This window comes from Triturus cristatus, chromosome 6 (assembly GCF_964204655.1).
Source record: "Triturus cristatus chromosome 6, aTriCri1.1, whole genome shotgun sequence".
NCBI lineage: Eukaryota > Metazoa > Chordata > Amphibia > Caudata > Salamandridae > Triturus > Triturus cristatus.
The window spans coordinates 547,332,754-547,404,842 of record NC_140589.1 but is presented as its reverse complement, the minus strand read 5'-3'; positions in this window follow the sequence as shown (position 1 = coordinate 547,404,842).

Sequence of the window (72,089 nt, the reverse complement as noted above, 5' to 3'; positions counted from 1 at the left end):
ACATAGCGCCTTGAAGTTTGTTCTACTTTTTATGGGCAGCCAATGGAACTGTCACACCACATTGGAGATTGGCTTAAACTTCGGGGTGCCTGACAATATCCTGGCTGCTGCATTCTGTACCAGTTGCAGCCTACCCAGAACCTTTTCTTGGGCATTGATTAAAAGGCCATTGCAACTCCTAAGTGCCTATGGACAAACTTCCAATAGCACCACCGGGTGCGCTCCATGTGATCTCCTCATGAGAAGGCCCATGAGTAACCTGGACCCAGTGAGTTCGAAATGGGAACAAGGAACATTGGATGTCACTGCAGCCCGAGACAAAAGAAGGATGAACAGTGACTGCGCCAGCAGGAAAAGGAGAGCCAAGGAGCCGGAGATCCAAGTGGAGACCAGGTCATTTTATAGATAGACACCCTTGATGGAAGTCTCAAACACCAATTTAGAGGGAAACCTGGGAGGTTGTCAATGTGTGAGAAACAATGGTCACATCAAGTAGAGGAGGAGTGGTAGTTTCAAGATATGCATGTTGGTTCAAGAAAATTCCATGAATACGGCATTGGGAATGTGAAGAGGAGAATGATGTGCCCGCATGGGAGCAGACTGCTATGAAATGGGAAACATTTCCTGAGAGTCCTGAAAGAGAGAACCGGGAGACTCCACAACAAAATATATTAGGGGGTTGAATACACCCTTAACAGCTAACACTCCATTGTGGTGCGACCTGCCAGTGACACAACGAGGACATCCCTATCATTTGAGAGATGTTGCCTGCTGAGTAACGTGCGTAACATGGGAGAGTTATCCACCATGAGGACTAATATATTCTCTATGTCTTTTCTTTGTTATTTTCATTCAAAGGTTATGAGAGATATTGTGAGCCATCCGGCCACTATCCCTAAATGTTGCAGTTTGCACACTGGGGGCTGGGTTCGGCCCACAGGCTTTAAATAAAGGTGCACGCACTGCTCGTACTCAGTGCACTTACTAAGCCACTCAGTGTGTCGTGCAGTTATTTATGCCAGAGGCATCTAGGCCCATACTCCCCTCCCCGCCTTACGGGTATTGTCCCGCTACAATTGCCTCTTAGAACTATAAAAAAATAACTTGGCAATTTTGCATATTTGCGAAACAATCGTTTATTCCACGGCGAAGTCGATAAAAATTAAAACTAGACTCTTCTTTGATCACTGACAGATTGAGAACTCTGAAGACAAGATACCAAACAATAAACAAAAAACCTGAAAATAACACGAAAACAGTGAGGCTTTAAGCATGGCGACATTATCTGCCACACCGCACATCCTTCAATGCAACTATGCAACTAGAGACCACAAGACCGTGACATATTGTAATGATAACTCATGTCAGTTTGATTTTTTTTACAAGTGGGTCAAACATGATACATTTTCTGGATCACTATTTTTCCTGAAGACATGCAAAGAATGTATAATTTCTATAACCAGTTTGCAGCTGTGCATTTGGTATTAATCCAAGATGGGTTTTATTACATTATATCTTCCCGGATTACATTAACACAATTTGTTGTTACATTCAAAATACTGCGGTTAAGATGAGCAAGAGAATAAATAAACAGACACGCATTTTAATTAAAAACACATCTGCGCAGTAGCTGGTTTATTGACAATGTACCTCCTTGGCCCTTTCGGGAAAAATGAAGCTACTAGAGCATATAATTTCCAAACACAGCTTTTGCTATTTTTGAACGTGCATGCTGACAGACGCGAGGCAATTATTCACACTGCATCATTAGCTGCATTATGCTCCAAAGTTGGTCCTGCTTTTTAAATGAAGGTGAAAATATAATGAAAAGAATGCGTTTGGAACTAGAGAAGGCGACGGCTGAGCAACACATTTTCTAACTTCCATAATAAGCTGACAAATGCGGTGCTAAATAAAATCCTCTGCATGAGAATGGATGTGGTCGAGTGCTGATGGATCGTTTACAATGATGAGTTTCCTGTGTTAATAATGCTGTTAGGTCTCTCATGACTGCTGTGGTCACACTATTTCCTCGATGATTCTTGCTGAACAAATCAATATTTGCACTTTGTTTGCTTGAATGCTTATTGGAGAATGTCGTCTACTCGTCTCATAAATCCTTTCCTAAACTTTAGTCGTTTAGAACGAAAACTTTCTCATGCCATTCTGTTTAGAAATAAAAAGAGAGAAAGCTTTTCCCTTTTGGATTAACAAAGCTAGAGAATTTTAAATTATGAATGGCACCACCGTCAGTTCAAGTTCGCAGACATTCCCTCAGGCTAAATGTGTGGCAAATCAACCCAGTAGTACTGAGAGAAGAAAATAATGAAAAGGAAGAAATTAGGCGAATAACTCAATATGACAAGTTTACACAATATGCACATTTTCCCATCAATATCGTGCCACACTGCATGAAATATTATCTTCAAAGAACATTCGGAAGAATACAAATAGAATAAGTGATCAGTAATCAATTCCTCTGATGCGCACCTATGACATCACAAAGAACTAAAATCAGTTACACGTGGTGCAACCTTAACTCTAATTTCATATGGCAGTTTTAAAAGTAGAGCTTTATGAATAAGCGCAAGGCAGTGCTTAATTAAAAAAAAAAAGTAGCTGTCGCACACTTCTACCCGGATCCGCCCATCATTACTTTTGCCATCTCCTGCATCCTGAGTATCCTGAGTATACAATGTCCAAAAATAGATTACAATGAGCACGTAAATTGCTCAAGCTTGCCCTCCGCAGTGAAGGTTTGGAAAGGGGGTAGGAGAGGGCTATTTGTTATCCTGGGAAAACCTCGAAAATACAGGGTCAAAGGATGTATTTTACAGTCTAACTTTAACTTACACTTGCTAAAAAAGAAATAGGCTGTCGAAGGGGATTTACAAAATATTCGACAACTCATATTCCGCCTGGGGGCAGGGCAAGTGCTGGGGTATTTGAAGATGTGATTTGTACTGTGTTACATTGGTTCAAATAAGGGAGTAAACGTAAACAAATGTTGTGTAATAAACTAAACTGAAACTGTGTAAAAGCACTCTTCGAGCAATTAAAGTGAGCAAAATTAAAAAAACGTGAAGAATACTCTTGTCAAAGATAACGATGGAGGGGAGGGTTTTTCATCCATCCATTTTGTTTCATCCAGTACCAGCTCCCCAATTGGCAACTGCTTCCACACTGCCTCCCATACACTCACTGTGATTCAGTCCATATCTTGTCCCTGCTGAATTAACCCTCTATTCCTTCCAACGTTCTCAATTAGTCCTAACCGTGCTGATAATATACCTTTACAAAGCATCCAGTAGGATGAGGCACCTGTACAAAGACAGTACTACAACTCAATGACGTCAATAATGTCAATCAATCAATCAATCAATCAATCAATCAGGGGATTGTAAGCGCACTAATCACACGTGAGGGTCTCAAGGCGGTGGGGGTGGGTAAGCAGCTCCGTTCAGACAAAAAGCCAGGTCTTGAGTGTCTTCCTGAAGGTGTTCAGGGAGGTGGTGCATCTGATGTCGATCAGGAGCTCTTTCCAGGTCTTGGCCGCGATGTAGGAGAAGGCCCCTCGGCCTGTTCTTGCTCTGCAGATGCGTGGGGTTTTGGCGCGGGCGAGGTCGGTGGATCGTAGGTGTCTCTTGGGTAGGTGGAAGGAGATTCTTTCATTGAGGTATTGGGGTTCGGTGTTGTGGAGGCATTTGTAGGCGTGGGTGAGTATCTTGAAAGTAACTCTTCTCAACGGGGAGTCTCATAGGTGTTGGGTGATGTGGTTGTGTCGTGGGATGTGGAGTACGAGTCTGGCTGCGGTGTTCTGTATGGTCTGAAGTTTGAAGAGCAGAGACTTGTTGATCCCGGCGTAGAGGGCAGTTCTGTAGTCAAGTCGGTTGGTTATGAGTGCATGGGTGACTGTCTTTATTGATTGGGAAGTCCATTTGAAGGTCTTTCAGAGGATGCGGAGGGTATTGAAACAGCTGGAGGCGTCGGCATTGACCTGTCGGGTCATGGAGAGGGAGGAGTCGAGTACGATGCTGAGGTTCCGCTTGTGGTCTGTGGGGGGAGAGGGCTGCCGAGGCAGTGGGCCACCAACAGTTGCCACATGCAGATGGGGTGGGTCTGAGGACGAGGACCATGGTCTTCTCCGAGTTAAGCTTCCGGCAGCTGCTGCACATCCAGGAAGCGACGTCCTTCATTCCTTCCTTGAAGTTGATTCTGGTGGTGATGGAGTCCTTGGTGAGGGAGAGGATGTGCTGGGTGTCGTATGTGTAAGATACTATTCTGAGTCCGTGCTGTCTGAAGATAGCAACGAGGGGTGCCATGTAGATATTATAGAGCGTGGGGCTGAGAGATGAACCTTGGGGTACTCTACAGTGGGTTTCCGTGGGTTTGGAGAGGAAGGGTGGGTCTGATTCTTTGGGTTCTGCCAGTAAGGAACTATCAGATCCAGTCACGGGCAGTTCCTTGTATGCTGGCGTCGTGGAGTCTGGGGGTGAGTGTGTGGTGGGAGACGGAGTTTAAAACTGCAGAGAGGTCGAGTAGGATCATTGCCGCGGTGTGTCCTTGGTCGAGGAGGGTGCGGATGTCGTCTGTGGTGGCGAGCAGGGCAGTCTCAGTGCTGTGGTTGCTACAGAATCCGGATTGGGAGGGGTCGAGGATGAAGTTTTCTTCAATGAATTTTGTTAGTTGGGCATGGACGGTCTTCTCAGTGACTTTGCATGCATAGGGGAGGAGGGAGCTGGGGCGGTAGTTCTTGAGATCCGTGGGATCTGCTGTGGGCTTCTTGAGCAGGGGTCTGACTGCTGCGCGTTTCCAGTAGTCGGGACAGATGCCTGTCTTGAAGGCGGCGTTGATGGTGCGAAGTAGTTCTGGAGTGATGGAGATGGCAGCTCTGTGGAAGATGTGCGGCAGACAGAGGTCCATGGGCGCCCCTGAGTGGATGCCTTTCATGGTCGAAATGGTGTCTTCGGTGGTGACGGGGGTCCAGGCGGAGATGGTTTGCAGGCTGGCGTTGCTGGAGAGGTAGATGATTTTGAAATCGGATGTCTGGTCATTGAAGTCGTCGTAGAGGCCCTTGATTTTCAGGAGAAAGTAGGCGCCAAGCTTGTTGCAGAGGTCCTGGGATGGGGTGATGTCAGTGATTTCGCTGGGGGGCTTCGTGAATTCCTGGATGATGCTGAGGAGTCTTTTGGAGTTGCTGGACTTGGGGCAAGGATCTTGTTTTGAATGAAGGGCCTTTTGGTGGATCTGATGCGTTGGTGGTGTTCTGTCATTGCGTTCGTATAGGCGGTGCGGTCTTCTGGCGTTTTGCTGTTTCTCCAGTTCTTGTTGAGATGTCTGCAGGTGCGTCTGGATTCTTGGAAGTTGGAGTTGAACCAGTTGGCCTTCCTGGGGCGCTGTCTGTTGGGTGACGTGGGGGTGCGAGCTTGTGTGCACAATTCGAGATCCATCTGTGGGGTTCTTTTGCTGCAAGGTTGGCATTGGTCGGGGTGGTAGGGGTGTCGTGGTTGAGGGTGGCGATAAGCTGCTCCTCAGTGACTTTGCTCCAGTTTCTTCATGGATGGCAAGATGTAGGTTTGGTCAGCGTGGGTTTGTTGATGTAAGTGTATGCAGTGGTGGTCCGTCCATGGGGGTTGCGTGGTATGGCTGAAGCCGACGTTGTTCCCGCTTGCAAAGATGCGGTCGAGGGTGTGTCCTGCCTTGTGGGTAGGGGTGGTGAAAAACGGTTTCAGTCCGACATTGGCGAGGTTGTCCAGGAGGGAGGCGGAGTTGGGGTCGCTGCGGTTGTCGAGGTGAAAGTTCAGGTCTCTGATGAGTATGTAGTTCGTGGAGGCAATGGCATGAGGGGTGATGAGATCAGCGATGGTAGTGGCAAACGGGGTGCGGATCTGGGGAGTCTGTAGGCAAGGGTGCTGCGAAGTGTGTTTCTAGGGCTGGTCTGGAAGTGAAGGCGTTCAGTGGTCGAGAAGGAGTCGCTCGTGGTGGAGAGTCGGAATGTGGTAAGTTACAGCAAGGTAAGTTACAATGTACTACTCTTATAAGGCAAATAGGGGTTTAAGGACAGGTGGGTGGTGGTTAGTTCTAGTTAGAGGGGCGTTAGGTGTCAGGGATGGAGTAGCAATTGGGTTCCGCCCATTTAGTATTCCCAATTTGTTTTACTTTTTTAGTCACCTGGTTTTGGACTTTATTTTGTGGGTGAGTCTCACTACTCATATCTCACCCATGGTAATCACATGGTAAATGGACTATGCATGTTTACTGCCAGTGTCCGCCTTTTAAAATAGGGCCACTGTGATGCATCCAAAGGAGGGGGCACTTGGCTAGTTGCATGTGAACATGTGTGCAAACGTGTGTGCATGGTGACTACCACTATGCGCATCCTGGTAACTGCGCACAGGTGGCCCAGTGCTGAAGGGACTCTGCAACGTTAGATGTTGACCTGGGACATACACTATAATATTAGTTGGCACTCATGGTTAAAGCTACTATGTTTTACTGTTTTGTCTACAGTGAAATTGTATTATATATAATGTGGGAATATGTCTAAGAGTGCAGTTTTGCTTTCCTTAGGCCTACAGTGTTCAGTAAGGTATGAAACTGGGGTGAAACCTGAGCACCCAGTTTTACTACATAGGTCCCAAAACCATAGATGTACACATTATGGGTCATGCAGGACCAGAGTCTAGGCTTCTTGTCCCTCTTCTGAGCCTAGTTAATTACTCTGTTCCCGACCAAGGCGTGTGAAAGAAAATCTGCACCTGTTAATTAGCTATCACACTGTACCAGGGCTGGACAGCATAGGTCCACTGGCCCAATGTATCTCAAAACAGAGTTGGGCTCCTTAAAACCAAAAGAGGTAGAGCACCAAATAGACTCAAGCCAATAATCAAATTTCCTCTTTGGCAGTCAGTCAGTTACATTTACAACCACACAGTATATCCATACTGCATCATCAGAGCATAAATGCAAAAAATCTCAAATGCTAAAAAAACAATGTTCATTAATTCATAAAAACCATTTCTGGCAATAGATCTAAACATATATATATAAACTTAGGAAAATCATTACATTCTCTATACACAGTCAATTGTTATATATACAGAAGAGGACATAAATATACATCTAAATACAATACAATATTAATATAAATATTACTTTAGCATTTGAGATTTGTTTGCATTTATGCTCTGACGATGCGGTATAGATATACTGTGTGGTTGTAAATGTAACTGACTGACTCTGCCAAAGAGGAAATTTGGTTTTTGACTTAAATCCACTGGCCAAATGAATAAAGGAGGATGTCCAGACAACTGGACCCAACACAGGCGGGGGCTTATTCACGATGTTTCAGTGGGAAAAACTCTGGTAATGATGTCAGCTAGGGGCGGAGCTGAGGCTCCCAGAGGAGATGTGAACAGTGTTTTTTTGACGTTACATTCTTGGATTGTCCCAGCATGCTGTGCAGGAAGGTTGGGATAGGGTTGGAGGGTTGATGAGACACCCTAGGATTGGCCAGAAGTGTCTGGTTTCTAGAAATGTCATCCCTCTTTTAAAAACCTCTGCACAACGAAGGATGGTTGTAGTTAGCTTTGTATACTGGAACTGGCCAGCAACAGGCATGGACAACTGGAAGGTCAAGCCCCCTGATGCCCTAATGGACTAAGGACTCTGACTACAGTTGACTCCAGGACTAGTGGGTGTCTCCAGGACCGAAGAAGCTGGTCAACTTACAACCCTTGAGGACCAGTTGAGGGACAGCTTGGACTCCAATGCCATTCTCCAATGTGGTCTGTTGAGGTCACAGCAGAGAAGGAAACTGGTGTAGAGAATCAGTGAAGGCAGCTCCCTGCAAAATGCACCCCAAGAAGCCAAGATCTTTACAATAGTCCAACCAGGGCTCACGATATCCAGATTTTAAGATTCTTGATCTTTGACCCTTGAGCAACCCAGCGCCTGGGGCTGTGCCTTAGACGCAAGGTGTATTAGAAAATCAATGAACCCTTAGAGGGGGTGTGAGTGGGTCCCCCTCTCTAGAGCTCTTGAGGCCCGGGGATTCCAAACCCTCGGCCTGTTCATGCACAGGGTGCCGGGGAACCTCTACATGCCCCCAACCAGCAAGAAAGCCAACAAAAAGTACTAAGCATGCCTCCACTCCCTGTGCCAGTGTCTAGGGTGAGCGGACATCGACCAAACAAGAAACAACCTGCCCGCATGGAGCAGGCAGGGGAGGAGCAAGCTGCTGGTTCCTGCACAAGCAGAGAAGGACGCGGGCAAGCTACACAGTTCACCCGAAACACAGCAGGAGAGCCACTACTAAATTATTCACTGCTATGAATGTGGGAGCACCGCATAATGCCCTAATATGCGCATGTTTCTGCTGCTTTTGGTGCCCCGATCATGGCAGGGGCACCATCATCAACCAATGGAGGGCTGTGGAGGGGCTGCAGAAGTTGCAGCAGCACCCCTCAAAGTAACTTTTGAAAGGTGACCCTATGTTTATTGGTTCAAAGAAATTATGTCCCCACCACACCCCAGGATTTTCATAATTTTTTTAAAGCACCCTCAAGGCTGGAGCTTTTATTAGTCAGCTGGGAGTGTAGTACCCTCTAAACGTTGGCTATATGATTACATTTTATATGGTTTGATAAAGACACAGACATATGTTGATGTTTATTTTTTATACTTTATTAACCAATTATGGTCTCATTAATTTGTTATTAATGTTAACATGTTTTGACATTAATCACAGCATTTGAACATGATTACTGATCACAGTGAGCTGATGGTGGTTTTGACATGTGGCTTATTTGTCTTTTAATATGGTGAACCTTTAACAAAGCCAATAGGCATGCCTTATATTTGGTTGTGATGACATTTGGCAAAGCCAATAAGCTTCTTTTATAAGTTGTTGTGAAGAACCTTGGAAATAAGCCTGTTTTATTTAAAATTATACCCCTATATTGTGGTATGCAATCTTGAACAGGTGGGGGGCAGGGGTACACTTTTTGGGGGTCATGATACTTGAGAGGTCAAATGTGAATGTCATCTAAGGTATTTCTAGCTGCCCGATACATATATTTGTTAATTAATGGGTATTATTTAGTAGTTTGTGTGTGTAATAGATGTACTTTTCCTTTTTACAAAAAAAGCACTGACTAGGCAATTGTTTATTGAGTGTTATTACTGAATGCCAGCGAATGGTGATTACTAGCTCACATCACCTCCTCTGAGTAGCCCTTGGACTGCTCTGCTTCCTACCCTGAGAGAGTCAAGCACCTCAATGGAGTTCTTGGTTCCCAGTTAGGGGAAATTGTGGTCCTATCATTTGCGCAGCCCTCACATCCTGTACAACCAAAAATCAAATTACTTACACATGTGTAGAGTTAAGAGGTATTAAGGGGGTTTCAGGATTCACGGATAGATAGCAGTAAGGGGTAGTATGGGATTGTTAGACTAAAGGTATGGGTAGTACTAAGGGATGGTAAGGACTTTTAGTGTTCAGGGATGAGTAGTGGTAAAGGGTGGTAAGGACTTTTTTAAGGTTCAGGTATGTGTAGTGTCAAGGACAGTAAGGGATCATTAGTGCTCAGATATAGGTAGGGGTAAGATTTTATTTAGGCTTGAGGGATGGGTAGTGGTAAGGCAAGCAAGGAGATGTTAGGGTTCAGGGATTGGTGTGGGGGTTAAAGTAGAATTTACAAATGGACATAATAACATTTAAAAATATAATAATAAGGGAGCTATGGAAGTCCCTCCATACAAATTATTATTATTGAAAGGGGAGAAATGGGTATGAGGATTCAATTAGAATTCATCAAGCACAATTATTACAACCTAAAGACATATTAAAAAGGGGGGTTATCCTCAATAAAAATATATGTATTTTAAAAAGGGGGGATTGGTGTGTAGGGTAGACACAAAGGTCTGTTTACATATTACCTACTGGCGTTTACCAGTAGGTAGTTAGGACCTGCACACCATATGAAAAGTGGTTTTTGTTTTGCTAATAGCTTTAACTCCATTTGACCAATCTTCAAGAAATTTTCAAAACAAGTTTGCCACTCACTTTATCTGCTGTTTGAAAAGTTATGAGGTGATTCGTCAAAGCGGGTCCGAGAAAAGTGGGTTTTCCCAATGCAATTACCCTTAGGGATTTAAGACATGACTACTGCATGAACTGCTTGACGGAATTACAACAAGGTTGGCAGAAACCTAGCTCTAAGTCCAGAAAAAGCCCTTGTTGTAATTTGGTGTAAATCCGTTCCGTAGTATTGCAGTCATTAAAGAAAAAAAATATGTACATCAAGGGACACGGATGCTCCACAGATCTCATGATGAGATCTGATTGGTTGCTACCACTTCAACCAAGTAAAAATGCAAAAAAGAAAACCATAGGGGATAGGGTAGGAATACCCTGACCCTCTAGGCCTGGTGTTGGAGTCCCACAGGGACCCAGTCTGTCCCAAAAACATGTTTTTTTCAAATTGTGCCACCAATTTGTGAAGAATCTGCGGCAAAATTGAGAAAAAAACAAGTCAGTTTTCTCATGCTTGTTTCTTCATGCCCCCGGGTAGGTCAGGTCTGAGGGAGGGCAAATTTATCAATTTGGGATAAAGGGAGAATGCTTGGCACCCCTTCCCAGGCCAATTTCGGCCCAAGAGACCCTGTGCCCCAGGAACCGGCCTTTAAAACACATTGGGAGGGGGGCGACCGGTCCCCATCCAAGGCCAATTTAATCCCTGGGGACTACATTGCCTGGGGCCCAGCCAATAATACAAAGGGGGGAGGTGTGGCGTGGACCCACCTTCCCCAGGCTGATTTCGGCCCCCGGGACCGAATCCCCAACTTTAAAATATAATGGGAGGGGGCACATAGTCCACTCCTGGTCCGATTTAAGCCCTGGGGACAATACCCCAGGGCCAGGCCATAGTTTCAAAGGGGGAGGGAGAGCATGCAGCCACCACCCGGGCTGATTTTGGCCCAGTGCCCCATCCCCTGGTGCCTGGCCATGTTGGTAATGGGGGGCCTGCATGGCCCCTCTCCCAGGGTGAATTTTGTCGCAAGGACCCTATCCCCTGGGGCGTATCTAAAATTAGAAAAAGGAAAGGGCCACCCGGCCGCCTCCCAGAGCCATTAATGGCCATGGAGATCTCAACTCCCAGTGCAAGCTCCAGCTATGTTCCGGGGTGCCCAGCCCCAAAATTTAGCAGTTCCCCTGCCGGTGGGAGTGTTTGCTCTTGCTTGAAATTGTTCCTGCCAAGCTAGAGCAAACACAAAGTCCGCTCCTAGCTGGTGGAAGCATTATAAATTATTCTGCCAGCTTGAAGTGGCCTTGAGATCTGTTTACCTGCCCACTGTGAGCTTGATAAGGAAACACATCTGAATAGTGCTCTCCTGCTAGATGCGGGGAGCTGGCTGGGGCCGCGGGTGTCTTTTGGCACCCTGCGGCCCCCAATGAGGACAAGGAGGGTTCCCTGGGAGGGGCACCAGGGCACCCACCCGTTCTTGGCCAGGCCCCAGGGGATGGGGTCCCTAGGGCCACCTGCCCAGGGTGGGGCTGTATGCTCCCATCCCCCTATAAATATTGGCCGGGCCCCAGGGTATTGGGTCCCCGGGCTGATATTGGCCCGAGTAGGGCGGCTGCATGCGCCCTCCATCTTTAATCATTATCAGGGTCCCAGGAGATGGGTCGCTGGGACCGTATCTGACCCAAGAAGAGGGGCTGAATACCCCTCCCCCTCCTCAGCTATGGTCAGACCCTGGGGATGGGGTCCCTGGAGATGATACTGGCCCAGAAAAGGGGTCGTGCAGCCTCCCTCCTTCTTTAGTAATTGGTTCGGCTCCAGGGGATGGGGACCTGGGGACAAAATTTGCCCAGGGATAGGGACGTGTACCCCCCAAAATATGCGTCAGGACCCAGGCGCAAAATCGGCCCTGGGAGGGGGCTGAGTGCCCCCTCTCCATTTAGTTATTGTCAAGGACCCAGGAGATTGAGTCCCTGTGGTCAAAGAAAGCCCAGGGATGGGGTCACTTGCCCCCTCCCCCACAAAATGTACCAGGCCAGATGGTAAGGGGTTCTGGTGGCTAAAATCATCCCAGGGTGGGGGCCCATGCGTTGTCTGCATTTAGGGAGTTGCCCACAGGGATTGGCCTCAGGCTAGACCTTGTGGTCAACCCTGCAGCACATGACTAAAGGCCATGCAAGGTGTGCTGCATGGGAGGGTTGGGCGCAGGGCCTGGCCACAGTCAAGGCAGCTGTTGGATTAATGTATGGTAATTAGATATTACTTTATGTTAAAAAAAATCTTTAAAATTAACTAAAAAAACAAAGGTTACAGGTAGTTTATAGATAGGTTCAGATTTTACATACTCAAAACTATAGAAATTCAGCAGTTATAGATATACTTAACTATAACTCGTCCCCTAAGATAACTATAACTCACGTCCTCGCCATGCACTGCTAATTACCCCACATATTACATCACTCATGACATTTTCTATGACATCATTGATATTACAACAAAATTTGCAATAAAATTATTGATGAGAAAACTGTGCATGGCGAGAGCACAACTTATAGTTACCTTAGGGCATGAGTTATAGTCTCTTGAGTTAAGTATAACTTTAACAGGTGAATTTCGATGTTATTGTGTGTAAAATGTGAACCTAATTATAATATCCCTGTAAGCTTTGTTATTTTAGTGAATATATATATATATATCAGCAGAGCACTCTCCTCTCTCGTGTCTGACCAGCTGAGCAGAAGGGAGCACGGACCACGGATTCTTTTCAAATATCGGTTTATTTACAAAACCAAAACAAACCAGGCAGCCATAACGCGTTTCATCCCTCCTGGGGGACTTGATCACATGACGCAGTTTAACCAATGACATGCGGTATTTAAAGGAAAAATACATTTGACATTATTTAACATCACGTCATCCGATTGGGCGGTATTTTAACAGTGGTTTTCTATGTATATTTCATTTCCTGTGACTTTTAATCAACAAAAATGTGTAGTATAACGTTGTTGTTTAGACTGTTACATTAATCTCAGGATAAATCCTGTAATGTTCAACGTAAACTGTTCACAGTATTGATTGAAGAAATTTGGCCCAATTTTTAAAATGGTAATCCAGAAAAAAATATAATATAGGATGAAAATAATAAAATAACATACAATAACAAAAGATAATAATAACGCTCAAGTTGATCAGAATTTGATGAGATAGAATTGTTGTAGCCAGTGCAGCATATTGTTTCTCCAGTATTAGAGCCATCATTTAGTGGGATTTCCCTTATGTGCATAAATATCAAGAATAAATATATTTGAGTAACACGAATCACAATTGAGATAGTTAGAAAAAGTTAAAAATATATATAAACTGTGCATAAATATAGCTTGTAAAAGACACATATAAATACACAATAAATATCAATCCTTAAATATTAAATATTAAATATTAAAAATACCATATTATTTAAAACCATCAATTGATCATCATCTCGTGTATTCAATGTTGAATCACATATAGTCTCACCAATCCGTGGACTGATAGCTAAATGAGTTACAATAAGTTAAATTAAGTCAACTGGCCCAACAGCTCATTATGAGCGTACATTTCAATTTGTAAGTTTGTTGAACCACTGATAAAGCCCACCTACTAGATGACATATAATAGTGCAAGACTTGATACCCATAGTGTTGAGATCTATTTTTTCTTTTTTGCTTTTTTACTTAAAAACATATACTTAAAATAAGATATAAGTACATATAAAAACTTTTATATTTGATTAAGTGCTAAAAAATACCTAAAAACACCGTGATAAAAACTAATGTGATTGAGAGAAAAGGAGAGGTAGGTCTTACAAAAGGAGGCAGCAATAAGCCTTTCACTTATGACTTTGATTGAACATAAAATATGTCTTTGCCACAATACCCTCATGGTTGTGACTGTTGATAAAAGATCGTGTCTTAGAGTGATATTAAAGATCTAGGCAACTGTATTTGGATAGGACGGCAAGAAGGCTAAAATATTCAGGAAATGTATAAATTGTGGATAGAAAATCTAATTAAAGACTCACATGTAATTCCTCCGAGCTATTGAGTCCATTTGGATGTTTGCTATCCAAATTTAAGATGTAGTGCATTTCCAATAATCTCAGTGATTTTTCCCTGTCACCCCCTCTTTTGTTTCTAGTTACAGAATCGATGAAAAAATATTTGAGGTCTTTGGGGTTGCCTTCATGCTTTTCATGGAAATGCCGTGCTACCGGGTATGCTTGATCTTTATTCTTAATAGCACGTAAATGTTGAAGTACCCTTTTGTGGCCTGGTAGTATAGTACTACCTATGTACCTTAAATCACAGGGACACTCTAAGACATAAACTACATAATCTGTCTTGCAGTTCAGGGCTTTGGTAATGACTTTGTTTGGACCGCCAAAAGGAGTGGAATAGCTCATTGTGGAAACTCCATGCTGGCAGGCCTTACAGGTCTTACATTTAAAAAAGCCCAATCGTTGGGCCAACCAAGATCCCTTGGCTGTGATTCCGCATGGGTCATATATATATTCACTGAAAAAACCTAGGTTTTTAGCACGTTATAGTTAGGAGTTAGCATTTAAAAAAACATAGAAATTCAATGAAAAAACCATAGGTTTCAGGGGCGTTATAGTTAGCTGGACATTTTACTCAAAGCCATTGAAAGTGTCTAAATTAATGAAAAATTGATTGTATAACTGACTAAGTGTAGCTTAGTGAATACATGGTTTAGTGAGTAATGTTTAAATATGTAAATATCTGTATCAGTCTCTCACTTTGTGGCTGCATGGGTTGGTGAGTAGCTACATGAGTGTCTATATAGGTTATTAGTTGGTTTTTTGAGTATCAGTATGAATGTCTGAGTGTCTGTATGATTCGGTGGGGGTATTACGTAGTGCATAAATGCATGAATGAGTGACTCACTGTTTGTATGTGTTGAAGACAGCATGTGTACAGGACTGTATGGGTGGATGAGTATGTGTATGGGTGTGTTAGTGAGTGAATGACTGTCACAATAGTGTCTTTATGAGTAACTACACATGGTTTAAACTAGTATATGTGACTATTGGTGTATATAAGTGAGTATATGTGAGAGTGAGAGATTGGAAGAGTTCCTGCATGAATAAGTATGTGTATGTGTTTCTATAAGTGATTGTTTAAAAGACTAAGTATGTCTAAGTTTCTGTAGAAGTAAGTGTGGAGGTATGTGTATAACTGTATATGCAAGTAAATGGATGTTTGATTCTTTATTAGCATGAGTGACTATGTGTGTGAGTAACTATGGATGAGTGGCGGTGTGTAACAGGATGTATAGGTGTATGAGTACATATGATGAGTGAGTACATGTATGAGTGACTGTATAGGACTGTTGGTGAATGAGTGGATTTGTATGTGGATCTTAGAATTACTAAATAGGTTGTTGTAACTGGTATTGGTATGTCCATTGTTTTGAAAATTTTAGTTTCTATTTTTGAATGTGTGTGTCAAATGTTATATTAGGGTGAGAGGAGGTCTGCCACTCTATCACATGGATGATGTCATCAGTGATGTCATCAATGATTTCATTTGAGATGTCATCAGTGATGTCATGAGTGATGTCACTGACCATGTCATGAGTGATGCAATATGTGACGTCATCAGCAGTGCATTGCGGCCGTGTGTGTTATAGTTAGCTGAACTAACTATAACAGGGGAATTTAAATGGTTTTGTACGAGTGAAATGTCCAGCTAACTAGAACGCCCCTGAAACCTATGGTTTTTTCAGTGAATTTCTAAGGTTTTTTAAATGCTAATTCCTAACTATAACATGCCTGAAACCTATGATTTTTTCAGTGAATTACAAAGGTTTTTTAAATGCTAATTTCTAATTATGCCTACAGAGATAGGACATGTGAATAAAGAAGAAAAAACGCACAGAAAGAAAAAAACGAAATGCAGAAAGAAGCAGCAGAAGTCCTCAAAAACGAAGAAATGTGCAGGAAGAAGGAAAACGTGCAGACAGAACAAACAAAAGAGCAGAAAGAAGCCTTGATGCAAAATCATCCTGTACCCTCAACTTTTTCAGACGGATACTGGTGGCAACTGAGTCTGACTAACCAGTCCTAGAGCCAGTGCTATGTTAAAAGACACTTAGAATACAGTCACTAGGGAACACTATGCGTTGGAGTCCCCCTGTGATTAGCATGACATCCTCTGTAAGCCCCAAGTATATAATAGGGCAGGGGTATTAAAACTACCTCTTAAAACGTGCCACAGGGCGTGTTTGCACACGTCACCTCAGGCCCCGTCCCCTCCCTTCACCACTGTGTAAACACGCCCTGTGGCCGTTTTAAGTTGGGAGATTAAGTCCAAATTAGCCCACTAGGTACGTCCAGTAAGCGCCATTGCAGAGAGGTGTAAAAAGGGGCACGGCCTGCACCACCTCTCTGCAACGCAGCGGCGCTTACTGGAAGTACTTGGTGGGCTAGTTGGCCCCCAGGGTCCCTCAGGATTGAAGGGGAATTATTTCCCCAACTTAAAATGCGCCACAGGGCGTGTTTGCACACGTCACCTCAGGCCCCGTCCCCTCCCTTCACCACTGTGTAAACACGCCCTGTGGCCGTTTTAAGTTGAGAGATTAAGTCCCCTTGAATCCTAAGGGTCCCTAGGGTCAAGCTAGCCCACTAGGTACCTCCAGTAAGTGCCACAGAGCTGCATTGCAGAGAGGTGTAAAAAGGGGCGTGGCTTCAGAACACCTGTCTGCAACACAGCTCCCTGGCGAATACTGGAGATACCTGTTGGGCTAGTTGGCCCTCAGGGACCCTCAATATTAAAGGGGAATTAATTCCCCAACTTACAACTCGCCAGGGGGCGAGTCTGCACAATGGTGAAGGAAGGGGGCGTAGCCTGAGGTGACATGTCTGCAAACACGCCCTGTGGCGCGTTTTAAGTTGGAGAATTAATTCCTCCTCAATACTGAGGGTCCCTGGGGGCCAACTAGCCCACCAGGTACCTCCAGTATACGCCATAAAGCTGCATTGCAGAGAGGGGCTCAGAAGCCACGCCCCCTTTTACAACACTCTGGAAAGCAGCTCCGTGTTGCTTACTGGAGGTACCTGGTGGGCTAGTTGGCCCACAGGGAGCCTCAGGATTGAAGAGGAATAAATTCCTCAACTTAAAACGCGCCACAAGGCGCGTTTGCACACGTCACCTCAGGCCCCGTCCCCTCCCTTCACCACTGTGCAAACGCGCCCCGTGGTGCGTTTTCAGTTGGAGGATCAACTCCTCCTGAATCCTGAGGGTCCCTGAGGAGTAACTAACCCACCAGCTACCTCAATTAAGCGCCAAGGAGCTGCTTTGCAGAGAGGTGTAAAAAGGGGCGTGGCCTCAGAACACCTCTCTGGGCTAGTTGGCCCCCAGGGACCCCCAGTATTCAAAGGTAATTCATTCCGCATCTGCAAACGTGCCAGGGGGCGCGTTTGCAGAGTGCAGCAAGGAGGGGGTGTGGCCTCCGGCACGATGCTGGTCTTTTATTTATTTTAATTTTTTTAAGAAGGGGGGTTGTGTGGCCCCCCCTTCTTTTTCTAATTTATTGGCCCTGGGGACCCAATCCCCCAGGGCCTCCCTGTAAATTTTAAAAAAATAATAATAATTTGGAAGGGGGCCACGTGGCCCCCCTCCCGAGGCCTTATTCGGCCCCGGGGACCCAATCCCCCAGGGAATGTCCTTTTTTTATTATTTAGGAGGGAGGCTACTTATGGCCCCAGGGACCCAATCCCCTGGGGACGGCCTTTGTTTTTTTTATTTTGTGGATGGGAGCCGCGTGGACCCCCTCCCGGGCCACTAATAGCCCCGGGGACCCCATCCCCCGGGGCTGGCCCTCTCCGTTGGGGACAGTGGGGGGAGCCAGCTCCCCGTGTGGAAAAGCAATTTGGTTTGCATTTTGAAAGAGAGAAGGTTTCCCAGATCTCTCTTTCAAAATCCAAACCAAGTTTGCTAAGGCATAGTAAACTACAGTGTCCCGGGGTGGGCACCCCGGGACACTGCAGGAGCCGGCCCTGGGGGGTGGCGGTCCCCAGGGCCATGACACGGCTCCAGGAGGGGGGCCACATGCCCCCCTCCCACAATTTACAAAACCCCGGGGGGTGGTGGTCCCCAGGGCTGGGGGGTCTGTCACAGACCCCCCAATTTTAATATTTAGAGCCCCCGGGAAGGTGGCAGTCCCAAGTTTTTTTTTTTTTTTTAAAAGCCCTGTAGGTGGTGGTCCCTGGGGCTGCGGGGGGGCAGTATGCCCCCCGCAATAACAATTAAGTAGAGCCCCGGGGGTGGCGGCCCCCGGGACTGCGGGGAGGGGGCAGTGAGCCCCCCCCCAATTATGTTTGAAAAGCCCCGGGAGCGCGAGCTCGTTTTAAAAAAAATTTGCGTCCGAAATTCGCGCTGGGTGCACGAATCTCGGCGATTTTAAAAAAAAATTAATGCTTTTTTGGGCCCTGGGGGTCCTTGTGGGACCCCCTGAGCAAGCCTAGGGGGTCAGGGTGTTTCTACCCTGCCCCCTTTTTGCATTTTGTGCGTTATTTTTTCTGTTTCCTTGTGCCTCGGTTCTACCGAGGCACAACATGGCTGCCAAAACTTCTTGGTTTGGAGTGCTGACAGCCAATTAGCATAAAGCTCGTGCTCGGGAGGATCCGCGGCCCTAGATATATATGTGTTTTTACTTTTGATTTTCTCAGCAACTCCTGAACGGATTTACACCATTTAACAAAAAGGGTTCTTTCTGAACCAAGAACTACCTCTTTGCCAAATTTGGTGTAATTCCGTTCAGCAATTCGGGCTGTAGCCGTGTCTAAAGTTTCCTATGGGAAGTTGCATGGGGAAAACACATTTTGGGACCCCTTTTTTCTCTGCCCCTGCTTGACGAATCGCCCAGAAACTTTCAAGATAGGAGCCGACCAGAGCGCCCCACGAGTTTTTAAAATTTTGCGAATATTCGTCAATCGGCGCCAAAGTTAGTGGGAATAGAATGTTGCGAATTTCCTATGGAAAATAGGTCCTAACTATAACTATCTACTGGCGACCGCCAGTAGATAATAGATATATATATATATATATATATATATATCCCCAACATCCTGCATCCACTTCACAGCAAAGACTCGACAATCCCAGCAGTTAAGGAGAGAAATAAATTTGTTTTGTTTGCTCGGCAACCTTGTTCATGATAAGCGCCATACTGGATTTTTCCATTATTTATACAATTCATTTCCGTATGTAAATATAAAAGACAGACATAGATAGCACCTACATGGTAACATTACGAGTATTGTATTTGGCGGTCATATTGCAAAAGTCATATGTACGCAATTACGCATACAAAAGAACATTAGATTGCCTCAGGAATGAACCTCTACTCCCAATTATACTTTCAATTTGCTGAATGTTTTCATTTAATCTTATCATTTTTCCCCCTAATAGTTTTTCCACATTTGGACAATTCATTTATGTCTAAAGACCAAGGGCATATGTATCAAGCCCTTTTCCCGTTCTCAAACAGGCCGATTCTCAGAATCGCCCCATTTGCAAACGGGAAAAGGCCTTTTGGGATGTATTATCCCAAAAGGGCATCACAAATTAGAGAATCGCAGAATTTGTGATTCTCTATTTTGCGATTGCCTTTAAGGAATCTCAAATTGCAATTCCTTAAATGCAATGTATGACGCACAGAAAAACTGTGAATTGGCCGTAAGGAATCGCAAATTACCACCAACTTCAAGTTGGTGGTAATTAGCGATTTCTTTGAAAAATACACTTTTTTGCATTTTTCAAAGTGCCATGTGACGCACATACATGCCCTTAGGGCATGTATGTCCGCCACATGTGCCCACATACATATTTCAGGGGTGCAACAGGGTGTCCTTTTGACACTCTGGCACCCTTTCATTCCTATGGACCTCCTAGCCCATAGGAATGAATGAGAAGGTATTCCTTAATTGCAATTAGCAATTTGCTAATCGCAATTAAAGAATGCCAAGGAGTTGCAAAACATTAGCGAATTTTTTATTACATTCCGTTTTGCGATTCTCAAATAGCGATTCCCTAAAAATCGCTATTTGAGAATCGCAATAACGGAATTTGATACATATGCCCCCTAATGTCTTAATCTTGGTGGGCCAATCAGGTTTCAATTCAACTTTAAATATGGCCGTAAATAAACAGCCACAACATACAAACCAATTCTCTTTTCCTGCCCCAGTGGGCCCAGGTAGCTAATCTTATCCATATTTCCTGTAATGGATCAACATCATTCTGCCCAAGTGGGCATTGTATCCATTCATGTCTAACTATCTCAATTTCATCATATCAAATAGTAAAAATAATTCAAATGAGATTTTCCCAAATATTGGCCCCAAATATATTTCACCATCAATACTCCTATGTATCATATCATATGTGCTTTAAAAAACTGTGTACAAATAATAACAATCCGTTCTAAATTACAATTAAAATCCATCATGGAACTGGGTGCCTATTGGGGGTCCAGGCGCATTACTGGCATATCTTAAAAATTCCTGTAGGTCTTCCTCAGTATTCAACCCATACCGCTCTTTATTGTCCATATCTAGTATATATATCTCGATTTGACCTGCCACAATTGAGTTACTCTGTCTCCTCCGCTCTTATTTTTAGGGACTTGTGCAAGGCAGCTATATTTTACATCAGTAATGTTATTGCCATGTACTTTCTCGAAGTGTAGGGCAACTGGATATGTTCAGTCTTTGTTAGTGATAGCCCTGAGATGTTGCAATATACGCTTATGTACAGGTAGTGTATGGCTTCCTACATAGATTTTAGAACATGGGCACTTCAACATGTAAACTACAAAAGCACTCTTGCAGGTAATTCTCCCTTTCGCCTTCAGTCTTTTATTGAATGGTGTGGTAATCAGTGTTAGATTCTCTCCATTTTGACAGGCTTTGCAGCAAGTAACTCTGGTAAAGCCTTCTCTACATGTCAACCATGTCTGTTGTGGTATAGCTGTTTTAAAATCAGTGCTTTCAAGCTGATCTCATATCAATCTTACTCTTTATAAACAGATTTTAGGATGACTTGGTATCTCCTGTCCTATTGTTCAGTCACTTTCGATTATATCCCAATGCTTGCGAAGAGCCCTACATAGTTAATTATGATCTACATCATATGTTGTTATGAACCTTTGAGTACTTCTCTGTAACCTTACTCTCTTAGATGTACTCAGGGTTCTATCTCTTTTTGTAGATCCAGCTCTCGCAGAGGTTGCCTCTAAAATGGTTTTGGAGTATCCTCTCTTTCTGAACTGTACTATCATTCCTGCTTCAACATTGTCATATTGCTCTTCTGTACTTTAAAGAGGTCTAGCTCTAAAGAATTCCCCAAATGGGGATACTTTTGATCAGGGGAATTGGGATGAAACTGCGTGCATGTAAAATAGTATTCCCTGAAGTATGTTTTCTATGCCCTGAGCACTTAAGCTGTCTAATTGAACACACCCTGCTGCTTGCCTGCATTGAGAAAGGTATAACTGCAAAAACACATCTGTGTGGTAATTTTGGTACAACTGTGGAGAAATTAGACATCTGGAGCCTTGCTTAGTGGTGTTGGATTCACGCACATAATCTCGAGTTGGGTCGGAGCCTGCACCGATTTGGTGGTGGGCGTTTGTGGTCATATTGTGTCCAAGCTGCCGTTGCTGAAATCCGACATGCAGTCTCGTTCAGGTGCACAGCGGTTGCTGGTGTGATGGGAGAATTGTATGATGGTACACATCGCGGAGCCCCCAGCAGTGATAACCTGGTCGGCGTGTGTGCCTAGTGTGAGTACGCTGGGTAGTGCAGAAGGCTGAACTGTATTGTGTTGCTGCTATTGGGAAGAGAGGAGAGTGGTATTCTAATGCATAACAGGACTCTCGCATTTTAGAATCCACGTCACCAGACACAGACTCTGCCCTAGCTGGAATGACAAGATGCACACACTGGCATGAGCAGGGGCTTTATTATGAGGTGAGGGGAAGGTCACTGTACCAACACCTATGGACACAGCATTGTAAAGTTCCAGCAAGGGGCCTGGCACGACGAAGGCTGTTTGGAGTGGAGAGGGCAATAATTGTTTATGGCCAAACATTAATGGAGGGCTGTGAAACCAGTGACTTTGTGTGCAATTTGTGCCGGAATGAACATCTATCATAGAAATAATTGGAGAATTTAAAACGGCATGCAAGAATATTATATACATATTTATTGTGGTATGCAGATAATTTGTTGTACACAAAGTCTAAAGTTTTGAAATTTCGTATTGATACAGACGACAGTTCTCTCTCTATGCCCTGGAAATCTTACAATGAGAACCATGCCCAAAGCACTTAAGCTGTCTAATTGAACACACCCCGCTGCTAACCTGCATTGAGAAAGGCATAACTGCTGAAAAGCGTCTGCGTGGTAACTTTATTAAAACTGGAGGAATTAGACATCAGGAGCCTTGCTTGGTGGTGTTGGATTCACGCGGATGTTCTCGAGCTGTGTCAGAGCCCGCACCGAATTGGGAGCGGGTGTTTGTAGTGATCTATCTATCTATCTATATATATCTTACCTACTGGTGGTCGACAGAAGGTAGTTATAGTTAGGACCAGGTTTCCATAGCAAAATCATTTTTTGACTTGCCTATAACTTTGGCATTCTTTGACTAATCTGCATGAAATTGTGCCAAAAAAAGTCACGGTGGGTACTATTGATTGGGAAAGTTTGGGGGTGATCCGTGCAGTGAGGACCAAGAATTTGGTGCGCAAAATAAGGGTACGTTTGTAATATTAATTCCCATAAGATCCTTTAGCCACCGTCACAGCCCGAACCGCAGAATGGACTTTGGCAGGGAGGTAGATGGCTAGACCTCACGAGTGTGCATGGTGTGCGTGCACATAGAAGCAGGGATACACATAATAAAGCCCTGATGAAGGCCCCAGACCCAATTGGGCTCTTGGAGTGGGCCGAAACATGTTCGTACAAGGGGTATAATTGTATGATTATATTCAATAAAAACCCAACTACCTTAGATTATATCTATACCACATGTACCCTAAAAATAAAGCAACATCTTTGGGTATACCTAGAGGTATTTTTAACAAATCTTTCTTCTGGATCCCTGCTTGTCCAGTTTGACTTTATTTAAGAACTCCCATTTCATCTATGGTTGAGTCCGCCCTGGTGGTATCATCTAACCAGGGTGTCGATAGGCGCCAATGATGAAGAATGTCACGATAAGTGAGTGAGGAGTCTAATCCAAAATCTTTGGATGTTGCTGAGGTTGTGAACAAATATCCTTGAATGTAGTGGAACACTTGTCCCTTAACTTCTCATCTCTTGAAAAGTAAAGTTGAACCCCTTAGTTCCTAAAAATACTAAAATATGTTGAACAACCTAAAAATTGATACGCCCATTGCAAACAGTGCTTGTTGTAACTGATTTCAAGTAAGTGACGAGAGCACTCAGGAATTAATCTAAATCACATGGTTTTTAGAAAATAAACTTTCAACAATGAAACATAGAAAATTAGTGATTGAAAATGAATGGCATCCAGAAAATCCTCATTAATTTGCTGTGGAAATAATCAAGCCCTAAGTGTGAAATTCAAGATCACATGTTCATCAGAAATATACAATAGGTCAGGGAGCGTGGCCTGACTACCCAAGATGGAGGTCACAGGCTATTGGGGCTCCGTGCCCTCTGCTGAAGATCCTGCATGATCCTGCTCGATTTACTGACTGGAATGACCCGTCCAGGTGCCAACAGAGACCTGCTGCTTGCCGGGGATTGCGGCATAGACATCTGGACAGTGACGTCTGAGCAGGAGGTGAAGGGTGGCCTGCCTAGCGCCATGAGAGGGTGGCACACCAACGCTCGAGTGAGCGTGCCCGACACTGAGGAGGATTCCTGGAGGAAGGGCAGCGGCCCGGCCAAGGAGCGGCTTTGAAGTTGGGGCTGAACTAGGCACCAGCTGAGTCTGGAGGAGAGCTGCAGCTGGCTGATGGATGAGATCATGCAGCTGGGTGAGCCAGAGGCTGCTGCTGGGCCCCACACCTGAGGGGAGAGGACTAGTAGGGACTTGGAATGCACCGCTGGTGACCACGGCCGAGGTACAGATCCACTGAGAGGGTGCCTCCTGTGACACGCCAGATCACAACTTGGAGGGAGCACCCCACTTCCTATCCCCTTACCTCGGCTTACCGCTTGACAGAGAAGGGAATCCCCCCTTTTCTTTGTTGTGGGGAGACCCAAGATCGCCTGCCTCTTGTAGCCTGGCAGTGGAGAGTTGGAGTTGCCACCTATTGTAGCCGCTGTAAGACTGCAGGCAGTGACTGCGGGGGTATGCAGCTACCCCTCTAAGCCTGGGAGTGCGATGCAGCAGGCCAAAGAAGATTGTGGCGGATGACCCAACTATTGGTGGTCCTGGGGGGACCAAGCTGGGGCCTGGAGCATGCCGCCAACTGCCTTAGGTTGTTGCTCTGGCCTGATGGCCTGTTGGAATGTCAGGATGTGCCCCTTGGGGCCATAGAGAACCATGCAGCAGGCAGCCTGGGCACAGGAGAGATTGCCTGACAATCTGTGCCATTGTGTGGAACTGACACACTGCTTCTGGCTTGGTTCTCCCACCAACTTGCCGGAGGATATTGGGTGGTGGGGTTTGCAGTTAGTTTGGGAACCAGAGGGCTGGCGGACACAAGCTGCAATGGTCTAATGATCCACACTCCTCCGCCTTGCCATGGCCAGGGACAAGTTACCCCACTCCAAACAAGGCACACTGGAAAAATTTGCATGGGCTGCCAAGAATCCTACGGACGACCCTCGGGATGGTGGAGGATCTGACCTCAAGAGGCCTGCCACAAACGTACTCCTATCGGCTATAGCCCAATCCGTGAAGCCCTGGAGGCAAAAATTGGGGCCATAGGTACAGATGTTACACTGCTCAGGCAGGATTAATCCAAGGCTATGGACAGGATAGCGGCAGCCAAGGTCCCCGACTCGGACATAGAGGACAATGTCACAGAAGTGCAAAGAACAATCATGATATTTGTCTCCACACTATGGAACTGGCTGCACAGGTGGAGGATGCTGAATCAAGAGCAAGGAGTAACAATCTCTGGTTTGTGCGGTTTTCTGAGGGCTGTGAGTGGCCCTTTGTGGAAAAGTTTCTGGATCAATAGATACGATCGCTTGTCCTAACAGAATCCCTGTCATCTTGCTTTATCATTGAGAGGAAACACCGCGCCCTGATTTAGAGGCCCCCTTCCTGGGTTCCCACTTGCCCAATGATAGCCCGAATACTAAACTATGCAGATCGAGATGCAATCCTGTGATAAGTCTATACAAGTGACACTGCCATGTTTCAGTCCTAGAAAATTCAACGTTTTCCTGACTACAGCAAGCTTGTCCGAGACCAGTGGTAGTCTTTTCTTTCCACCAAGAAATGACTGAGAGACTGGGGAATATGATAAATCAAGCTCTATCCAGCAAACCTTTGAGTGAATCTGCAAAAATGTCTTTGACACCTCGAAGGAGGTGTTTCAGTGGCCTGATAAAAGGGTTACTCTCTGTCTACACACTCCAGCATCCATAGAGTCCCTGCCAGGGCGTCCTGGAGCTCGTGGCCGAGGTAGGAATTACTCCCAATCTTCATGGAGGGACTGGCTGGCTCACACTGCAGATGCTTCGAGAGGTGGCAGCCCGGGAGCTCTGGCGGCGACAACTGGGGAGGAGGCAGCACCACGGACCCAACCCAGTGACTAGACACCTGATTGTTTCTTACATTCACCATGGTGGGGATTGAAGCTGGTGCTGCTCCCTGCACTGCTCTTAAATTACAGACACTGACTTCCTTTGGCTCGGAAAGCAGGACATAACTCACTTTTGATGATTCAGCAGGGGGGCGTGGGGTTGGGTGGTGCTCCTCCTTTGGTGACTCAAGGTTCAGGTGTGGCGTTGGCACGGGACGCGAGTTGGGATGCTAGAGTTTGAGATGTTAGGGTGTGTTTTATTGGGGCTTGCTGCATCTGTGCCTTGTTGGTACAGCTGGACATCTGGTTCCGCAACAAATGCTTCACAGTTTTGAAGTATGGGGTGGGGTTTACTGGTTGGTTTCTGTCCTTGGTTCGAGTTATTGCAGAGGTGGTCATTGCGCTCGGGGCAGTTGAGGCTGCAGATTCCGCCCCTGCGTACTTATGCTGCTTTGATGGTCCCCGACTGACAATGCAGCCCAGACCTGTCTGGTCTCCTAGAATACTAATTTTTTTGGGATCAAAAGAACCTCTGTCCTTAGGGTGGCAAAACATCAACATGCTGACTTTCTCTACCTTCATGAAATACACCTTTTGAAGAACAAGAGCCCCTTTCTGGCCCACTGCGGATACACACATTTTTTACATTCTGATTTGCTAGGGCTTCCCGAGGGATGGCAATACTGCTAAAGGGGCACTTTCTTCACACCTTGAACAAAACATGGCTGGAATCACAGGGCCGGTATCTGCCGCACACAGGGCACCTTCATGACAGGCCGTCAGCACTTATTAAGGTCTACACCCTACCTCCAGTGTCATCATCCTTCCTGGATGTGATCACGAGATTGCTGGGAGATTTCCAGTCAGGCCCACTGTTGCTGGGTTGGGAACTGTATTAGGGCAGTGGATGTGGCGATAGACCAACTCCGCAGGGTGCAAGGTGGGAATGCCATTCACTCACTACTGCAGCCTTTCTGGCAGCATTGGGCCTTGTTTAAACCTGGTGCTGTTTCATTCAGGTGAGCAAGAGTGTACATTCCATTCTGGGGCATACAACATCTTATCTAGTCAGGACTATTTCATTGTCAATAAGACTCTTACGCACAACATAATAGATATGCAAATTCTCCCTAGATGCCTTTCAAACTGCTCACCGATCCTGCTTATACTACAATCTTGGAAGAGGCAGATCCCCCTGCACTGGCGCTTGTTGACATGGTCACTTTGCGACGCTGAGCTTATCTCACACATTGGGAACTCTCAGGGTTGTTACCTCGAGGAAATCTAAGGCACAGTGACGTCCCCCAGCACCCTCTTAGAAGCGATGCTGACGACCATTAGAAGGAAGATCACTAGTTTTCTGATTGCTAAAAAGGCAGGAAACTTCATGAAATCTAAGAGCTGCAGGTACAGATTTGGCAACTAGAGGGGCAGTTTGCTGCTGGCCCTCACCCCATCTGGCAAAGAGCGATTGACCTGGCGCGGGAGTGGCTGTACAGCATCCTGATGGTTAAAGCGAAGGTTTGTGTGGATCTTGGCACAGTCACGGCTATTTCAGTAGGGGACAAGACTAGCAAACTCTTACATCATCCTATGCTCCACTGGCACATACCGTGGCCCGGTCCTGTGCATTTGCAATGCACTAGGGTATAAGGTCACTGGGAATCAGGCGATTGCAAAACAGTTTGTGCAACACTATGCGGCACTATATGCATGTGGTGGGATTTGTTACTGACCTGCCCCTTTGGGTACTCACTGAAGCTGACAAACAATGCCAGGAGGGAGAGATGACCAGTGAGGAGCTTGCGAAGGCCATGGCCCATCCCCTATCCGGCAAAGAAGAGGGACCCATGGGGCTCCCTAGTGAATTTGACAAAGCCTTCATGTCCACGCTGATTGTGGACTTTTAGGGGGCAGTTATAGAGGCGGCTGAATGTGGCAAGCTGCCCCGTACATTAGGCCAGGTTGAAATAGTGGTGATTCAGAAGGACAGGAAACCCATGGAAAATGCTCCTCCTGTAGGCTCATTTCCCTACTCAATGTAGAAGGGAAAATCTTGGCTAAAGGCCTAGCAGATCACTTGATTGGGGGTCATCCCTCCTTGGTCCACCGTGATCAGACAAGATTCATGCAGGCTACCAGGCACAATATTCACAGGGTCCATAATAATGTTAGGATGGATGAATATGATTTTGATGTATACCACAATATATGCACGCCCAACAATGTATATATATCCATAAATGCAATGTCAAGGTATGCCATACACTATGCCCGCGCAACAGTGTTGATACCAGTAGAAACAATGTCTATATATGTCGTAATCCATGTACTCATAACAATGTCAATATCAGTAAAGACAATATTGATGTAAGTTTTGACAACTGTACACACAATATTGAGGAGGTTGGTAAAAATGCTATGTGACCCCCACAACATTTGTTTAGGTTCTAACAAACATGTATCATTGCTGTCGGATTCACCCAAGGTGACCTTCTCCTAAACCCAAATCAGAGATACGTGGTCAGACAGGCCCCATTATCCCAACCCATGCCTATCAAGGGACAGGCCACCAGTTGGGTCTCACTTAACCCAATAACAAACGCACACCCCGGGAAAAACCCTGAACGATCTCACAGATAGACAGTTGCACAATAAATAGGTCTGAGGAAATTGGCCTGGATAAAACACGTTTGGCCAGAGGCACGCATTACCCAAGAATACCACAAAGCTAGATGCCACATGTAGATAGAAACACCCAGCCAATCCGAACTCAACATGCACACCACACGTAGGGATCACACGCTCCCCACACCAGGCATCTGAACACATACATACTGGGCCACACTAGCTCTCCCCAAGGTTGAGAGCCATCTGTGTCCCCTTATTTACGACTAAGATGCTTATCCAAGAATGCAGAATTGATGTTGCTGGACAGGCTGCAAAAATAAGTAAAAAAGGAAGTAAAAATTTGATCCACTCTCTCGCTGTTCCTCCTTGGGAGGTCCACCATCTTCAAAATGATGTCCCTTCCCCACCTTCTCTATCAACTGCAAAACTACCCTTATGCCCTGCCACAATTCTCCTATCACCTTCACTTCGTACTCAGCAGTTCCTGTGCGATCATAGGCTCCTCGTATAGCACCTACGAAGTGTTTTACGGGCACCTGCAATGGTGGAATTGCAGTGGCAGAAGTTGAATGTTACTACAGGGCATCCCAACTTGTAGTTATGAACAAATGATCGTGAGACACCACCTTCGCTGGATCAGCGGCTCCCCCAGCGCCTTGAGAGCCTTACGGGTGATTAGTTGCGCTTTACAAGTCACTTGATTGATTGAGACACTCAAGGGAACCCTGTTTATGCCAACAGAAAAGTGGGCTCTCAGACATATGGCCATATCACATCTCCTATACAGCAGGGTGCTCCCGCCGGCCCTCCCTCCTGGCAATGAGGGTGGTGATCCTGATGTGGCAGATGACCTCGAAGGCTCTGGCTTGGGACAAGAGACTGACGGGCTGGACACCTCTGTGGTGGGCCCACTTTTCCACAGCTGCCAGGTTTTCGACCTTGCGACCTTGAGAAACATCCATTACCACATGGGCATTGCATCGCAATGCCTTTACATCGCGGGTAATACAACGCAAGTTGTTACAACGACTTGCACTGGATGGCGCTCTAACCTTAGGAATAGTATGATTTACTATTCCAACACCTTCCCTACAGTACGTACACTTGGTGTTGGAATAGTAAATCATACTATTCCTATGTCCAGCTCCCTCCAGCGCAAGTAGTTGTACCGACTTGCGTTGTAAAAACTGTGATGTAACGTTCCTTGATCATTTTGATCGTGTTGTAACGTCACATATTCCTCAACCTTTGGGGGGCATGCTTGAGGGGATGACGCTTAAAACATATCAGGCACTGTAGGAAGATTATGCCCTCCTCTGTATCCAATCTCTCTGCTATTTACAGCTGCGGCATGCTCTCCTAACCTATCTCGCAGAGCTAGACAAACTCCCTGACTTTCATTCGCTAGAGGCCAAACAGTTACAGAACGACTTTGGTGGTTGCAAGGTCTCGCAGATCTATTTCTCTTTGGTCAGGAACACTACTGACTCATTTGCCGAGCAGCACTGCACCTGGGAACGGGACCTGGAAGCCTTCTCTGATGATAAAGGGCTAGAGGCTTACGCCTACCTTGTGAGCAAGCCTATCTCTGCACGACTGCATCTAAGTTAGGTCTGACTGACTGAATTATTTATTAAGCGCACTATTGCCGAGGAGTCTTGGCGCTGAGCGAGGATTAGGAGAGGCTGCTCCTGAACTAGGATTTTATGAAAAGCCGAGTTTTTAATGCCTTTCTGAACAGGGTCATGTTAGTTTGCAAGCGTAGCCCTGTAGGGAGGGAGTGCCATAGCTTTGCCGCTTGAAATGAAAAACCCTTGCCTCCCCATCGGGCTCTTTTTATCTTATGGAGGCAGACCAGCCCAAGACTGCCAGATCTTAATGCGCGGGTTGGTACATACCGTGGAAAGAGATTTGATATCCGCTGCACCTCCTCCGTACACAGCTTTGTGAACTAGGCATCATGGCTTAAAGTCCACCCTTCGTCGGGCTGGGAGCCAATGTAGCTGTCTTATGCCACTCGAAGTCGGGTGATGTTTAGGAAGACCCAACAGTATTCTTACAGCAGCTGAAGAACCGGGATTTAAACCCAGCGGCGCAGGGGACACGCCCGAAGTCTTCGGGTTCACCTGTCTTAGAGTACAGAGACACGGGATTCTTCTGTTGACATCAAAGATCAAATTTATTAGCTGCAGCCAGTAACAGAGGTCCTAGAAGTACAACACGGTGTATGTTCTCAGGAGACTGCTCAACATAATAGAGCGGAGCATCGTCTTTTATGCCAAAAACCACGTTCCTGGCTAGCATCAATTACTCACAAATTTGACCAATCAGAGGATGATATTTACAGAGGCATCACATAACGACAAACCCACTTTCAGTTATCCAACCCATCGCCAATGACAAGGCAAAAATCCAGCATTCTTGTTCTAACAGGCCGGAGGGGCCCACCATAAAAGACCTCAACCCAAATCAATAATTAGGCCATAAGGCCATAAAAGTAAGGAGCAGAAACAGATGAGGAGAAAGATAGAGGGGTGTGTGCGTGAGCCATAGAATCAATAATGTCCTGCTCTTTGATCTCTATCTGACCAGCTGCTTAACAAGGTACTGGCTCAACAAGTTTAGCCTCGGGCAACAGGGTCAGTTGACTCAGGTCAAACAGAAGTCAACACGAGCTCAAACGAAGGTGTATGCGTCCCGAGAGGCTCGCTTGGCCACAGTCATTCTGTAGTAATTAGCCTATGTAAGGGCAACCACAAAATGGCGGTTATGCACAAAATGGAACCCACGGGTGCCGGCTAGATCGTCAAATACACAGCGAATCCATCGGTGTAGCATGACGAAACCACTTACGCATACCGCACTTGTCAGTCGCGGTTCGTTGATACCAAAATCGTCACGATACGACAACCTTCATTGAATGGGTTCAGAATTCACGGAACCACAGACCCTCCTTTTGCCCTTACATAGGCAATAACCTAAACTCACGTCAATCTGAGTCCAGGTCTATATTCATCAGATCATTGAGATGTTGCTGTAGCATCATCCTGGTACTTAGTAACTCTCTCTGGACAGGTCTCCTCGAACACGAGGTAGCAAAAAGGCCACAGATAGCAGGAGCACACTGTATACAAAGACAGAACAGGAAAAGGATAGCTAATACCATCCCAAAGACCATCAGAATCTTCCATCCCCAGGTGGATAACAGTCCCCAGAACCATCCCATTAACGACCAATCTCCTTCGTCCACATGTACGGACTCGGAGAGCTTATGTAGCTTGGAGATGGCTTGGAAAACTGTCGGAGCGTTGTCTGGAATGAAAACACAACAGCTTGATTGGGTCAATTTACAGACCCCTCCTCTATCTGCAAGTATGACATCTAACGCAACTCTGTTCTGAAGAGTCATAAGGCGATCCGACTGGAGCTCAGCAGTCAAATTACTAAGGGCGCCGGCAGCCTCGACTATGGTGGACTCAACTACTCTCGTCAATTGCCGTATGTTCCTGCTGTTAACCACAGGTCCCCAAAACGGCAGAAAACCCTTCAAGAAATCTCCCAATTCTTGTCCTGCGGTATCTTCCTTTCTGAAGACACCTCTAACGACTCTCATCTTGTGGTAATCTGCCACAGCTGTAAATGTAGGAGGTAACAAGAACGAGACAAAACATGTGCCCGAGAAATCAGGGGGCAACCATGTGTACGCTCTGTCATGGCAAATGAAGTAGGTACCCTTAGCTGCTAGAAACGGTGGGGAAGTCTGGGATGCAAAAACATATGTCTCAATGCAAACACTCTTCCCTAGCTGAGCTCTAGGATTCTTGCCATTACCTTGCAGACAGTAATGACCCTGATGGGGTACTATCCAAATCGGAGAGGATCTCTTCGCTCACTGGTTCCCACTCAGACTAGCTCCATATCCAGTAACGTTCCATCCAATATACGCTAGCGTCTCATCTCTTGGTATAGTCTCATAAGAACCTATTCCTCTAATCATGTCGACTATTCCCTTGACCAGAGCACTATTCTTCGGATTATCCTTCACAGAACGTAGGGGGTTAACTTCACGGGCATAAATGAACATTGTTCTGTATGCCCACACAGAACCATTGTAGCTAAATGGCAGGACCAGGTAAGGAATACCTTTATCGGTAGTATGGGGCATAAGGCCACACACCCAACAATTAGTTGTGTTCACTACTAGCTGGTGTTGGTGCAGAAGCTGAACAAAGGAATTATTAGCGAATTCCATTCTCCTAATGGACTCATGTTCGGGCAGAGGGTGAAAAGAATGCGAAGAAACAGTAGGAGGAGGCATGGGTTGTGCAGTGGTCATGAATGTTACTTGAATAGAGAATGTCACATATCCAATTAAAAACATCATTAAACTAAACAGTATAAACAGACATAATATCAAAAAACGTTTTCTACTCATTATTATACACATTTCGTTCTTGAAGCTCATTCTTTTAGTAGGTCTCTCCATCCCGAAAAACTCCATCCTCTAATCGTGCTGCTCGCGGTGGATGGGTGTTCAGTGCTAAGGAATGCGCCTGTCGGTCCAGGGAACGCCCTTAGACCAACCAGAACCGTCGACCTAACGTCTTCGGCTTGCACTCCAAGGACTTGGCACCGCGACCCTACAGCTGAACCCGGATGGTGGTTCGAAAAACAAAAATCAAAATAGTTTCTCGGAGGGGAGCTAACCTTAAAAAAAGCAAAGAAGGAACTTAATTTGTTATTTGTCCCGCGACTCTTGGTCGCAAATTATAACGCTCTTTGCCAGTCAATGTCAGTTCTCGGAAAAGTAGCTCAGGTTTAACAGTGTTCAAACGGTTCGATGGAGGCACAGCTTCTTGAAGAAGATTATCGCTTTCTGGCTCAGTGTTTGTTCCAATCAAACGGGCATCGCTGAAAGGCAGAAAACGAGGCACTGTCTCAGTCTCGGAATCAGGAAGTCCTTTTTGGACCCACCGGTCGTACGGCAGAGGCAACGGGGCCCTCTTATAATATACGCCGTGAATCCAGTTCTTTTTACCGTGCACTCATACCGCAGAACGGGTGGATAATAACACCAGGTAAGGTCCTGTCCAGCAGGGCTGCTCGTTCTTGGTTCGCTGAAAATTCTTCACGAGCACCCACGCGCCAGGTTCAATGGTGTGCCCTGGATCTTCAGAGACCTGTGGCAAAGTATCATGAACCTGTTGATGCAGAACACACAATTTAGCCGTCAATTCGTACAGGTAGTCAAGCAATACAGGGTGTTCTATCTCACTAAATTTTGTCGGCCGCGGCACTCCCCAAATATTTGCCGGGCAACCAAACACAACCTCATAAGGACTCAGACCCATTCGCGAATGCACAGTCATTCTTGTGGACAGAAGGGCTAACGGCAAAGCATCAGGCCATTGTAGACCAGAGCTCGCTTGAATTTTGGCCAATTTCAATTTTAACGTGCCATTGTAGCACTCAACTAGACCAGCTGACTGGGGATGATTGGCAGCGTGGAACTTCTGCCGGATTCCTAACCCATCACACACTCTCTTCATCACTTGACCCACAAATTCACTCCCATTGTCACTCCAGACCATTCTCGGCAACCCATACCTAGGGAAAAATTCCTTAATAAGGGCTTTAGCTGTGGACAAGGCAGTATTGTCCTTCAAAGGGTAGGCTTCCACCCATCTAGTAAAATAGCAAACAACCACTAAGACATACTTCAGATTGTTGCACCTCTCCATGTGGATGAAATCTAGCTGCAAAGCCTCAAACGGATACGTGGGAGGAGCAAAATGAACAGTTGAAGTTCCCTTACCAGGATTGTACATCAAACAGACCATACAGTTCTTGACCAAATTCTCTGCACACTTAGGAATTCCAGCATTTTGCCATACTGGGGCCAACAACTTACAAATCCCTTTCACACTGATATGGGCCATTCCATGTGCCATCGTAACCACTGGAAGTACATACGCATCAGGCAACAACCATCGCTGATGCTCTGACAACTCAACCCAACAACCATTCGAGTCCAATTTACCCTTGCTTTCTCTCCATTCATTCAACTCTTTCTCTGTAGCTTCAGCTTGGATGGATTTCACACTCTCAATCGTATCTTCACACATACTTCTATCTGTAATCCATCTCGCCGGACCCGCAACGTACATTCGACTCATCACATCTCTCGCAGTCTCTTTCGCGACTTCATCTGCAAACGCATTACCACGACCAACATCATCCGTGATTTTCTTATGCGCACTGCATTTTACGATCACAACTTGCAACGGCAGAGTGTGAGATTCAAGAAGTCCATTAACCAATTGACCATGTTGGATCTTGGTCCCATGCGAAGTCAGAAACCCACGTTCTCTCCACAATCGTCCAAAGCTAAGAACAACACTGAACGCATACTGGCTGTCAGTGTACACAGTCACTCTTTTCCCTTTCGACAACACACACGCTCTTGTCAATGCAATCAACTCTGCTGCTTGGGCTGAATTATGTGGGATACGCGCAGCTTCAACAATCGTATGCAAAGTCGTAACCGCATATGCCGCAGTCGTATCACCATTCGGAAGCTTGAAGCACGAACCATCAACCCATAAAGTACCATCACATTCCGCAAGAGGAGTGTCCCTAAGGTCTATTCTCCCTTTCGTTTCTTCCTCAGTCCTAAGAAAACAATCATGCTGTTCGGTATCATCTGTCTCAGTTGAGATCGGCAACAACGTGGCTGGGTTCAACGTGTTGCATCTCTTTATATGTACATGACTTGCTAACAAGGTCAATTCGTAACCTGACAACCGAGCACTAGTTAAGTGCTGTGTCTTGGTACGGTTCAACAAGGTATCCACTGCATGTGGAACCATCACGATCAGTGTATTGTTCATCACCAAACCAGCGGACTGTCGGATTGAAACAGCCGCTGCCGCTGTAGCTCTCAAGCAACTCGGCAACGCTCTAGCTACCAGATCCAAAGTCGACGAAAAATAAGCACATGGACGTTGCTTATTGCCAAACTGTTGAGTCAAAACTGACAATGCACATCCCTCTCTCTCGTGGACATACAATGTGAAGGGTTTACTGTAATCAGGAGTACCCAACACAGGAGCCGAACACAGCGCATCACGCAATTCTGAAAAACTCTTCTGACATTCGTCAGTCTAAGGAATAGGATTCGGGGTATCCTTAACAGTAAGAGCTATCAAAGGTTTTGCAAGCAACGAAAAATTAGCAATCCACTGTCTACAGTACGATGTAATACCTAGAAACGCACGCACTTCTCTCTGTGTCGTAGGCACACTCATTTTCGCAATCGCTTGAATTCTTTCTGGGGTCAATCTTCTTCCCTCCTTCGATAAGAGGTGACCTAAGTAGGTAACTTCTTGTCGGCAATATTGCAACTTTGAAAGAGAAACCTTATGATGGAAATCAGACAAGTGACGTAACAACGACAGAGTAGCCTCTCTACAAGTCTCTTCATTGTCAGCAGCGACTAAAAGATCATCAACATACTGAATAAGGGCAGCGCCATCAGGTAAAACCAACAAATCAAGTTGCGTCTTCAAGGCTTGACTATAGATCGATGGACTCTCACAATAGCCTTGAGGAGCGCGTTTAAAATGGAAACTTCGGCCTCCTAAAGAGAAGCCAAAAATATCTCTACTCTCCACGGCAATTGGGATGCTGAAGAAAGCATTCTTCAACCACGTGGCTGTGGCGGTGATATCAGGCACAACAGGGAATTGTGGAACAACGATCTTATTCACCTCACGAAGATCGATCACAAACCTATATACAGGAGGTTGTGAAGAATCGGTTCTTTTCAGAACAAGCAACACCGGACTATTGCACACATTACCTCTCGTTTTCTCAATCACACCTTTCTCAATCAGATCAGAGATGATCGCCAAGAGTGCTCTTTCACCATCACTTGAGATACGATACTGTGGAATGCGTGGCAATCTAGCATTCACCTTTAATGTCACAACATATGGCGGAATCTCCAAAAGACCCACATCATTAGGACCAGTAGCCCAAAGAGAATCAGGAAGAGAAGACAATTCAGCTGGAAGTTGGTCTTTAGCCAAATACATCGGAGAGATCACTCTCTTTCCCAATGTAAGCTGTACTCCTGAAGGAGAACAATAAAGCGTTGCATACAATCTCTTCAACAAGTCCAATCCCAACAAGTTCTCACCACAACCTGTCGTCAGAATGAGGGGTGCTTCGAATTCACAAGGTCCGACTGACAGAAAGAGACAAAGGACTAGAAATCGGATTTTTAACTGGGGCGCCAGAAAAACCTACTGAAACATTCGTTGAGCCAGACAAAGGTGCGCCAGGGAGTTTAGAGTGCATGATAGAACTCTTCGCAGCACCAGTATCCAACAGAAAAGGCTCTGACACACCTGATGTAATCACTTCAACATAAGGTCCACTCTGATCTACTGGAACTGAAACGACTCCCTCTCTTTGTCTGTGGCTATCCTAGCAATCATTACCTTCCATATTCTCACCTTCAACGTAATAGTCATCCGCATAGTATTGAGCCGTCCTACCAGACGCACCATTCTGTTGATCAAAACAATTCATCGAATTCTGCGGAGGCAAGGAACGCGCAATCTGAGACATACCACGTCCTCGACCTTGCGGAGATTGTTGAACACCTCGACCTCTCATACCAGAGACACCATTCGTGCGCTGTAATAAAGTCGGGCAACTATTCTTGAAGTGACCCTCTTCTTTGCAATACGCGCACTGATTAGGGCCTACAGAAAAACGCTGTTGAGAAGACTCGAACCTTTGCGAGTTTCTCTGATATTGTTGGGGTTGCTGATAATCACGCTGGGTGTTGCGAGGCGGGTATGTTTGCTGCAAAAGAACCTTAGTCTTCAGTTCTTTAGTCTTTTTATCCGCTTTCTCCATCTCATCCTTATTTCTATTCTCATAGTACTGGGCAGTAGCCAATATCTGTGCTGACGAAGAAACAGCCCAGGCACTTTCAGAATCCTTCAACCTATTGCACAACTCAGGAAGCAAATTATGCACAAACTTGTCAACGAACATCCTTTGACCACCTTCTGTACTCATATCTTGACCACTGTGGTCTGCAAATGTCTCTTCAAATCGAGTGAAAAAGTTGGACACAGTCTCGTCTTTCTTCTGCTTGCATGCAGACAACTTGTCCCAATTGACACGCATAGCAGGCATCAAAGTCTTCATATAATCAATAATTCTACCAGGGAGATCAGCAATCACATTCTCGGGTTTAGCACCACCTATTTGTCTTTCATCTGCAGTTCTAAGGTTATTCCATGTATCACCTAATTCCTACGCATGATCCGTATGACGGATCTTACTCCATATAGGCTGTGGAACAACATTCCCAAATAACATATCTATATCAGCCAGATTCATAATACATGAACCCGCAGTTTGAGATAGCTCCTTATAAAACCCCACAGGATTTTTATGTGGATCAGGCAGAGTCTGCTTTAGAGCTAGGACTTCGGCACGCTTCCATGGAACATGTACCCAAACGCGCTGGAAATGTGCCAGAACAGGTGGATTAGCATTCGCATCACCAGGTCTCCAAACGGGAGGAACCTCACGCATCGGGTATTGACGTGCCTTTCTCCTAACTGAAGAATCAGGCTCAAACAATGACCTAGAAGGAAACTCACTCCTAAACGACAACAATGTCGCGACTGCTCTTTCAACATCAAGACCCACTATAGTTCCTTTCGCAAACTCGGACCGCACACGGAACAACTCATGCGGAGTCTGCCCTACCTCGCTATCTTCCCACTGTTCACGAAGGAAAGAACACGTCATATCAAATACGTATCTCTGTTTCGGTGCTTCCCATTGATGGAAATCATCCATAACACCCTCAAGATCATAGTGCGAAGGAAAGGTAACCCATTTACGCGCCAAGTGATCTAACACTGTCCGTTCATCAGGACCAGGCAATTGACTACGCAATTGCTTACGCTCTACAACAGGAGACATACCCAATGAACCCATTAGAGGAGAAAAAAGACTAGCAACCGCATCAGTCATCCTCCGTCGAGCAGAAGGAGAAGGTGACAAAAGAACAGGAGACAAAGCAGAATGAGAAGGAACCGAAGTCGGAACAGTGACAGAGGGAACAGACAACACAGGTACAGGAGTAGCAGACGAAGGAGGTAGCAAAGACGGCGGCCCTTGAGAAGGCTGCGCCGAGGCAGTAGTAGCCAGTAGAGGGAGAGCTGGCTGTTGAGGAACCACTGCAGGTAAAACAACCGGGGGTTGCGCAACTACAAGTGGCGGAGGTGCGGTAGCACTCTGAGCATAAGGGGGTGGCGAACTTAATAGATGCGACATTAAAGGATCTTTCGCAAGATCTTTCTTTTCTTCTTGCTGTTGAGGAGGCAAAGCTGGATAACATTTGTCTACCGCTAATTTACGTTGCCTAAACATCTGTTCGCTTTCTTGCTCTTCCTCATTATCCTTAAACTGTATAGCAGCCTGCATCATCGACATACCTCGTGCACGCTTATTTCGTTTCACTAACTTAATTTCCTTTTGTTTGGCTTCCTTTCGCCAAAGGCGGAAAGAGTCAAACATTGCCGGCCGGGCTTTCTTTTTGAAGAGTCTGACTTCCAAATTATCTAAAATTTCCGTGTCGTAACTACCATATTGGGGCCACTTTAGGACACCATCCTTCCTAGTATACCCAATCCATACATCATTATACGTGATGGGGCCCACGCCGTGTTTTAAATAGAGCTCATAGGTCGGAGTTCCAATCGGAGGCACCGGACACCAGTCCTCCAATCGGGAATCCCTATTATAACCATAACAAAATATCTTTCCAAGTCTGCTAAGACCAGGCATCTTCGCTCACTAGTCTAGCTTCAAACTTCAAGGGAATATCAAAAGTATAGCCTCGTGAATACACGAGTCCCTCGGCTTTGGGGCCTACAGGTACCAAATCAAAGCGATCCCGAAGGATACCAAAACAAACTAAGGACTGGGAGACGCTCCACTCATACTTAACTGAAATATCGATGACATCGCCAGAAGACCCGTCTATCGTCTCGCTTTACAAGTCATCAAAGGGCTCCAAGACAGGGCGACAGTCAGGGCAGAAGTCCTTCGTAGCCGTCGGAATGCGGGGAACTTTGCAGCAAAGACTTTCGGACCACAACGACATACAGGGGTCGATGAAGTGGTAGGCCTCCCTCCAGAATTTTCACACGAAGCTCCTCACGATCTTCAGGCTTGGACCAGTACCGCTGAAGTCGCCCCAGAGTTGGGCGCCAACTGAAGAACCGGGATTTAAACCCAGAGGCGCAGGGGACACGCCCGAAGTCTTCGGGTTCACCTGTCTTAGAGTACAGAGACACGGGATTCTTCTGTTGACATCAAAGATCAAATTTATTAGCTGCAGCCAGTAACAGAGGTCCTAGAAGTACAACACGGTGTATGTTCTCAGGAGACTGCTCAACATAATAGAGCGGAGCATCGTCTTTTATGCCAAAAACCAAGTTCCTGGCTAGCATCAATTACTCACAAATTTGACCAATCAGAGGATGATATTTACAGAGGCATCACATAACGACAAACCCACTTGCAGTTATCCAACCCTTCGCCAATGACAAGGCAAAAATCCAGCATTCTTGTTCAAACAATAAGGCCATAAAAGTAAGGAGCAGAAACAGATGAGGAGAAACATAGAGGGGTGTGTGCGTGTGCCATAGAATCAATAATGTCCTGCTCTTTGATCTCTATCTGACCAGCTGCTTAACAAGGTACTGGCTCAACAAGTTTAGCCTCGGGCAACAGGGTCAGTTGACTCAGGTCAAACAGAAGTCAACACAAGCTCAAACGAAGGTGTATGCGTCCCTAGAGGCTCGCTTGGCCACAGTCATTCTGTAGTCATTAGCCTATGTGAGGGCAACCACAAAATGGCGGTTATGCACAAAATGGAACCCACGGGTGCAGACTAGATCGTCAAATACACAGTGAATCCATCGGTGTAGCATGACGAAAACGCTTACGCATACCGCACTTGTCAGTCGCGGTTCGTTGATACCAAAATCGGCACGATACGACAACCTTCTTTGAATGGGTTCAGAATTCACGGAACCACACAGCGTTCTGCAATGTCTGACATTTGGAAAGCTGTATTTCCCCTGTTCCATACATACATACATACAGTGCATTGCAGTAGTCAATTCGCGATAGGACCAAGGCTCTTACTACCGTTTTTCTTAAAGAGAAAGGTATAAACTGCAGTATTTTTCGCAGCCCCCTAGTCGTAAAAAAAACAGGTCGAGGTAACTTGATTAACTTGTGAGGTAAGTGTTAAGTTCTTGTCAATCAAAAAACCCAAATTCTTTGACTTTGGCACAGGGATGGGACAGGTGCCAGCTTCTGGGGGCCACCATATATGATTCCAGATTGAGGGTTTTTGACCAAATTCTACTACCTCAGTTTTCTCTGTATTGAGCTTTAAGAAATTTGTATTCATCCAGCCCATCACACTTGTAAGGCAGTTTCGGAACCGTGCTGCTGTAGCTTCGACACTCTGGGTAAGTGACACCACTAACTGGGTGTCATCTGCATATGACACCAGTGTCAAACCTTGATCTTTTATCAATTTGGCCAATGGAGTCACATACAGATTGAACTGAGAGGGAGATAAAGCTGATCCTTGAAGGACTCTGCATGGGAGAAAGAATTCTCCAGATTGAATTCTGTCCCAGTAGATTTGTTGTATCCTGGAGTCCAGGAAGGACCTAAGCAATGTTAAGGCTGTGTCCTTTACACCCACAACTCTAAGCCGCTGCAGTAAGACAGCATGATTTACGGTGTCAAAAGCGGCCGTTAGATCTAGTAGAATCAAAACAGCTCTACTACCTTCATCCATGACCTTACGAATCTCCTCAATTGCCACTATCCGAGCAGATTCTGTAGAGTGTCGTGGTCTGAAACCATGCTGAGAGGAGTCCAGGATATTGTTAGAATCCACGTACTCCATCAGCTCCTGATTCATGGCTTTCTCCAATATTTTTTAAGGCAATGGGAGACAGGGTATAGGACGATAGTGCTTAGTGTCCAGAGGGTCCAGTGAGTCTTTCTTCAAAATAGGACTTATACAGGCCTTTTTCCATCTCTGTGGAAAGACTCCAGATCTTATAGTCTCATTAAAGAGTGGAGTCAGGAAGGCACTTGTCTCTTCTGGGACCAGATGTAATATGTAGGGAGGACATGGGTCAAGGGGGGAGCCAGACTTAGTTTGTCTTAGCAGGTTAATTACCTGTTTTTCATTTAGCAAGGGAAACTGGGACAATCTATTCAGAGTTGGAGGAGTCTCATTTGGCTCTCTGTTGTCCTTTCCTGTATTTACTGGCAGGTTCTCAAGTTCGTTGTAAACTGTTTGGACCTTTTTCTGAAAGAACAGAGCCAGTTTGTCAACAAAGTTTTGATACGGAGCAAACATTGAGTTACGCGGACACTTAGTTTATATTGATACATTTTAAAAACGTTCCTTGGTGGTATTGGTTGACTCTTGAATTTTATTAGTAAAGTATGCAGTCTTGGCCTGTTTTATGGCTGTTTTATACTCCTCCAAAGTTCTGTTATATTCCTTCCTATGCTCTGTACTATAGTCCGATCTCCAGACCTGCTCCTGGCATCGGCATTTTATTTTAACTAGTCTGATCTCTGCTGAATACCATGGAGATGTGGCTAGTCTCCTCTTAGGTTGCTTACTTTCTTCAGGGGCAGCTCATTTACCGTCCGGCTAAACCATTTGTCAAAATTAATGGCCCCTTCATTGCTATCCACCGTGTGGGGGGGGGGGGGGGGGGGGGGGGTTGTTAGCCAGGACTGTAATGAGCGTATCTCTCTGTATACGTTTCCAGAGGCGGGCTTTAACTAACGGAGGACGGTTCCTGCGGCCTCTAATAGGTAGAGTTGTTTTTACTTTAAAATAGATTGCTGCATGATCCAACCAAGGTACAGTCGGCACTTTTTCCACTTAAGATTGTTGCTGGTAAAGATTCCATCCAACGTATGTCCCGCTTGGTGGGTAGGCTCAGATACAATCTGGTTCATCCCACAGCCCGCCATATTATCAATTAAACTAGAAGAATCGGAATTGTTATTTTCTTCTAAGTAGAAGTTAAAATCCCCTAAGACTGTGAAGGTGGTGGTGTCAAGACAGGATTCCAGGAAGGTTTGCATTGATCTAATAAATGGGGCTCTGGTCCCTGGAGGCCTATATGTCAATAAGCCAGGTAGGATTATTTAATTTTACAGTAAAAGACATGGCCTCTGCCTCCAGTGTGGGTTCTGATCTGAACCTCACCTTAAAGGGGGAACGGTATATCAGTGCAATGCCACCACCCTTTGCTCCTTCCCTTTCTACTTGCACCACCCGGTAGCCAGCTGGGACTGCAATGTTCCAGTCTGGTTCAGAGGAAGGAGATGCCCAAGATTCAGTGAGGAACACCAAGTCTGGGCTGGAAGCTGATATTAAGTCTTCTATTTCGTATTTATGTTTTGACATAGATCTAGTATTTAGTAGGATACAGCTCATTACATTTGGTGGCTTGCGAGGGGTGGTGATATAATCTGATTTCTCAGTAATTAGGCTCTTAGTGTGATAAAAGACATTAATCTGTGGGAAAAAACTTGCAATAGCAAGATTTATGTGCTGGGATACCACCCAGAAAATCTATTTTGGCCCACGCAACATCTCTGCACATAAATCTGCATTACTTATAGCCAGTGCCTATGTCTAGAACAAACAAATTCAAACACATATTATACATGAAATCCAAAGACCAATCTGTGATAGCATGCAATTAAGTTTCAGTCCATTAACATTACATATCCTCATTCAGGAATGGCCTTAAAATCAGGAGCTCACTTCCCACCAGCCTAATGAAAGCTGCATCCTTCACTCAATTAAAACCGGGTCTAAAACTACTCCTGCTAGACTCTGGAAACAATCCTCACACACAACATGGTTAAACTCCACCCACCAAAAGAAACTGAGATCAACACACTTTCTACCTAAACTGATCAATGCCTAGGGCCCGATTCACAAAGGAAAACTGAGACGAAAGTCTAACTCTACAAATTTCAGTATTCACAAAGAGCATTTACAAGTAGTAAAGTTAGACCTTTGTCTCAGTGAAACTTAAGTTTTGGTCCTAAGTTTAACTGAGACCAGAACATTTTTGTCTCAGTGAAACTTAAGAAAAAAACTTAAGTTTAACTGAGACAAAGGTCTAACTTTACTACTCGGAAATACCCTTCGTGAATACAGAAAGTTGTAAGGTTGGACTTTTGTCTCAGTTTAGCTTTGTGATTCTGGCCCTTAGTTTATCATTCCCCTCAAAGCCACCCACACTGTTCAGCTTTTCCCAGTTAATGTCATGTATTGCACATGGTTTTACCTTTTTTGCACTGTTGGTTTTGCATATTACATGATGGAAACATCTGCACTCACAGACTTTTATTGCATACTTGTATCAATTACAGTGTAAGTGCAGTGACACCGTGCATTCTGTTGAGAAGTGCTTTACAAGAAACCACAAATAAATAAATGCTTCTTAGATTTCTAAGTGTATGTCGTAGAAGTCCCAAAATATGTTAGCAGCCCTAGAAAAGGGTGCCCATTTAAGTTTGGTTTTGGATACGTGCAACAAAACTTGTGGCTTACCAATCTTACCAATACTAATACTGACAAGTTCAGTCCCATAAAAGCTCATTATGCCTATTTCCTGTTTAACTTGATATGTCTGTTAGAATTGGGTTTTCTGGTAGGCAGAGGTGTTAACCTTGCCCAAGCAGGAACAACAATCTTAGTCAGGGTAAGTCAAATTCACACCTAAGGATTACCTGTGCTCACCCTCTGGTAGCTTGGCACAGATCTGGTCAGAATAATCTAAAAAGGCAATGTGTAAAGAATTTGTGCAACACAAAACCCAGTAACAATGAAATACCATGAAAAGACTACACACTGGTTTAGAACAATAGACAATAATGTTATAACTAAATGAAGACCAAAACAACAAAAATCCAATAAGTACAAGTTGTGATATGAATTTTTAAAGAATAAAACAGCTCTTAGGGCTTAGAAGCAAACAGTGCCTATGGGGGCTTCCTGGTCACACTGGAACTGGGAAAAGTCAGTAGTTCAGGCTGACTGCAATGGAGTGCTGGCTAGATACAGGAGCAACGCAGGCCCAGAGAATCGGGTACCTTCATCTTGGTCGCAACAGCAAGAGCGGGGTGCAGTGGAGCGAGGCATCAATCTCACAGTGATGGTGATGAGTCTGTGCCGCAGAAGAAGCACCGAAGTAGACAGGCGTTGGTTCCGATGTGATACACAAGGCTTTCTTTGGGCAGTCGTATGGAATGCGTAGATCTCTACAAAGTGCTGCAGTGGCAGTGTGCGGTTCTGATGCGTTGTGGAGGCGATGCGCCGATACCAAGTGTGATTCAACTCCTGCAACAGTCAATGCTCCGGGTCTGCTCCATGCAGACTGGAGTTGCATCAATTTCACTGGTGCAAGTATTAAAGTTGGGCATGGAGTTATACTCTGCATAACTCCGCGGTGTAACTTAAAAACTCTGATGTTCAGCGGAATTCCGTCCACATCTATATACTGCACATAGCTAAAGGAAGGTGAAACTGTGCTCAGAACCAGGCAGCCAGACTCATTTTTTTTTGCTGCCCAGAATACACTGATCCATTCTACCATAGCCTGCCACTAACCTATGTTTCGGTTGGGGTGGAAGCGCTGCTGACCCCTAAGCGCTGTGCACCTGCTGGCAGATAAATGAGCTAGACAACGTATGTGCCAATAATTCATGCATCACCTGTGTTCCCTGTGGATATGGCTAAACCAACACTCGTATAGAGCATAAACACAACCACGAAGGCTTTTGAAGCACAAATGCAGCTTTTTATCACTTACCTCCAGCACCTCGCAGTCCGGCAACCAGCAGCGACTCAGTACAGCCACAGAGCACACTTCATGTGAATCTCTTACTGTAAAGTGCTACTGGGGCAGATGGTATCCTAAATTTAGAAACAATTATTTCTTGAGTCCCTACAGTCGTAATTATTTTTCTGGGGAAGGTGAACTGTTCGCACCTTAAATTGAATTATATTTTTAATAGTTGGTAATATATTAACTAAGTGTTAGATTGTATCAATCTAACCAGAGTGAAAGGCTGAGACACTCCTGGCAACATTCCAGTCTGTGATCTGCAAGTTACATGCCTGTAGCAGCAGTAAGCGCACAACCACTGTGTTGTTCCACTAGCTGTCTATGCAAGCACATTCCAAGGATGCTCTTGGACTGGACTGGGCGGATAAGCTTTCCCTTTCAACAATAAAAGGCAAGATGCTAAATTACTGTTGTTTTTAGCCCTCCTCAATAAGATAGAAACTGGCTTGAGGAGCGGCGAATATTTACTGTACATCTCTGCACTTAGACCGCCGCTTGCTACTCCTCATTGCTTGGTCGGAACTCCTGGGTGTTTCAATAGCAGAGTTGAAACCAAGTTCAGGGCTGCCAGAGAAGATTGATGAGGGCTTGCTCAGAGGTGCTGAGAAAGGCTTGAATGCGACGAGGAGTGGAGCTCTGAAGACTTGTACACTTCGAAACAGTCACACCCGAGGCAATCAACTGTGTGTACAGGCCAGGTCACATGCCAGGAGAATGTTATCAATGGGGCCCTATGACCTGGTTCAAAGCTCTGGGTAATAATAGGTAGACTTAGCAGCTGCTCCAATGGCATCATAGCTAGAGATGGGTGCCGGTAAAGTAAGTTCCACTCCACTGGTGGTTTGCTGCGGTTTTTTATGCCAAACAAGTGGAATGCGAGTAGCAAAACTCTGTAAACTTTGCCGGCGGAGCGGAGTTTACTGCCCAGGGCTAGCAAGTATCTGGGTCCACATCCACTGAACAAGGCACAGGAGAAGGTGCAAGCCAACAAGCCCTTGTAGATCACTTTGGTTGCAAGTCAAAGTTCAACTATCAGCGACCAGCAGACAGCAGGGCAGCACAGCAGAAAAGCATGTATTCCAGATCAGCAATCCAGCAGAGTGACAGTCCTTATAGCAGACCAGCAGTCCTTCTGACAGAGGTTCTTTACAGTTCCAGATGTGTATCATTTGGTGGGGTCAGAGACCCAATACCTATACCCAGTTATGCATTTAACATGTAGCTGACTTCAAAGAAGGGCATTTGAGGTGAACAGAAGTCCTTTCTTCCCAGCCTGGGCTCCAGACTATCTGTAGGTGGTATTCAGACCTTTGTCAGGACAGGACACTGCCTATTCAGGTGTAAGTGTCAGCTCCGCACTCCCATCCTGCCCAGGATGAGCCATGAGAATTCAGATGGGAACTCAGATACATATAACCTTCCTGTGTTTGTGGTTCAATAGAGGGATGGCACAAAGTGAAGCTGTCACCCACCTGTCACGTGGCATGGCTAGAAACTACACCATCTTTAGGCACACTATCATGACACCTTCAACATTCAGTAAGATGTATAAAGTTCACTGCACAAATGTCATGGCATATTGTTGCCTGATAGGCGACAACGCTATCTAGCTAACATATACCGCTGCTACCTCACAAAGACCTTGGCATGCCTACTTGGGCGCTGTTTAATATATATACCAATCTACTTTCTCGTTAAAATCACAGGAGCACTCAGCTTACACTTTGAGGTGGCACCATTCCAGAATTACATCTCAGCTGATTCTTGTCACCTCCACGTTGGATGTCCCGCTCTACACCAAGATGAATTGTAATGATTTCTCTGTGTGTAAAGCTGTTTTTTCTGCTGTAAGAACTGGATTAAGATATTTAGATGCATCATTACTGAAGTTGTAACCTTATTGTTTTTCAGATGTCCTATACATCTTGTAGAACCAGAGGATCAGAATTAGACAACAAGGGTATATTGAACCCAATCCGTATGTATATTTACAATTGAAAATTGATTTTCACGTTAAAAGTATTGCAGTAGCAAAGAAATTTATGGTGAGGTCTTGAAGAAAACCGTGGACAGTTGTCCCATTGGCTGAAACATGTCGACCATTTGTAAGCAGTGAATTCCTTGAAACTGCTATTTTTTCTGCACTGGTTTTACAATTGAGGTCACTAAATAGACAAAAAAAATGTCTTTCTCGTGCAAATCCTATTTTAATTATGCACTCTTGTTTTTTTTGCACTGCACTTTTCTATTTGGAATTACCCCTAGGGGCCAAATACAAGTTCTAAACCTTACTCTACGCTTTCTCTTTTCCTCTGCAAAGACCCAAAGAGGATACAACTCACTTAGTATTCCTCTGCGAATGGTGAGGACAGAGGAGAGGTTGGTTGAAACCCCAAATGATGACAATGGTCACTTTGGTGAATGATGGGATTCCAATAATCCTGAATGGGTCCTTCCTTTTTCATTAACTTCTACATTCTTTCTTGATCCTCTCTGGCTACACTCAGTTTGATAGCATTTTTTACGCACTTTGTTCCAGCAATTTATCTAGATCAGCAGCTAGTACTACAGACCATGGATTATATGTATTGTTTTTGTGATCAATGGAATAGGGGGATTTAATCCGTGTTGAGTCTAAAAAATTCCCTCAGACCTCTTATGCTGTGTTGTTGTTCTTGTACAGCTTTGTTAGCTGTGGGTCTTTTTGTTTATAACCTCGGAACTATACTATTGAGATAGTTTCAGAGATATACAATTGGCATATTGTTGGAGAATTCTTTCCTTCATTAGATATGGCAGAGTTCAGCGGATTGGCATATGATGATGCAGTTTATCAATCTATTCTCAATACGACTACCAGCATTCTAGACAGTTTAATCAGTACAGTGGGATCAACTGAAGATTACTGGAGTAAAGTATTGTTTTTTAAAAAAATCACACTCACGTACACTCATCCATGGAGCAATAATGGCAGAATACCTAAGGGGTAATTGTGCTCCTTCAGGGCTAATTATGACGAATGCCCCACGCCTCTTTCTCCAGGATAAAACTTTTATAAAAGATTGGTCCTTGATAGATTGGCGCTGTACGCGCGATTGGTTAATCCTAATTATAAGTACAGCCAAACGTGTGGCAGACGCAGTATTAATTGAAATTCAACTGCTCGAATCCCAGATTAAAACCACTAGAACAGCCACATTGTTCAAGAAGAATCAAGATGAATCAAATAAAACTAACAAAGAACTTAAAGACAACATATTGCTTGCAAAGATTGACAAATTTAAAAAAGACCTGGCTCGTTTCAAACACGATACTGTGTACCCATATACCAGCGAGAACTATTCTCCTCCTGAGTTCAACAAGAAAGGGCGACGTTATGGTTCATCATACTCAGGGTCTTGTTTAGAGGACAGCTTAAGTGACGCGGAAACCACCATTGAGAACAGGCAATATTATAGAGGGCGAGGCAGGTACAACAGGTCAAACTGGCGTGGGGGCCAACCGGCACCACAATTCCAGGAGTGGTGGCCTCCAACACCTTGGGTTTTCCCTCCTGCCCAGTTCCAGCCCCCGATGCCTCATTTCCAATCACACCAACAGAATTTCCCTAATCAGTTTTTTTTAGGGTTTGGCCCCCGGAAGACCTAGAGGAAAACGGAGAAATGCTCAATCCCAAGTACATTGGAATCAACCAATGACATCGCACATGGGGACCCGCAGTCAAACAAAAAAGAATGCCCAACCAGGGACAAAGCGGAACCAGTTTAATTGTCAATCTTAGTAAAAGGGAGCTGACAAAAAAACAAATTCCTAGTTCTTAACAGAGGTCTAGGTTTTGTGGCAACCAATCCTGGAGATGCTTTTCAGGTCAATTGTGAATTGGCTCAATTTTTTCGCAAAATCCGCCTATTCTATTTTTTCTGCGATAAAGGACTTTCAGCTTTTTCAACGGAAGAAAATAATACAGGTCTTAGGAAACGCTCGACCTTTAGTCCTCCGACCACCAACGTTCCTCCGAAGGTTTTGACTTTCGAAAAGGCTGTTCAAGAAGCAGTAGCCACCTTTATGAAAAAACAAGAAAGACCAGTTTTACAATCTACCAAAAAAAGAACAGCTAGCATTACGCACTTTGACAGAGGACCAAAGTATTAAAATTAAGCCCGCGGACAAAGGCGGTGCAATTGTAATACAAGACACTGATATATATAGAGATGAATGTCTGCGACAGTTGTCAGACAGAAAGTTCTACCGACCTCTAAAAGAGGATCCAACAGAAAGGATTAAGAGGATAATCTGCGACCTAGTTGATGGTACCTGCCTAAGGTACATAAACCACAACGACCACCTCTGGGCAGGCCCATAACATCTGGTATTGGCTGTATATTAGAGCCTTTATCCACTTTTGTGGATCACCTCCTACGACCAATAGTAAGGACAATGCCAACATATCTACAAGACACAAAAGACATGTTACGTCTACTACCTGAAGTGGAATTCGACCCGGAGCAAGACTATATAGTCTCCTTTGACGTTGAATCCTTGTACACGTCAATCCCTCAAGATGAAACATTGGACACTATATCTATGATTCTGACTAATATAGTTGTGGATTCCAAAACACCAGTCCACTTCATAATGTCATTGGCCCAACTAGCTATGAAAGATAACTTCTTTAAATATGAGGACACCATCTACTTACAGGTCTCTGAGACCAGTTTGGGCAGTATTTTTGCGCCAAGCTTGGCGAATTTATATGTCCATACTTTTGAACAGCTGCACGTCTTAACTACAGTTAATCCTTTTTTTGAGTCGATCCGCTTAGGGAAGCAGTATATCGACGACGTGTTGGTGGTCTGGCGAGTTAACCTGCAGTCTATTACAAGATTCAAAGACTGGTTGAATACAAGGAATGACTTCCTAAAATTTACAGTAGAAGTGGATAAAGAGAGAATAGCGTTCTTAGACTTATCCATCTTCACTACCCCAACCGTTCTACAAAGTGAATTGTATCGGAAGCCGATGTCCCGAAACTCTGTACTACGCTTCGACAATCAACATCCCAAGTCCGTTCGGGAAAATTTGCCGTATGGTCAATTTCTCCGTGTCTGGAGAAATTGTTCCACTATGTACAAATTTGAGGAACATTCAAGAAACCTCATTGAACAACCAAAAGAGAAAAAATTATATCCAAATAAACTTATCAGACGAGCACACAAAAGAGCTGCCAACAACATCCAAGAGGCTTTATTGGAACCACTGGAAGAAAAACCACCCCTGGGTCGCCTCACATTTGTGAATACCATTAGCTCCCTGACTAATGGCATACAAAAGAGTGTCAGGAAACAGTGGCGTATTCTAAATAGCAGTACAGATAAAATACCATTGCCATTGTTTTCGTTGAAAAGATGCACGAACCTGCGAGACAAACTTGTCCATACTCAACCTGTTGGCTTTCAACAACGTGCCATTGGTACACTGTGGGATTTACCCGCAGTACAAGGCCATTTTCCCTGTGGTTCTGATGCCATCTGTCTTCAAACAAGACAATCCAAATCTTTAGATATTGGAAGTACGAGACCATGGATCCAAAAAAGCTTCAACAATTGTAACAGCGACAACCAAATATATTTAATCACATGCCCATGTAAATCTCAATATGTTGGTATGACGACTAAAAGCACATTCAGGTGCAAGAAAACAACGACAAAGCTGACAAGACATTTTCTGGATCAAGCTCACAATGCTGAGGATTTCGTGTGGACGGTACTTGAAAAACCTCATATTCCTCCACACATTAGTAATAAGTCCAATTTTCTCTTTTTACGAGGACAAAAATGGGTATATAAGTTGTCGAGTGACACGTTGGGCCTTAATGATGCTATACCTTGGGTCTCTCTCCATAGATGATGATGATGACGACAACAATAGATGAAAAATAAGGCGATCTAGATTGTGGGTGGTTATACACTCAATATGAGAGGGCAGTAGTTGCATATATTGTCATTCACCATAAGACACTACATCTAGAAGTGAGTCTGCATATAATAACCCCGCATAACGATCTAAATAGACCTGTCTTAAGAATGCGTAATAAACACTAAGTTAAATATGTTTAACACATCATCAATACATGCATTTATTTCCTTTGCTTAATCCTTGAACAATAGTTCTAGACATGATAAACTAGAATTTATGCAAAACTTGCAAAATACATGTACCAAATGAGTGAGGGAACATAATAAATATGACTGGCATTTTTTATATCTACTGACCGAGTTGTATACTCTTTGGAGAAAACTCGCTTTCGAGGTTAGAGATGTCATTTTGCAATTTACAAACGATAAGCAATATGCTGGCATGTAGTCTTAGTCATAGGTTTGCCTTACATGTGATGAATGATTGCAATAGATATAGCCAATACAATATTCTTCACTCATCTGACAAGTACTTATAAAGCAGTTCATTTTAACAGAACTACTACTTCCTAGTATGGTGATGTCATTTTGTAGTTCTGAACAGCGAGCAGGAATTTGCCGCCAATATCTGAATAAGCCGATTTGCACAGTTCAAGCATGTTTTGAATCTTTAAAGATACGTATGAAATATAAATAATAATTAAAGCACATTGATAACCAATGACCAGCTCTTATAGTCCACGTACGATATGGGTTAATCTTGGGTGACAAATAAGAATGATAATGTTGGAGACCCATTTTTGATCTAGTTATTAGATATGACTTAATCCGTGTCCATAAAGCCGAACACAGATAAAGAAAAAGAATCATGCACAATAGCGGTATTGAATTATATTTCCCTTCATTCGAGACGTAATCTGGTAGTTCTGCGTGACGAGAGTATTTCGCGCCGGATGTACGTCAACTCAGTTCACCTGGTGGAGTTTCAACCACATAAAAGAGAATCTATTTCCCCGGTCCGTTACCTCCATCCCAGCTTCGTCTAAGCGTGAGGTAATGACGGACAGGTAAGAGGAAATCAATGAGGAGACCTTTTATTTTTATTTGTATTTACTTTTTGTAAAAAGGAACGGTGAAACTCTTTAAACAGAAGTTTCTATTGCTTCATTTGATCACAACCAATGACTGCTCGCAATATGCAACGATACGGGCTTACAAATAATTCTAGAAGGGGCATCTTATATCATTGCATGTTTACATTTTTGCGCTCGTGTGCATGATTGACAACTAGCGATAACGAATAAAGTAGTTATGTTTAAAAACAACCACGTATTGGGGTCACAAATGTGTTTTTTTTTTTGAGGTCTTAAACAGTTTCTGTATCATAGTAAAGTATAATATAGACCTCTATACATATTTATAGAGCGCTCTGCTTTTTTAGGCCGTGCTCGTAATATGCAACAATATGGCCCCATAAGCAGTTCTAATAAGGGGCATGTAGAGAATACATTAACTAAGATCATCCCATGATCACATTTGTACGCCTGTGTGCAAGATAAGTAAATGATTGACAAGAGAGAGCCTGTAAGCCTATACATCATTTCCTTTGATCTGTAAGACAAATTTGTACAGAAGCCGATTCAGCACGTTAGAGCCATCTAGATAAGAAAACAATGTTATTAGACATTATACAGAGAGTACAATTTATAAAACCTTCTGAATAGATCTAGAACTATGCACATCAGAAGAGAAGTGTTATTAATATGATTCAGTAATAAATCGCCAGTTCCTTCGACGAAAGCCGATTGAATACTATTATTATGATAGATAGGATGGATGACTGCAGTCCATCTAGATGCCATTCCTAAGACATGCCATGATATGATATCAGTTTTAATGGTCTTTGGAGTATACTTTATATGATACACTTTTTCAAAGCATGCATTCAATGAATAGGTGATCCATGTCATAGACGATACATGGACACAAAAAAGCATGTAGTTTTTGTATCCCCTTTGTTTTGGGTGCTTGATGGATGCTTTCTAGAGCAGGGCCTCACTGACTGGAGCTGGTGCCGGGTGAGGTGAGGTCTAGTCCTCGTACTCTACGGGTGAGCATCTGAGTTTTCATACCATTGTAATGATTTCTCTGGGTGTAAAGCTGTTTTTTCTGCCGTAAGAATTGAATTAAGATATTTAGATGCATCATTACTGAAGTTGTAACCTTATTGTTTTTCAGATGTCCTATACATCTTGTAGATACAGAGGATCAGAATAAGACAACAAGGGTATATTGAACCCAATCCGTATGTATATTTAGAATGAAAAGTTTCCTAGCTAATGTAACGGAAAGTTTCAATTCTATTAAGGACTCGGAGGCGAGGATCATGCCACTTTCATCACTTCATTCCATTAGCAGCATGAAGGTAAACAAAGACTACGTTTCCCATGAACCATAGGGAAAAAAGTAGTCAAAAATCAACATGGTAACAACCAATCAGTAACAAGTATCAATGTCCAATCAGGAGCCAGAGCGTCCCACATAGTCCTTTGCTAGTGTCTTCTCTTCCTCTTTCGGAGAGCGACGACAGCTGTTCCGCACTCTTCAAACATCTTGTTTATGAGCGTCAGAACCTGCAAACGACAGGGACACACAGTCAAACCCTGTTACGAAGCAAAACAGGTTACACCAATTAGTAAATCTACAATCACCAGTGGAAAACATCTACTTACTGTCATACGGGGAGGAATCTCCTCCTGGAGCAAAGGGCGGGATAATCCTCGCTTCCGAGTCCTAAATAGAATTGAAACTTTCCATTACCTAAGAAATTTTTCATTCTATGTCAGGTCTGGAGGCGACGATTATGCTTATTCAAAGCTTACCCACAACCAGCTGAGCCATATTCAGCACTGCTTTAAAGTAGAACCTCTTAAAAGTAGAGTCCGAAGACCAATCCGCAGCATTGAGGATATCCTCTAGACGTGCACCTAGGCCGAACGCCTTTGATGCCATCGCCCCACGAGCAGAATGTGCTCCAAAATCTCAAAGACTTATACCAGCCTCTTGCATCACCCACCGAACCCATCTGGCGATGGTGGGTGAGGAAACCCCTTTAAAGGGTTTACGGAGCGCAATGAGTAATTGGCGTTCTCCGGGAGGACGGAACTCCTCCGTCATGTCCTCATATGCCTTGAGACATCTGACCACACAACTTCGGTGAGTCTGGGAACGCCGGGTATGAGATCACCCTAGTATGGCATTTAGCGCGACGTAGTAGGGTGAAGGTGACCCCATCAGGGGGTGAACATCCTTCCTGAAATGTCCAGGGCGCGAACATCCGAGACACGCCTGCAAGAAACCAAACAGAGGAGCATTGCTAGTTTCGCTGAAAGCTCCTTCCGAGCGAGAAACCTGTTAGGCTGCCAGGAGAGGAAAAGATTGAGAACCTGATTCACGTCCCACAGAGCGGAATAACAAGGTTCTGGAGGCAAAGAAAGCTTCATGCCCGAAGCAGCTTGCAAACCAAGGGGTGCTCCCTTATAGGTGTGCCATTAACCGGTACATGGCCCGACGAAATAGCTGATCTGAAGGTATTGACGGACCGATAGGCGAACCCATCTGAAGCTAGCTGGGCCAGAAAATTCACCACATGAACGACATCCGCGACCAAGGGATCGTAACGCCGCCACAGACACCAACTGGCCCATCGCTTCCACGCGGACTTGTACCTTTTATCTGTGCTGTCCGCCCAAGCTTTTGAGATGAAGCTCTCAGCTGCTCGCGAAAGGCCTGGGGTTTCCCATCTACCCCGGAAATCCGCCACACCATGAGAAGCAGCGATCCCGCTGACACCAGCGGGTGAAGACCCCCGTCGGGATTCGTGAGAAGAGTGAGACTGGGGGAGTAGGATTGGAAAATCCCAGGAAAGTTCCAGAAGAACTGAAAACCAAACTTGCGACCTCCATAGGGGAGTGACCATCACCAGGTCCGCCCCCTGCCTGCGAATCTGAGCTGAAGAGCGCGTGATCATCGCAAACGGGGGAAACGATTATCCCTGTTCCAAACTCCAATCCTGGAGAAACGCGTCCGTGGCTGCCACCAACGGATCCGGTCTCCAACTGAAAAACCGAGGCGTCTGATGGTCCAGTCTGCTGAGAATGGACCCCAGTGCCCCGATCAGAGCAGCAAATATGGCCCTGTCCAACATCCACATGCTAGAGTCTCGCAAGTGGTGAGATTGGAAGTGAATTGTCCCGTCCAGGGAGATAGTCGGGCTGTGACTGATATCTGGCTGTCCAGGCAATATTGCCAGAAACTTGTCGCTAGATCTTGAAGTACTGGGTATTTTAAGCTCAGCGGTGCAGGGGCACACACCCTATGACTTCTGGGTTCTCCCTGTTTCAGACCTACAGAAACACAGAGTCTTCTGGGTGAAGTCAAAGAATCGTTTATTGGCTGCAGACCAATTACAGGTATCCTAGAAGTACAACAGCGTGTATGTTCTCAGGAGACTGCTGGCAATCACAGAAACGAGCTCCATCTTAAATACAGTTTTTCCTGCTTCAGGCATACATTCCTAGGTTTATGATACGGCAATATACAAGTGTACAGTTCAAACGAAAGAGCAGAGTCATGATGACCATCCCACATTCCAGTTAAGCCAGCCCACAATTATTTACACAGCAAGGCTCAGATCCCACAACAGATATCGATAGGCCCCAATAAACTCGGGCAGCTCCTGTTGATAGAAACAAGTCATAAAGCAGGAACAGTCAGGTGTGAAAGAGATTAGCCGGAGGCTCGTGTGGCATGAAAGTACTTTATGGTGTGTCAAGCCCTGATGCTTATCACAGGTGGCCGGAGGAAGGGGAACTCGTGAGACCAGTTTGACCTGGGGCAGCGGAGCCGAGCTGCCCAGGTCACAGAAGAGTCAAGGAAAGGCACATGTATTGTAAGGCCCGTATTTGCTTCATTATAGCCTATGTGAGGGCAATCATAAGATGGCCACCGCTTCCAAGATGGAACCCGCGTAGTAATGTAAAATAACGTGTACACAGTGCATTCATAGCTAGAACGTTATACAAAGCACTTGTACATACCGCATTAACCATTTGCGGTTCGCTACTACCAAGATAGACAGGGGTAGGGTCCTGTTCCCTACGCGGTCCCGAATATTAAAGTACGACAGACCCTCCTTTTGCCCTTACATAGGCAATCACTATACTCATCTCAATCCGAGTCTAGGTCGATATCCACGAAGTCATGGAGATGTTGCTGTAGCATCATCCTATTACTTAGCTCGTCCCTCGATACAGGTTTCCTTACACATAATGTAGCACAGAGACCACATATCGCAGGAGCACACTGTATGCACAGACCGAACAGAAAAAGAATGGCTAAGATCATTCCAATGACCATCAGGACTTTCCAAACCCAGGCGGATATCAGTTCCCAGAACCACCCCACCAGTGACCAATCTCCTTTATCCACGTGTATGGATTCAGATATTTTATGGAGTTTGGAGATGGCTTGATAGACTGTTGGAGCGTTATCTGGTATGAAAATGCAGCAACTGGATTGGATAACCTTACATACCCCACCACGGTCTGCAAGTATAACGTCTAGAACCATGCGGTTCTGCAAAGTCATAAGGCGATCCGCTTGGAGCGCAGCTGTCAAATTACCAAGGGCACCAGCCGTAACATTAACAGTGGATTCAACAACACGAGTCAGTTGTCTCAGGTTCCTACTATTAACCATAGGTCCCCAAAACGGCAGGAAACCCAAAAAGAAATCTCCCGCTTCCTGACCGGCAGTATCCTCCTTACTAATCACGCCTCTCACAACTCTGGTCTTGTGATAGTCAGAGGCGGCAGTAAATGTTGGCGGTAGCAGATTTGCAATATAACATGTGCCCGAGAAATCAGGGGGCAACCATGTATATGCTCGGTCATTGCAGATAAAATATGTACCCTTGGCAGCCAAAAACGCAGGGGAAAACTGTGATGGGAAAGTGTACGTTTCAGTACAGTCACTTCTCCCCAGTTGAGCTCTAGGATTCTGACCATAACCTTGTAAACAGAACCGACCTATGTGGGGTACGACCCAGATTGGGGATGAGATTTTTCGCTGTCTTTCACCCAGACTAATACTATACCCCGTTGCGTTCCACCCTACATAAGGTCTTAATTCTTCCTTGGGTATGGATGAGTATGCATCGATATCTCTGCTCATATCGGCAACTCCTTTCATCAAGGCCTTATTATTGGTGATAGGTCTGATGGAACGCGGCTGTCGAGGGGAGTACGTATCTAGAGCATAGAGAAACATGGTCTGGAATGCCCATGACGATCCATTGTAACTATACGGCAACACTAGATAGGGAATACCCTTATTGATGGTATGTGGCATTAACCCACACACCCAGCAATTGGTTGTATTCATGACTAGTTGGTGCTGGTGCAGGACCTGAATAAACGAGTTATTTACAAATTCTGATCGTCTGGTTTGTTCGTGCTCAGGCAGAGGGTGAAAAGAGTGTGAGGAGGCAGTAGAAAGAGGTATAGGCTGTACAGTGGGTGCAATGGGCTCTTGAGAGGAGAAGAATACAAATCCTACGGTAAACATTATCATACTACACAGTATAAATAGGCACAAAAATACAAAACATTTGCTCCGCATAATTTTATTTATCCTTGTTTTAAAGTTCATTTCCTCAATGGGTCTCTCCATCTTAAAAAACTCCATCCTCTAATCGGGCCGCTCGCGGCGGATGAGTTTCTTCTGCTAAGGAGTACGCCTGTCAGTCCAGGGAACGCCCTAGACCAACCAGAACCGTTGACCTAACGTCTTCGGCCTGTACCCCAAAGTCTTGGCACCGCGACCCTGCGGCTGAACCCGGATGGTGGTTCGAAAAACAAAAATCAAGAAAGTCCTTCAGATGGGAGAGCCCATAATGTCGAAAAAAGAAAATAGTAAGGAAATCTTTATTTGTCCATAGGCCTTGGTCTCAAATTGTAGCGGAGACGGCCAGGTGCTGTTTGATCTTGAAACAAGAGTTCAGGCTCTGTGGTGTCCAATCGATTTAACGGTGGCACAGCTTCTTGCAAAATATCGTTACTCTCTTGGTCTGAAGCTGTGCCTCTTATGCGTGCATCACTGAACGGCACAAAACGAGGTACAGTGTCCGTTTCAGAGTCGGCGATACCCTCCTGGACCCACCGGTCATATGGCAGGGGCAAGGGGACTACCTTGCAGTGGGTGCCATGGACCCAATTCTTTTTCCCTTTAACTCGAACCGCTGATCTCGTTGACAGAAGTACAAGGTGGGGGCCGATCCAACGAGGCTCGTCGTTGCTCTTGCGCTGGAAATTTCTAATCAGCACACACGTGCCAGGGTCGATAGAGTGTCCAGGAGTTTCAGAAGCTTGGGGAAGAGTATCATGCACCTGTTGGTGTAAAACACGTAGTTTAGCCGTCAAATCATACAAGTAATCAAGTAGTACTGGATGCTCGATTTCACTGAATTTCGTAGGCCTTGGCACACCCCATACGTTGGCCGGGCGGCCAAAAACCACTTCATAAGGACTAAGTCCCACTCGTGAGTGTACGGTCATTCTGGTGGACAGGAGTGCTAAAGGCAGAGCGTCAGGCCATTTAAGACCGGTGCTCGCCTGGATTTTGGCCAGCTTGAGCTTCAGAGCGCCGTTGTAGCGCTCTACTATTCCAGCTGATTGGGGGTGATTTGCAGCTTGGAACTCCTGCTTAATACCTAGCCCCTCACACACATTCTTCATCACTTTACCCACAAACTCACTTCCATTATCACTCCATACCATTCTTGGCATTCCAAACCTAGGGAAGAATTCTTTCACAAGGGCTTTGGCTGTGGATAGGGCAGTGTTATCTTTTAAAGGATAGGCCTCTAGCCATTTTGAAAAAGCGCAGACAACCACCAATACATATTTCAGGTTGTTGCACCTTTCCATATGGATAAAGTCCAGCTGCAAAACTTCAAATGGGTATGATGGAGGCGCAAAATGACCAGCTGGAGTTGGGGTTCCCCTACCAGGGTTGTACTTCAAACATACCATACAATTCTTGACCACATTCTCTGCACACTTGGGAATTCCAGCATTCTGCCATACTGGAGCCGACAACTTGCAAATACCTTTCGTACTGATATGTGCCATAGTAACTACTGGAAGCACATATGCATCAGGTAACAACCATCGCTTATGTCCTGTCAGATCAATCCAACAGCCATTCACATCCAACTTACCCATACTTTCTCTCCACTTGCTTAATTCTTTCTCTGTGGCTTCAGCTTGAAGCGACTTCACACTTTCTATTGTGTTTTCACACATTCCAAAATCATCAACCCATCTTGCGGGGCCTGCCACATACATTCTAGTCTTTACATCCTGTGCTGTTTCTTTCGCGATCTCATCAGCAAATGCATTCCCACGTCCAACATCATCTGTGATTTTCCTGTGCGCACTGCATTTCATAATCGCAACTTGCAACGGTAGGGTCAGCGACTCAAGGAGATCATTCACCAACTTGCCATTCTGAATTTTAGTCCCATGCCAAGTCAGGAACCCACGTTCTTTCCACAATCGCCCAAAACTGTGAGCCACGCCAAAGGCGTACTGGCTATCTGTGTATATATTCACTCTCATTCCTTCAGACAACACGCATGCTCTTGTGAGGGCGATTAATTCTGCTGCTTGGGCCGAATTATGTGGCACACGTGCAGTTTCCACAACCGTGTGTAAAGTCGTGATAGCATACGCAGCAGTCGTGTCACCATTCGGGAGCTTGAAACATGAACCATCCACCCATAAGGTACCATCACACTCAGTCAGGGGAGTATCTTTTAGATCTACTCTCCCTTTCGTCTCTTCTTCTGTTCTGAACAGACAATCATGTTGCTCAATCTCATCTAGGTCTGCTGGGATTGGTAATAGTGTAGCTGGATTCAACGTGTTGCATCTCTTTATGTGTATGTGATTTGCTAACAGTGTCAGCTCATAGCCTGATAATCGCGCACTAGTTAAGTGTTGCGTCTTGGTCCTGTTTAATAATGTGTCCACAGCATGTGGAACCATAACGATCAATGTGTTATCCATTACCAGACCAGCAGATTGTCGGATAGACATAGCTGCAGCGGCTGTCGCTCTCAGACAACTTGGCAATGCCCTCGCTACAGGGTCCAAGGTTGATGAAAAATACGCGCATGGACGCGGTCTGTCGCCAAAAGGCTGTGTTAACACTGATAATGCACAACCATCTTTCTCGTGAACATACAATGTAAAAGGCTTGCTATAGTCAGGGGTACCCAACACAGGAGCTGAACATAATGCGTTGCGCAATTCCACAAAACTTTTCTGGCACTCTTCAGACCATGGGATAGGATTCGGTGTGTCCTTGCATGTTAATGCTAACAAAGGTTTTGCCAACAGGGAAAAATTTGGGATCCAGTGCCTACAGTATGAGGTAATGCCCAAGAAAGCACGTACTTCTCTCTGTGTTCTTGGCACACTCAACTGTGCAATGGCTTGAATTCTTTCTGGGGTCAGTTTCCTTCCCTCCTTCGATAAGAGATGACCTAAGTAGGTCACTTCTTGTCGACAATATTGCAGCTTTGAGAGAGACACTTTGTGATGGAAAGCAGATAAATGACGCAACAATGATAATGTGGCTTCTTTGCAGATCTTTTCAGTATCCGCGGCGATCAGTAAATCGTCAACGTACTGAATGAGGATAGCGCCACTAGGTAAAACCAGTGCATCAAGCTGCGCTTTCAAAGCTTGGCTGTATATTGATGGACTTTCACAGTAGCCCTGGGGAGCGCGTTTGAAGCGGAAGCTTCGGCCTCCTAGACTGAAGCCAAAAATGTCTCTGCTCTCTTCTGCAATTGGGATGTTAAAGAAAGCGTTCTTTAAATCGATCACTGAAAACCATGCCGCAGAGGCTGGAATCATGGTTAACAAGGCAGTTATATCAGGGACAACTGGAAACTGTGGCACAACAATCTTATTAACCTCTCTAAGATCAATCACAAATCTGTAAACAGGTGGCTGTGAAGGGTCCGTTCGTTTTAAGACAGGTAAAAGCGGACTGTTGCAAACGTTGCCTCTTGTCTCTTCAATTACATCCTTATTAATCAAATCGCTGACAATTTCTAACAACGCTTTCTGACCTTCATTGGAGATCTTGTACTGGGGAATACGTTGCAATCTGACATTGGCTTTTAAAGTGACCACATATGGTGGTATTTCCAAGAGACCCACATCATTGGGACCAGTAGCCCAAAGGACATCCGGAAGGGATGACAATTCAGGTGGCATTGCATTTTTAGACAAATACATTGGGGAAATCACTTTCTTGCCTAATGTAAGTTGTACTCCTGAAGGAGAACAATACAGCGTTGCGTGCAATCTTTTTAGCAAATCTAATCCTAGCAAATTCTCACCACAACCTGTTGTTAGGATCAGGGGTGCTTTTAACTCACAAGGTCCAACAGAAAGTGACATAGGACTAGAAATCAGGTTCCTAACTGGGGCGCCAGAAAAACCTACTGAAACATTTATGTCGCCAGACAAAGGTGCGCCAGGGAGTTTTGAATGCATAATTGAACTCTTTGCAGCACCAGTGTCTAGCAGGAAAGGCTCCGTTACATTTGCTGTAGTCACCTCAACATGCGGTCCGCTCTGATCCACTGGCACTGAAACAACTCCCTCTCTCTGTCTGCGGCTGTCCTAGTAATCATTATTTTCTGCATTGTCATCTTCTGCATAGTAATCATTATTGTAGTACTGAGCTGTATTACTAGTCGCGTTGGCTTGCTGGTCAAAGCTATTGATGGTATTTTGAGGCGGAAGAGGACGCGCGTTCTGGGGAACATTTCCACGCCCTCTGCCTCTCGGAGCTTGCTGACCACCCCTACCTCTTGCACCATACGTATTACTGTTACACTGCATTAATTTAGGGCAACTATATTTAAAATGACCTTCCTCTTTGCAGTATGAACATTGGTTGGGACCTACAGGGACACGTGGTTGATAATACCCATTCATTTGCTGATTGTTCTGAAATTGTTGGGGTTGGTGATAGACACCTTGGGGTTGCCTATAATTATTCTGACCTCCACGTGGCGGGTAAGCCTGCTGCAAAAGGACCTACGTTTTTAATTCTTTTGTTTTCTTATCTGTTCTATCCTTCTCATCTGTATTTGCAATGAAGAGGAAACAGCCCAAGAACTTTCCGAATCTTTTAACTTTTTACACAGGTCAGGAAGTAAATTCTGCACAAATTTATCCACAAATAAGCGTTGGCCACCTTCAGTGCTCATGTCTTGACCACTGTGGTCGATAAACGTTTCTTCAAACCTAGTAAAGAAGTCTGACACTGTCTCATCTTTCTTACATGCAGATAGCTTGTCCCAATTTACGCGCATCGCGGGCATTATTGTCTTCATATACGTGATGATTCTACCAGGGAGTTCTGCTATTAAAGGCTCAGGTTTCGCGCCACCAGTTTGTCTAGCGTCAGCGGCAATGATGTCAGCCCATGTAGCACCTAGTTCTGCGTCGTGATCTGCATTACGAATTGATCCCCATAGGGGCTGTGGAACAACATTACCAAACAACATGTCTATGTCTGCCAGATTCATAACGCATGATCCTGCCGTCTGTGACAACTCTTTATAATATCCTGCAGGGTTTTTACGGGGATCAGGCAATGTCTGCTTAAGCGCTAACACCTCAGAACGCTTCCATGGGACGTGTACCCAAACACGCTGAAAATGCGCTGGCATTGCAGCAATACCATTAGCGGCATCAGCTGCATCGGCGTCCTTCCATACCGGAGGGACTTCTCTCATGGGGTATTGTCGCGCTTTTACCTTTTTCCCCACAGGGACATCTTGTCCAAATAATGCCTGTTGACAATCATCATTCCTAAAGGACAATACAACCGCAACTGCTTTATCTACGTCGCGATCCACAATTGTACCAGTTCCAAAATCAAATCTCACTCGACACAACTCCTGCGGGCTCGGGTCTTTACCATTATCATCCAATTCCTCACAGAGAATTTCGCACATTTTCTCAAACACATACCTCTGTTTTGGGGCATCCCATTGGTGAAAAACGTTGACAACTGATTCCACATCATATAGTGAAGGGAAAACAATCCATCTACGCGCCATACGATCTATTACCTTTTTCTCATCAGGGTTAGGCAATTGACTGCGCAATTGCTTACGCTGTAAGCCAGGAGTCGCACTAGATGACTCAAAAAGAGGCAACATTAACGTAGTAACCACATTAGCTAAACGCTGTCGCGCTGAAGGAGAAGTTGAGGCGAAAACAGGGGGATAAACAGAGGGGAGAAAAGAGGATGCAGAAACAGGTGCTTGAGTGGTATAAGAAAGAGTGTCAGGGGAGGCAGCTGCTGAACTAGGTAAAGTCGCAAGAAGCGCGGGGGCAGCTGGAAACGCAACTGGCGGCCCTTGAGAGGGCTGCGCTATAGGGATAGGAGCCGGCTGCGGAGCAGCTGGTGACTGTTGCAAGGCTTGCGGCACATTAACTGGAGGTGGCATATTCACAAGCTGGGGAGGCGCCGTGGCATTTTGTGCATACGGAGGTGGCGAACTCAGCAAATGCTACATCAGGGGATCTTTTTCCTTTTCTTCTAACTCATTCTGTTCAGAATGCGGTAAAGCTGGGTAACATTTGTCGATCCCTAACTTACGCTGCCTGTACAATTGCTCATTCATCTGCTCCTCCTCATCGTCTTTGAATTGTACAGCTGCTTGCATTACTGTCATACCTTTTTCTCTCTTATTCTTTTTCGCTAGCTTAATTTCCTTCTGTTTGGCTTCCTTCCGCCATAAGCGGAAAGAATCAAACATTCTTTTTAAACAATTTCACTTCCAAATTATCTAAGATATCGGTATCGAAACTACCATTTTGGGGCCATTTTAAAACACCGTCTTTTCTGGTGTAATGAATCCATACTTCGTTATATGCAATGGGGCCTACGCCATGTTTTACATAAAGCTCATAAGTTGCAGTTCCAATCGGAGGAACCGGACATGATTCCTCCAGCTGGAAATCTCTTCCACAACCCAAACAAAACAATCTACCAAATATTCTAGAACCAGGCATCTTCGCTCACTAGTCTAGATCCAAACTTCAAAGGATTATCGATTACGATAGTCTCGTGAATACACGAGTCCTCTGGCTTTGGTGTTTGCAAACTCCAAATTTCCAAATCAAAGCGATCCCGAAGGATACTAAACGAATAGGAGACGCTCCACTTATACTTAACTGAATATTGATGATCGATGGCGTCACCAGAAGACTCTCTCGATTGTTTCGCTCTATCAAACTCGTCAAGGGTCCAAAACAGGTCGATTAATCAGGGCAGCAGTCCTTCGTAGCCGTCGGGACGCGGAGAACCTCGCAGAAAAGACTTTCGGACCACGTCGACATGCAGGGGTCGATGAAGTGGCGGCCTTCCTCCAGAATTTCCACACGAAGCTCCTCACGAACCTCTGGCTTGGACTGGTACCACTGAAATCGTCCCGAGTTGGGCGCCAAACTGAAGTACTGGGTATTTTAAGCCCAGCGGTGCAGGGGCACACACCCTATGACTTCTGGGTTCTCCCTGTTTCAGACCTACAGAAACACAGAGTCTTCTGAGTGAAGTCAAAGAATCGTTTATTGGCTGCAGACCAATTACAGGTATCCTAGAAGTACAACAGCGTGTATGTTCTCAGGAGACTGCTGGCAATCACAGAAACGAGCTCCATCTTAAATACAGTTTTTCCTGCTTCAGGCATACATTCCTAGGTTTATGATACGGCAATATACAAGTGTACAGTTCAAACGAAAGAGCAGAGTCATGATGACCATCCCACATCCCAGTTAAACCAGCCCACAATTATTTACACAGCAAGGCTCAGATCCCACAACAGATATCGATAGGCCCCAATAAACTCAGGCAGCATCTGTTGATAGAAACAAGTCATAAAGCAGGAACAGTCAGGTGTGAAAGAGATTAGCCGGAGGCTCGTGTGGCATGAAAGTACTTTATGGTGTGTCAAGCCCTGATGCTAATCACAGGTGGCCGGAGGAAGGGGAACTTGTGAGACCAGTTTGACCTGGGGCAGCGGAGCCGAGCTGCCCAGGTCACTGAAGAGTCAAGGAAAGGCACATGTATTGTAAGGCCCGTATTTGCTTCATTATAGCCTATGTGAGGGCAATCATAAGATGGCCACCGCTTCCAAGATGGAACCCGCGTAGTAATGTAAAATAATGTGTACACAGTGCATTCATAGCTAGAACGTTATACAAAGCACTTGTACATACCGCATTAACCATTTGCGGTTCGCTACTACCAAGATAGACAGGGGTAGGGCCCTGTTCCCTACGCGGTCCCGAATATTAAAGTACGACAATCTGAGAGGGCTTTGGACCTGGTGCCTCCCAGATGGTTTACGTACCCGACTGCGGAAATGTTGTCCATCTTCAGCAGAACACACAACCGCACCAAGTCTTTCGTCCAGCAACGTATGGCAAACGAACCGGCCAAAAGTTCCAGACAATTTATGTGTAACTTCTGTTCATCTGGAGACCACAAACCTCCTGTAGACAACTCCCCGAAACGTGCACCCCAACCCATTCTGCTGGCGTATGATTCGATCACAAGATCTGGCGCTGACCCGAAGTTCGCTCGGCCGTTCCAGGCCTCAATATGGTCCAGCCACCATTGGATCTCGGCGTTCACCTCGGGAGTGAGTGAAACCGTGTGAGAGTATGGGAACCCTTTCCTGAGAAAGTATGCTTCCAGGCATTGCAAGGCCCGGTAATGAAGCGGACCTGGAAATATGGCTTGAATGGAGGTCGACAGAAGCCCCACTACTCGGGCGAGCTGACGGAGGGAGACCTTCTGTCTGGATAGGACGCGACACAGTTCATGCCTGATCTTGGAGATTTTCCGGGCCGGAAGACTGAGAGTGGGTGACGTTGAGTTGATCACGAACACCAAGAAGGTAAGCAACTGGGTTGGATGTAATAGAGACTTGCTCTTGTTGATGACAAAACCAAGATCCTGAAGGACACCCACCGCCATCTGGAGTTGCACTTCCAGTTGGCGTGGGCAAGAGGCCATCAAAAGGAGATCGCCCAAGTGCACGATCATCCTGACCCCTCTTGTTCTCAAAAACTCCACCACCGGTTTGAGAACCTTGGTGAAGCACCACGGTGCCGAAGAGAGACCGAACTGGAGGGAAGCAGACTCGTAAACGTGGTGCACCAGATGAATTGGAGAAACCGCCTGTGCGTAGGAAAGAGCGGGATCACCAAATAGGCGTCCTTGAGGTCCAGACGCACCATCCAATCACGGTGCGCAAAACGTCCCGCAGGAGATGAATTCCCTCCATTTTGAAACGGCGGTATACAAGATACTGAAATTGATGACGGGTCTCTTCCCGCTGTCTGTTTTGTCTACCAAGAAAATATTGCTCAAAAACCCCCCTGGGTGGCGAAAGGAGGGGAGAATGGCGCCCTTTCGAAGGAGGAATGAGACCTCCTCGTCCACCAGGGCTGCATCTGGAGCCGAAAACTGGATGGGCTGGGGGCTGGTGCGCTGAACTGGGGACCCCATGAAGTCTATATGAAACCCCTGTACAGTTTGGAGAACCCATGCATCGTGTGTGAGAGACAACCAAGCCTGGTAACAACTTGCCAACCGCCCCCCTAGCTTTGAGACTCACCGGAGTTTGAGGCGGTGGATCCTCCTCGGAATCCTCTTCCTTTGCCTCTGCGGCCCCTTGTAGGGTAGAAATTCCCAAACCGGGACTGGTCTTGCAACTGACCGGAGCCTTTCTGGTTACCCTGCTGGTGACCTCGCCCGGCCGAGCGGCCCCTGCCTCGGCCGGCCCCGTGAAAAACACGGGGAAAAACTTTCCTAAATGGTAGTTTGTGCCCTGTCAACGGATGTGAAGGTATTTACAAACTTGCCGAGCTCCTTCACAAAGGGCTCACCAAACAAACCCCCTTGAGCCACGGCACCAGCCTCAGAATCTGCCAGGTCTCCCAGTTTGGGATCGATCTTTGTAAGGAGGAACCTGCGGCACTCTATAGAGAGGGCGCAATTCGCATTGCCCGAAAAAATAACCACCCTTTGGGCCCAGTTGGAGAGGGTTTCAGGGGAAATAATAAAGCCAGACTCCTTGGCTTCCTCAGCCATATCCAGAATCTTGGTAGCCGGTCCAAGAGCGTCCAGGAGCTTGTCCTCGCAAGCCCTCCAGGATCTATCTATCCCTTTTTTAGGGTCACAAATGAACTTTTGTAGGAAAGTGGACATTCTGGGATCAATTTCGGGGGTGAGAGCTACTTTCCCCTACAATGAGGAACTAGGGCACTCCGCCCTCAGGCCTTTTTTTTTTCTAAAGGCCGACGGATGTGTTCTGCGACATAAGCCGCCACCTTCTCCCCAGGGACCCACTCCAAAGAGCAGGGATGAATATTATCATTTGGATCCAACATATCTGAGGAGACCGAAGTAGAGCGAGGAGGACGCCAAAGTCGCGAAGGACCGGGATCAGAGTCTGGATCGCCTGATGCGTCCTGGTCAGTATCTCGAGTTGGGGAGGAGGGAAAATAACCTGATTGGCCTGATTGTCCAGGAAAGCCTGCCGTAACCGCTTAAAAGCATCTGAATCCACCCTAGGGACCCGGGGGCACTTGCTCGGTGAGGAGCCCGCAGCAATGGGGACAGGGGGAGTAGGCAGAGGTGCTGGAGCACCCATGCGTTGTTCCAGGCGAGAGAACGCCTCATTTATTTCGCACGAAAGCCTGTCCTCTAAAGGGGATATAGCCTGGCCCACCGCTTGGTAAATTGAGGAATCAACCGCCTCATAAAAGTCATCCCCGCAGGGCATCTCCGCCAGAGGATCCTCCTCTTCCGGGAATTCATCGTAATACTCCATTACCCCCAAGGAACAACTATGAAGTGGCAACTAGAATGGCCAGCAGACAGGCCTTTAGTAACAGGCTGGGTGTCAGCCAACATTTTAGCGGAACTGGGGAGCCGCAATTGCAGGGGTTCAAGCCCCAAGGGACACTGCTGGCAAAGGAAAGGTACAGGTAACAACACCCCCAGTGCCAGGGGGGTGCTCTCTGGTCTGGGCAGAGTCCCTTCAAAAAACCCTGAACAGGGAAGATACAAGACCTCTAACGAGGCGTTAAATCTCTGCTTACTGGACTCTGAAAACCCCTTTTTAATGTTGTCGAGTGGGAAAAACAAAGCATATGCATTTAAATTCAGCCGATCGCGGGTTAACTTCACCGCTGATCGCCGCTACAGACCCCAGACGGGCGTTCTCCTCAGACCGGGCTCTCAATCAGACGCGCGCGCAGTGTTTGAATCCCTGAAGAGAAACAAACACCGCGACGCTCCGTCCGTGTCCTCCCGCGTCCTCAAGCGTCGGGAGGTCGCAAGAACAAAGCCAGCAACGCGCCGCGTACGGACGAGGAAACCCTCAACCCCGCGTCGCCTTTAAACTACAATTATGCAGCAGCGCGAAACGAACGCGCGCGAGCCTCAATCACAAGATACCGAGCAAAAAGAAGCGAGTAGCAGCGCAGTGAAAGCGGACGACGTACAGTCCAAACCAGCCAAGAAAACATACGGCATAAACACAGCAGAACGCTAGAAATGTGTAAAGAGGCATACATGAAATATCACAGCGGAAACGCTAGACACATGTAATTAAGCACTACACAGCACAATAAACTGAAGAGTACTTATCTTGCTGCGGAGCAGCGAAGAAAGAGGAAGAGAGGACACTAACAAAGGACTATGTGGGACGCTCTGGCTCCTGATTGGACATTGATACTTGTTACTGATTGGTTGTTACCATGTTGTTTTTTGACTACTTTTTTCCCTATGGTTCATGGGAAACGTAGTCTTTGTTTACCTTCATGCTGCTAATGGAATAAAGTGAAGAAAGAAGGCATAATCCTCGCCTCCAGCCCTGACATAGAATTGAAAATTGATTTTCACGTTAAAAGTATTGCAGTAGCAAAGAAATTTATGGTGAGGTCCTGAAGAAAGCTGGGGACAGTTGTCTCATTGGCTGAAACATGTCCACCATTTGTAAGCAGTGAATTCCTTGAATTTGCTATTTTTTCTGCACTGGTTTTACTTAGGAATGCAATTGAGGTCACTAAAAAGACAAAAGAAAATGTCTCTCTCTTGCAAATCCTATTTTAACTATGCACTCTTGTTCTTTTTGCACTGAACTTTTCTATTTGGAATTACCCCTAGGGGCCAAATACAAGTTCTAAACCTTTCTCTACGCTTTCTCTTTTCCTCTGAAAAGACCCAACAGAGGATACAACTCACTTAGTATTCCTCTGCGAATGGTGAGGACAGAGGAGAGGTTGGTTGGAACCCCAAATGAATACAATGGTTACTTTAGTGAATGACGGGATTCCAATAATCCTGAATGGGTCCTTCCTTTTTCATTAACTTTTATATTCTTTCTTGATCCTCTCTGGCTACACTCAGTTTGATAGTATTTGCGCACTTTGTTCTAGAAATGCATCTAGATCAGCAGCTAGTTTGGCTGGTGCCATGCCCAAATGGCACCTTAAAGAAATATCATTCACTGCTCGGGGGCACCATCTCCCCTGTCCAAACGCACAGCTGAAGTCACCTTCTAGGCCGTCATCTAATTATTCCAATTTTATCTATATAATCCATAGTAATCCATACAGTAAACACGTAAATTCAACTTCATTTCAACCTTTTTCCTCCACACGCGGAGTGATTTTGCCAATTTTCGCAGTTTCTAATGTTTAAGCTGGGCCATCCGAACCTCTTGCGAAATAGACGAAAAATGCAAATTCGTCTAGGCAGTGCTGTTTATTTTAAAACCCAATGTATTTCGGGCCGCTGGTGCCCTTCGTCAGGGGTCACTACGACAAGTAAAATAGAACAACTATTAATATTTAAACTTCAGACATAATCACCGTTTCACAAATAGTAATACTTTTATTCAAAATGTTCCATACGATGTGACATACTTTCTAATGTAACGTTTTAAAACTAAGCTGCCAAAATTCTCAACCATTTCCCTATTTATTATATTTCCCACTCACGTACTACCAAAACCCATTGTTTGTTATCTCCCCTTTCTCCTATGTAAAAGTATTCTTAATGTGGCTTCTAGTTCATTCAAATAAATTGGGAAATGGTTGAGAATTTCGGCAGCTTTATGTTTTAAAACGTTACATTAGAAAGTATGTCACATCGTATGGAACATTTTGAATAAATGTATTACTATTTGTGAAGAACAAGTTACTTACCTTCGGTAACGATGTATCTGTAAGAAACATTAGTTAGTTAGATTCTTCACCTTAGAATATCCCCAGGCGTCAGGCTGGATCCGGAAAAAAATTTCGTCAGCAATACCCCTGCGGCTCCGCGTCCGTCGTCGGCGTCATGCGCCGGAATGACGTTGGAGTACTTAGACGCCGGCCTCGCGCACTGACGTCAGTTCTTGGACATAGCTTTCTGCGCCAGGAACGCAGAGCCATGCAAGAGACCGACACTGGTGCCAAAAAATCTAGGGCCCTGAAAAGGATAACCTTAACCCTAGATGTCAGTTCGCAGAACGGGGAGGATGGGTGGGTCGGTGAGGAATCTAACTAACTAATGTTTCTTACAGATACATCGTTACCGAAGGTAAGTAACTTGTTCATCTGAAAGAAACACGTTAGTTAGATTCCTCACCTTAGAATAAATACCCCAGCAATACCAACCCCGGTGGTGGGTCTGCGAACCAAGATCACACCAGAAAGTCCTGGCGAACAGAACGGCCAAAGAAGCCGTCTCTCCGGACTTGGCTGTCCAGGCAATAGTGCTTGGCAAACGTGTGCAGTGAAGCCCACGTCGCCGCCTGACAGAAGTCCCGCAAGGGAACTTCACAGCCCAGGGCAGTAGTAGCCGCTGTGGCCCAGGTGGAATGGGCCCTCAACCCAACAGGAGGGTCCTTTTTTGCCAAGGAGTAACAAAGTTTAATACACAACACGACCCACCGTGAGATGGTCCGTTTGTGTACCGCTTTCCCCTTCTTAGCTCCTACGTATCCAACAAAAAGTTGGTCGTCCACCCGGAACTGTTTGGTGCGGTCCAAATAAAAGGACAGCGCCCGTTTTGGGTCCAGACGGTGGAGCCTCTCTTCCTCTTTTGAAGGATGCGGAGGCGGAAAGAAGGTGGGCAACGTAACAGATTTCCCGAGGTGAAAGGGGGTCACCACTTTCGGTAGAAAAGAAGAACAAGGCCGGAGGACAACCTTGTCCGGATGAACAGAAAGAAAGGGAGGCTTAGATGACAGAGCCTGGAGCTCACTCACCCGTCTAGCCGAGGTGATAGCTACCAGGAAAGCAGTTTTCAGGGTCAGAAGACGAATGGGACAATTGTGAAGAGGCTCAAAAGGAGCGCACATCAGAAAAGTCAGAACAAGATTCAAGTCCCACTGAGGCATTACAAAGGGGACAGGAGGGAACATGCGAGTAATGCCTTTGAGAAAATGGGAAACAACAGGGGACTTGAAAAGAGAAGGCTGATCAGGAAGCCGTAAGAAGGCAGAGATGGCAGCAAGATAACCTTTCAAGGTG